The sequence below is a fragment of the Pseudopipra pipra genome, chromosome W (assembly GCF_036250125.1).
Source record: "Pseudopipra pipra isolate bDixPip1 chromosome W, bDixPip1.hap1, whole genome shotgun sequence".
Taxonomy (NCBI): domain Eukaryota; kingdom Metazoa; phylum Chordata; class Aves; order Passeriformes; family Pipridae; genus Pseudopipra; species Pseudopipra pipra.
Genome location: NC_087580.1, coordinates 561201 through 615475, shown reverse-complemented (window position 1 = coordinate 615475; position 54275 = coordinate 561201). Strand labels below are relative to the sequence as shown.

Genomic DNA, 54275 nt, shown 5'->3' with positions numbered 1-54275 from the left:
CTGGCAGCTGCAAAGAGTTTCCACATTTATTGAAACTCTCTCTAAACCCTGACATCAACAAATTCCAATTATTACCAGGAAATGCACCCAGCATTTCCTCCATAGGTAAATATTCTCCAGGTAAGAACCCCTCTGCCTGTGTCTGCAAAGGAAGAACTCAAAGGATCATTTTTCCCACCCAAACACTTCATTTTTCAAGAAGCTTTAATTGATGCAGAGCTTTTTACTGTCCCCAACCCCAAACTCCTCCTGCTACAGGCTGCAGTTTAGGGCATTTTGGAGCAAAAAGCAGGTGGGGGAGGAAGAGGAGGAGAAAACAGACCTGGGAGGGAACAACAGAGGAACTTAACATGGAAAATACTCCCAAAGGCACTGGGTTTGGGGAAATAAAGGACTTTTGTGTCCCAAAGAGCACTTCGAAACTATTGCAGACCAATATAGTTGTGGCCTTTTTTTGCTGCCCAGGGAAGGGCAATGAGTCCACAAGTGGCCGTGGGAGTGATTGAAAGGGGCTTTTCTGTAGTGACCAAAGGAGAGGGAATCCAACCAGTCAGCAGCAATTTCCACTTTTTGTCTGCAAATCCAAGAGTAATTCAGCCCTGACCTGAGGGGTCCCTGCAAGGAGACACCTGGGGGTCACGGGGACCCCAAAGTGGGACCCCCAGGCTGGGCCGGGCTAGAGGGGGAGGCCCAGGGGAGACGGAGCAGGACGGGCAGGAGAAAGCTGCTTCTTCTTGCTCCTCTTAGTCTCACCTCCTCCTTCCCCCTCCCAAATTCCCTCTGGATCTGGCACAGCAATCTTGGGAAGAGAGAACTAAGCTCAAATGCAAACTTGCTTCATCCTGGGCCAGCCCAGCCCCCACACCCCCGATCTGACTCAACACCCCCATCCCGGTCCATCCCACACCCCCATCCCAGTATATTCCCAGCCCGGTCCATCCCACAGCCCCATCCCAGTATATTCCCAGCCCGGTCCATCCTACAGCTCCATCCCAGTATATTCCCAGCCCGGTCCATCCCACACCCCCATCCCAGTATATTCCCAGCCCGGTCCATCCCAGCCCGGGTCTGTCTTTCAGTCCCAGCCCGGCTCGGCTTGGCAGGGACTCCAAGCCCCTCCCGTGCCAGCCCTGCCCCAGCAGGGCCATGTGGCAGCAGCCGATGCGGCTGCAAGGCCGGTCCCCCCCGGGCGGGAGCAGTGGCGGGCCCGGGGCAGCCAAAGGGGTCGGAGCGAGAGGAGCCGGGACGAGGCAGCGCTGCTGCGGCAGCGGCTCCTTCCGAGCCCGCCGGGGCTGGGCGGGAAGGAGGAGCCCGCGGGCAGCCGCTCCCTGCGCGGGCCCTGCGGAGGGGACAGGGCGGGACGAACCCGCCGGACCCCCCTCCCGGCCCCTCCAGCCGCGCCGGGGCCGCGCCCGAGCTCCGCCACCGCCTCCCCGAGTGCCCGCCCGGCTTGGCCCAGAATCCCAGCTCCCTGTGCTGAACCGGCCGCGGTTTACGGGAAACAGCCCTGGCGATGTGCCCGGAGCCGCTGCTTTAGGAGTCCCAGCCCTGGCGATGTGCCCGGACTGGGGGCACTCTGTCCCAGTCTGTCCCAATCCATCCCAGTCTGTCCCAGTGCATCCCAGTCCGTCCCAGTCTCTTCCCAGCAGCCGCCGCCGTTTCCCGGGTCCTGCCCCCCCCGCCCCCCCAAGATGCTGACGGGGGTCGGGGCTCCGTCTTTGGCTTCGTCTCCCTGGGCTGGGGCTCGGCCTCCGCCCGCGGGAGGAGCTGAGGGGGGTCCCCGGGGGTCGTGTGTCCCCCCCGGAGCGTGTGTGCCCCCCCCGGGACCCCCATCCCGCTGTCCCCCCCTTTTCTCTCCCCACGGAGCTCCTGCCCCAGCTCCCGCTCCCCCCTGGCAGGGGCTTTGGGAGCCCCCCTTTGCCTTGACCCCGGGACCCCTGCGGGGGGCAGTGGGGGCTGCCCAGGGCGGGCACTGGCCCAGGGCGATCGCCCCCCGCCCCCGCGGCATCCGCTGATCGCGGCGCTTCCCCCGCTTTGGCCCCAAAGCGGCGCCTTTAAGGCCGAGTTTAAGCGCAGGGCCCGCGAGTTCAGCTCGGCCCGGCCCGGGGGTCCCGCCGCTCGGGCCCGTCCAGGGGGCCCGGGGGTGGCGGGGGGACCCGGGGCGGTGCCGGGAGGGGTCCCGAAGGGGATCCCGGGGCATTCCCGGCAATTCCCCCGGGCCCGCCCCCCGCGCTCCCTCGGCCACTTTCGCTTTCGCGTCTCCCGAACTGCGCCCAGCGGGGCCAGCGGAGCAGTGCGATGGCTCCAGCGCTGGGGCTGGGGGCGCTCCTGGCGCTCCTGGGGGTCTTGGCGGTCTCGGGGGGGCAGCCCGAGGGTAAGTGGGACCCCCGGAACGGGCAACTCCTCAGCCTTTATTCCCGGGCACCGACACTTCCCTGAACCTCCATTTCCGGGCACCGGGACCCCCCTGCACCCTCTCCCTCGGCACCGGGACCCCCTGAATCCCGATTGCTGGGCACGGGAACCCCCTGAGCCCCCATTCCCGGAAGGAGACCCCCCCTGAACACCCACTCCTGGGCACCGGGACCCCCCTGAACTTCCATTTCCGGTGACCGGGACCCCCCTGCACCCTCTCCCTCCACACCGGGACCCCCTTAAACCTCCCTATGCGGCACCGGGACCGCCTCATTTCCATTCCTGGGCACCGAGACCCCCTTGAACACCCGTTCCTGGGCACGGGAACTCCCCTGAACCTACATTTCCAGGCACCGGGACCCCCCTGCACCCTCTCCCTCTGCACTGGGACCCCCTGAATCCCGATCCCTGAGCACGGGAACCCCCCTGGACTCCCATCCCCGGCACCAGGACCCCTCTGAACCCTTTTATCATCCATAAATACCCCCGTGGGCCCCCTTTCCTGCCAATCCTGCCTCTCCCAGCCCCCTCATCCTCCCTTTTCCTTGACCCTGGGACCCCCATTCCTGCCTTTCCCAGCCCCCAGCCCCCACTTCCCTCAACACCGGGGACCACTGGACCCCCCTTTCCTGGGCACAGGGACCCCCTGGATCCCTTATATCACCTCTCCCAGTCCCAGCCCCCACTTTCCTTGAACCTTGGACCCTTCCCAGCTCTCCCAGTTCTGCTCCCTTGACCCTTGAACCCCCCAAACCCTCCAATCTCTGTGACCCCCCCAGTTCTCCACTCCCTGAGCTTCCTGCAGGGGGGTCCCAGGCACCGGGAACGCCCTCGACCTCAATTCCTGGGCACCGGGGCCCCCCCTCAACCCCCTTATCCTGCACCAACACCCCCTGCACCCCCTTTCCTGGACATCCCGCCTCTCCCAGACCTACCTTTTCCTTGTCCATGAGACCCCCTGGACCCCCATTCCTGCCTTTTCCAGACCCCATTTTCCTCAACAGCAGCGACCCCTGGACCCCCCTTTTCCTGGGCACAGGGACCCCCTGAATCTCCATCCCACCTCTCCCAGTGCCTCCCCCCCCCTTCCCCTGACCCTGGGACCCCGTTACAGACCGGGCAGGGGCTGCAACCTGGTTCTTTTAGATGATTCCTTCCAAGGCGAGATTAAGGCCCAAACCTCCAAATGTTGGGTCTCAAACACACAACTGACTTTATTGGTACCAATAAGGAACGGTAAAAGCGAGAGGGGGAGAAGAAGAGGGAGAGATGAGGAAAAGGAAAGGCTGCCAAAGGAAAGTGCAGAAAGGTTCCCAGCCCAGGGAGAGAAGCGGGTGCAGTCAGGCTCGGGCAGGCAGGGAAGCAGCGCTGGAGGGAAGCGGGTGGGGAGCAGAGCGGATCCGAGCCGAGCAGCAGAGCAGGGAGGTGGGACACGAGCGGGACGGAGCGAGGAGTGGGGCCAGCAGCCAGCACGGGCCCCTGGCCAACACCGGCTGGGCTGGACAGGACCGAAACGCGGGCACTGCCTTAAATCCCCCCGGTGGGCGCTCCCTGGCCAGCTCGGCTCCGGGCAGAGCCTTGACTTTGAGACCCCCTGGAGCCCACGCAAGACGTGGCCGCGGAGGGTTGCAGAGGGTCTCAGGAGGACTCAGGGTGGTCCCAGCAAGGCTCCCAAAGGACATTCCGGTCAGTTCCCAGGAATTCCCCCGTCCCCTCCCCTCCCCCGCGCTGCCTCGGGCACGGTCGCGTCTCCCAACCTGCGGCGGCGGGATCTGCCCGGTGACCGGTGACGTCACGGCCCAGTCGGGTTGCCATTGGTGCAGAAGAAGTAGCGGCGCCGGACGCTGCTGTGTGGGCGGAGCCAGCGGAGCAGCGCGATGGCTCCAGCGCTGGGGCTGGGGGCGCTCCTGGCGCTCCTGGGGGTCTCGGGGGGGCAGCCCGAGGGTAAGTGGGACCCCCGGAACGGGCAACTCCTCAGCCTTTGTTCCCGGGCACCGGCACTTCCCTGAACCTCCATTTCCGGGCACCGGGACCCCCCTGCACCCTCTCCCTCGGCACCGGGACCTTAAACCTTAAACCTCCTTATCCGGCACCGAGACCACCCTGAATCTCCATTCCTGGGCACAGGGACCCCTCTGGAACCCTATTCCTGAGGACTGGCACCCTCCCAAACACCCATTCCTGGGCATGGAGCCCCCCTGAACCCCCATTCCCTGACACAGAAATCCCTCCCCACCTCCATTCCTGGGCACTTGGACCCCCCTGCACCCCCTCTCGCAGCGCTGGGACCCCCTTAAACTCCCTTACCTGGCACTAGGTCCCCCTGAACCCCTATTCCTGGACACAGAGACCCCCCCTAGACAGCCATTCCTGGGAACTTGGAACCCCCTGAACCCCCATTCCAGGGACAGGGATCCCACTGCAGCCCCTTATCCAAAACAGGGACACCCCTGGGCCCCCATTCTGGGCACTGCGACCCCCCTGAAGCCCCTTTTCCTGCACCAGGACCCTCTGAACCCCCATCCCCGGCACCAGGACCCCTCTGAACCCCCTTATCCTCAACAAATACCCCCCTGTGCCCCTTTTCCTCCCAATCCCACCTCTCCCAGCCCCCTGATCCTCCCTTTTCCTTGACCCTGGAACCCCCTGGACCCCCATTCCTGCCTTTCCCAGCCCCCAGCCCCCACTTTCCTCTACGTCGAGGACCGCTGGGCCCCCTTTTTCTGGGCACAGGGACCCCCTGGATCCCTTATCCCGCCTCTCCCAGTCCCAGCCCCCACTTTCCTTGAACCTTGGACCCTTCCCAGCTCTCCCAGTTCCACTTCCTTGACCCTTGGACCCCCCAAGCTCCCCAGTCTGTGTGACCCCCCAGTTCTCCACTCCCTGTGCTTCCTGCAGGGGGGTCCCAGGCACCGGGAATGCCCTCGACTGCAATTCCTGGGCACCAGGACCCCCCCTGGAACCAACCTTATCCTGCACCAACACCCCCCTTCACCCCCTTTCCAGGCCATTCTGGGTCTCCTCACCCCATGACCCCTCTTTTCACAACACTGGGGCCTCCTGGGCCCCCCTTTCCTGGGCACAGGGACCCCTGGATGTTCCATCCCACCTCTCCCAGTCCCTACACCCTCCTTTCCTTGGCCCTGGGATCCCCAAACCCCCTTCCCGGCTCTCCCAGCTCTCCCAGTTCCGCCTTTCCTTGACCCGTGGACACTCCCAGACCCCCCAAATCTCCGTGTCCCCCCAGTTCTCCACTCCATGCGTTACCTGGAGGTGGCAGTGACGGAGCCCAGCCCGGGGATCCCTCAGTTCATGGTGTTGGGATACGTGGATGGGATCCCCTTTGAGCGCTACGACAGCGAACGGGGCCGGGTGGAGCCGCTGACGCCGTGGATGGCGGCCGGAGCCGAGCCGGGATATTGGGATAGAGAGACCCAGATCGACAGGGGGAACCAGCTCGTGGCTGCCTACAAACTGGATGTAGGGCGGGATCGGTACAACTGGAGTGGGGGTGAGTGGGGGGAGCTGGAGAATGGGGGATGTGTGGGGCTGGGATGGGATGTGTGGGGCCAGAATGTGGATCCAAGGCACTCCAAGGGGCTGGGATGGGATCCAAGGGGCTGGTATGTGGATCCAAGGTGCTCCAAGGGCTGGGATGACACTCTGTGTGTCTCCATCACACTCTGGGGTTCCATAGGGCTCAAATGGGGCTCTGTGGGGCTGGGACACAATTCCAGGGTCTCCATGGGTCCGATCCCACCCCCCAGGTCTCCACACGTGGCAGCGGGTTGCTGGCTGTGACCTCCTCTCCGACGGGAGTGTCCGTGGATTCTATCGGTATGGCTACGACGGGCGGGATTTCATCTCCTTCGAGCTGGGATCCAGGAGCTTCGTAGCGGCCGATGGAGCTGCCCAGATCACCAAGAGGAAATGGGAATCTGATGGGATCATGGCGGAGAGACAGACACATTACCTGGAGAACATCTGTCCAGAAGCGCTCCGGAGATTTGTTGGATTCGGGCGGGAGGCGCTGGAGCGCAAAGGTGAGGGAGACAGAATTCCCATGGGAATGTGGGATTTGGGAATGTGGGATTTGGGAGGGTGGAACTGAAAAATGCAGGAATTCCCATGGGAATTCCATGGATGAATCTGAGTCATCCAACTCCCATGGGAATTCCATGGATGAATCCCACTTTTGTCCCATTCCAATGGGAATTCTGTGGGTGGAGCTCATCCCAATCCCATTCCCATGGGAATTCCATGGATGGATCTCACCTTTATCCCATCCCAGATCCCCCCGATGTCCACGTGTCTGGGAAAGAGGAACACGGGATCCTGACGTTGTCCTGCCACGCGTACGGATTCTACCCCGGGATGATCGGGATCAACTGGCTGAAGGGGGATGAAGTGCGGGATCAGGAGACGGAGTGGGGCGGGATCGTTCCCAACAGCGACGGCACCTTCCACAGCTGGACCAGGATCGAGGCGCTGCCGGGGGAGTGGGAGCAGTACCGGTGCCGGGTGGAGCACGCCGGAATGCCGGAGCCCGGGATCTTCGCCTGGGGTGAGGCTGGGAACGGGCAATGTGGGAACTGGGCATTTGGGAAGGAGGAATTTGGGAATGTGGGACAGCGGGATGGGGGTAACCCTCCCCCTCCTCCCGCTCCTGCCCTTGCCAGAGCCGGAATCCGTCTGGAATTCCAGCCCAGTGTTGGTGGCTGTGTCCGTCATCGCTGCCATCATCATCATCATCGGCCTCATGGGAGTCGGTGTCTGGAAGCTCCGATCCGGTAACTCCCGGGATGGGGGTCGGGAAGGGGCACGGATCCGCCCGGCAGCATTCCGGGGATCCTGTGCCACGGGTGCTGATCCCGCTTTCTTTCCATAGGGAAGAGGGAGGGGAATGGATACGACCCCGCGCCCACCAGTGAGTCCCAGCAGCGTGTGTGGATCCAGATCCTCTGGGCAGGGATCCCAGGATGGATGACGGGATTCCAGAGGGGAATGGGGGCCTAATGGCTGGAGCGGGATTGGAAGGGGATTCCAGCTCAGGGCAGGATTCCAGAGTGAGCTCAGGTGGAATTGTGGACTGGGATCAGGGCTGGATTCTGGAGTGGGATTGGCGTGGGATGGACAGAGCAGGATCAGGAGGGAATCCAGAGCAGTTCCTACTCTCCCTGGGCTCCACAGCCGGCTCCATCCCCTGGGATGGGAACAGGGACATGGTGACTCCTTTCCCCGCTCTCATCCCAGCAGGAATCACAGCCTGAGCGATCCCGGAGCTGGATCCGCCCCTTCCCTCTCCCTGCGGAAAGGCAGGAGCTGCTGGCAGAGCTCATCCCGCTGCTCCCACCCAGCCCGGCCCCCCTGCGGCTCTTCCCGATGGATCAACTTCCTGCTTTTTCCTGTGTGAAACTGTCAGAGACTGAAACAGTCAATGATTTCTGCATTCTGGGATTGCCAGGAGGCTTTTGCCGGCTTTTGCAGGACTTTGGCATTATCCCTCTGATGGGCAGCTGGGCCCATCTCCCCCTCCAGTGCTGCTGAAGGTGTCAAGCCCTGGAAAGGAGAGAAGAGCCGAGTTTACCAGGCCCCTCACAGGAACTCTGCTCTGGGCTGTCCGAGGTGTTGGGGGTTCATGGCATGGCCCATCAAAGCCCATCCCCCCCTGCCAATCTTGGAAGGTGGGAAAAAACCTTTTCCCTGCCCCTCATGGGAACTCTGGGCAGGCCTGGGAGACGTTGGGGGTTCGTGGCATGGCCCGGGACATTGTCCATGGATATAATAACTCATAACTTCCCTGAGTGTGGGGGCTTCCCTTCCTCACCCCCAACGGATCAAGGCCACCACTTCAACTGACAGACATGGAAGCTGCAACTACCAACTTCCATCGCTGGACCCCATGGGTGGTGACTATAGACATCTTTCCATTCTCAGCTTTTCTTTCCCTTCCTCTCCCTTACCCTTCTCCTGTCTTTCCTTTCTCTCCCTTATGCATTTTCCCCAAAGGTTATCTTTATGCCATATTGCTGTAGATGACAGATACAGATGATTTAACACCCAAAATGGCAACGTACCTGTTTACCTTTGAAACAAAACTGTTCTAAAATAAACCCTACATATGTAAGTTTTCAAACACCAATTATTCAGTGTTGTTTCACTCTAATCCACCCCAAGGGATTTATTAATAAGAACCTGGGTTATCCCCCCCTTTCTGGGGTGGGTCGTAACATTTTTGGTGTCAGGGACAAGGACCCTTTGGATGTGGTGGAGTAATCGGTGTAGTCCAAAACTGATACCAAGAGTGAGCCAAATGGTGACCATCCCCTCACTGTGAAATTATAGTGATAATTTTTCTCCTCTCGGTGTGACCTGGGCACATCAGACCTGTTGAAAGGCTTTCTGGTGTAGCCTGGACCTGTTGAAAGGTTCTCTGGTACCTGGGCCTGTTGAAAGGTTTTCCAGGAGAGAGTCAAGCCAACCCTCAGAGGGTTAAGGGGGAGAAAGACATTAACCTGAGCTGGGTTAATGACTGAGTCCAAAAGAAATGACACCCCAGGGTGAGTTAGGTGGGGGTTATACCATCAGACCTTGGTGATGAAATCATCATCACCTTGTATGAGAAGAAGGGAGATAAATCAGACTGCTCAAACTACCAGGGTATTACTCTGCTCTCCATTGCTGGCAAGATCCTGGCAAGAATACTCTTGAACAGACTAATACCCGCTATAGCAGAAGAACTTCTACCTGAAAGCCAATGTGGTTTCAGAGCCAACAGGAGCCCCACAGACATGGGATTTGTTCTCAGACAACTGCAAGAGAAGTGCAGGGAACAGAACAAAGGTCTCTATGGAACCTTTGTTGACCTCACCAAGGCTTTCGATACTGTGAGCAGGAAAGGTCTGTGGCAGATTTTGGAACGTTTAGGTTGTCCCCCCAAGTTCCTTAAAATGATCATCTCACTCCATGAGGATCAGCACGGCCAAGTCAGCTATGGCAATGCACTTTCTGAGCCCTTTCTAATAACCAATGGTGTGAAACAAGGCTGCGTTCTTGCACCAACCCTATTCACAATCTTTTTCAGCAGGATGCTCCAAAGGGCCACGGCAGACCTCGATGATCAGGATGGGATCTACATCCGATACCGCACTGATGGAAGCCCTTTCAACCTAAGGCGACTGAAGGCCCACACCAAGACCTTAAACCATCTTGTCCGGGAGCTGCTTTATGCTGATGACGTCGCCCTCGTCGCTCACACAGAAGCAGCTCTGCAGCGTTTAACATCCTGCTTTGCTGAGGCTACTGAGCTCTTTGGGCTGGAAGTCAGCTTAAAGAAAACAGAGGTCCTCCATCAACCTGCACCTCAGGAAGTCTTCCATCATTCTCACATCACCATTGGCCAATCAGAGCTCAAATCAGTCCAGCAGTTTAATTACCTGGGCAGCCTCATCTCCTCGGATGGTGAGATTGACGGAGAGATGGACAACAGGTTAGCAAAGGCATAGAGAACTTTTGGGAAACTCCATAAAAGAGTTTGGTGTAATAAACACTTGAAGAAAAGCACAAAGATCAGTGTTTACAGAGCCATTGTGCTGTCTACTCTTTTATATGGATCCGAATCATGGGTCATCTACAGCCACCACCTGCGACTCCTGGAACGCTTCCATCAACGCTGCCTCCGTACAATCCTAAACATCCACTGGTCAGATGATGTGACCAATCCATCTGTTCTAGAACAGGCAGCAGCCACAAGTATTGAGGCCATGTTGCTGAGAACACAGCTGTGCTGGGCAGGGCACGTCTCCAGGATGAAGGACCAACCACCCTCTCCCTAAGATCGTGCTCTGTGGTGAACTTGCCACCGGCTGCCACAAGAGAGGAGCCCCAAAGATGAGATACAAGGACTGCCTGAAACAACATCTGAGCCTTGGCCACATTGATCTTCATCACTGGTCTACTCTGGCCTCCAATCCGGAGGTCTGGAGACACCCCATCTCCAACGCTGCTGCTTCCTTTGAGAACGCAGCAGGATCACCATCGAGGAGAAAAGACAACGCAGAAAGAACCGTGTCCTGTCGATCCCATCCAAGGAGTCTTTCTGCTCTGCCTTTTGCAACTGGACGTGTTGTCATGGTTTGAGATAGTCCCATAATCCAATTCCCTAGCTCCAATCCCCCCTCCCACATCTCAACTTAATGTGAGATGGGTTTTTTTCCAGACAAAACACACCAGACTCAAAGTGGGGGAAAGGGAATATATTACAATCACTGTACAAATAAATATAACATCACATTATACACATGATCACAACTATCTCTACCATGACATATAGTATTTACAATGGACCAGATCTCTTCTCCCCTCCAAATAAAAGTCCAGGAGGGAAAGAAGGACAGATCCCTTCCAGTCCTTAAGCAGCAGCATCTTCTGAGGCAGCAGGTTCTGTCTGTCTTCTCCACATGCAGCAGCTGATAGCTGGCTTTCTGCCAGCACTCACATGGGAGGTATCCAAACTCTCCTTCGGCCCCCTTGACACAGGCAAAGGGGTCTTCCGTGGGCTTCGTAACCCCAGACAAGGTCGTTTCACCACGTCATATCACGAGACACAGGGGGGTCTTCGTGACGGTCTGGTATCTCTTGCAGGGCCTCTGTGCCCTGTCTCTCAGGCTGCCACCGTGGCAGCAGTGCAAGGGGGGAGCCAAGGTCAACTCCCCCTGCATTCCATCTGGCCATCCCGGTCCAGACGTCTTTTGAGCTTCTCAGCTCCTCTCTCTCCGGTGCTGCATGTCTAAAACTTTTCTCCTTAATAGGAGTCTATGTCCCTCTTCTCCAAGAGGGTCTCCAAGGGAGTTTTGGGGAATCTGGTACAGTCTTACCCCAAACTCTGTGTCTCAGCTGCTGGCTCTCTTTCTCCTCCCTTTCCAGGAGTCTTCTCTGCGGTGCTGCATGTTGTTTCTGCTGCTCCTCTGGTTCAGGTCCTTATCTCTGGCTCTCTGCCACTGTTTCTCTGGTCAGCGTCGGCTGCTGCTCTGCGTCCATGGAGAAAACATCTCCCGGCATAACTACAGGCACCTAGCCCAGCTTTATGCTGTTCCAGGTCCCTGCAGCCCCCCAGCCAAGGGCTGGGAGGCCCCAGAGGGCCCAAGGGGCTTAGAGCCCCTTCCTCGTGGCTCTACAACATGGCCACCTCTCCTACAACAACCCAAAACTACAACTCATCTCTTCCGGTCTGGTTGTGATCTGTTTACATTTTTGCAGGAGCGCCCATTGGGCAGAACTTCAAAATTTCCAAGGGTTTCCACCCCTTGGGGTCTACCACTTTTCTTTAGCCTCTGGGGGAAAACAAAGTCCAAACCACTACACTATGACTCAGTGCCGTCATCATTCTGCCAAGGATATCCTGATGAACCCGTCTGTCACCGCAGTGTCAGGTGATAGCCCTGACCAAAAGGGGACAGGGGGAGGTGCAGAACAACTGTCCATAAGTGTCCCTTGGCTCAGGGGATACGCAGGGCAGCAGGGATCCGTGCTGGTCCCCTTTCCTCCTTTCCCCTTCCAGGTGACACTGGCCAAGGCCCCAGCACCTGCTGCCACGAGCTGTACACAGCTCCCCTGATGTTCAAGGTCTGACAAGCTTAATAAAACAGCTCCCACCAGAGGTTTGGTCTGATCCCCCTGATCGGAGGGGAAACCGTGTCTATGGGGGAGGAAGGCATGCTTTCTGCACCTCCTTTTTGTACCTCATCAAAACCACTTCAAGATTTGGACAAAAATCAAAGGATAAGCGACCAAGAAGGCTCCTGATAGCCTTAAACAAAGCAGATGTTGGATTCTGATTGCTCCCTTTGGGCTAGAATAGTCCCATTCCCTGTCAGAAAACTGCCTGAAGCCAGACACAGTCCCATGGAGAGCTCAGCCGTGCACTTGGCCACTGGAGCTGTTCTACAGCTGACGCCGCCTGACAGGGTGGCAACGGAGCCCCTCTGCTCCCTGTAGCTCAAAGCTAGTGGGCTCTGGGCACAAAGGGGTGAGGCCAGGAATGGGCAGGGGAATCCAGAGCAAGGGGCTACGGGGATCGTGTCGCTACTCTGAAGGGGACCTTCCATGGGCAGTCAACGGTATTTATTTCGGAGCGGGCCGTAGGGGTGCGTGGGGAGAGCTCTCGACTCTGCAGTTCCTCACGTGTCTGACAGGGCGTCTTGGGAGGCACTGGAGTTCCCCCAGCTGCTCCAGATGCATAGCACTGAGATTTCCTTCTTTCCTTCCCTTCTTCCCTCCCCAGGGTCTCCTGTGGTGTTCTTCTGGCATTGGGTGTAGCAGGAGCCACCCCCAGGGCTCTGCATGGGGCAGGCTGGGTTGTGGCAGTCTAAAAATGTGTAATTAATAAGGAAATTGTAGATTTTGCATATAAGTTGTTGTATTGTATTGTACTGTGCGTATGTTCTGTCCTTTCATTGGTTGATACCTGACGCAGTACCGTGTATGGTTATGTTCAGCCCCTATCTCCTATGATTGGTTGTAATTTGCATGCTCCGCCTAAACCCCATCTTCTGTTCCAGTGCCTTCCTTACCCACGATATTTAAGGCTGGAGCCATTTTGCGCAGTGCTGTTTGTGCCCTTTTGTTCCTCCCTTTAAGCAGTTCAGTTGCCCCGCTACTTTTATAACAGAATCGCCTTACCAGCTGCACCCAGAAAAGTTGGGGAGGTCTTTATTCAAGCGCTGACCTCCGCACTGGGTGGTACCTGCTACTCCTCAGGTGATCGGACAGAGCCATTCGTTGGTGTGAGTTTGGCATTCCCCACCCAAAGTGCTACAGGAGTGCCAAGCTATTCTGAGGAATGGGGAGTTGTTACGAAGACTTGACCGGAGCCCTGCTTAGAGGGGCTGGGAGAGGTCCAGCAGCATGGAGTGAGCCTGGCCAGTGCAGAGGGGCCCCGAGCAGGAGATGAAATCTCTTGCAGAGAGGCGCCACTTGCCACAACAGCAAACGGGGAAATCTTCCTCTCCCTTCAGGTCAGAGGTAGAAGTGGATGTGATCAGTGGTGTTCAATCCCCCTGCAATGCGGAGGTGGAGATCCAAACAACCTATAAACAGACTGGCTCGAGCAAGGAAAGGCTGGGATGCTGCGACAATTATTGTGGCATGGTACTAAGGCAGGCCTGGTAAATCCAGATCAGATGCTCTGGCACCTCTGTTAGGAGGCAAAGTCATCCCAAGGGCTGGAGGCTTCTGCCCAGATGATGTCAGGAGGGGCTGCACTCACTGGTGTCTCTGAAGGTGTGAATCTCTCTGTGATTCTCCTGGTTCTTGTGCCATTTCCCAAACAACATGGGCAGGAGGAGGGCTTTGCTGTCGCTTGTGGGAGAAACCTGCCTCTGGCTTTAGAGTGTTTTGAGAAAGTCCAGCTCAGACCTGCTTCATTTTCTAATGAGGGAAGTTGTCTTCCTCCATAGGCTGAAAAGGCCAGGAGCAAGTTACCATGTGTGTCCATTCCCATACTTTCCTTTTGCTGTGCATAGGGGCTTTGGTCCCGTGGAAATGCATGGGGCAGAGGACAGGGGACCTTGGGATCAGGTGGCAATCTTGGCTACTGGAATGTTTCAGGATTCTTGTCTGCAAGCTGCAGTTGAGTGCGTCGTATCACTACTGAACCAGAGATGCTCCCCTGCCGCTCCCATCAAGTGGACTTGCTTTTGGGGGTCTTGTATTTCTTTCTTATTGTCTTTCACGAATCCAGGGAAGAATGTGTGCGATTTTCTGGTTCTTCCCCTCACCTAGTCCCCTAGCTGCTTTTTGGAAGGCCTCTTGCAGAACCTGATCCTGAAGCAGTGCTTTCAGGGTTACCCAGGGACTCTGAGAAACTGGAGGGGGAGAGATCACAGATTCAGTGCTGCTTGTGGTCAGGGACTAACGGAATGGCAAGCAGCTGGCTCACTGGAGAGAGATATCCCATTTCTAGCTAAATGAAGCTAAATCTCTTATCCACAAACTTCTGATTCAAGTCCAGGCAGTTCTGTCTAGACTGGCCAATGGGGCTGATGATGCCTGAGACCAAATCTTCCTTCCTGGGGCATTTCAAAAGAGCCAGCCATACTGAAATCAGGAGCTTTTCTACATGTGCTTGATGAGCTCAGCTGCCTCAACATCTGTAAGTTTTCTTTTTTCAGACCCCATTGACGATGTGCATGGTGACCTCCTGGGATCCCATGGCAAAATGAACCTTCTTTGCCCCTGCGAGTGTAGCATCTTCCCCTTGCACTCCCTTCCTGGAGCAGTAGGTGCTGGCACAGCAGCCCTTCATCTCCAAGGAGTCCCCAGGGTTGTGAGGGGGGATGAAGCTAGGTGGACAGCAGATCGCAGTCAGAGGCCATGGAACAGGTTGGACATGAGCTTGGGGAGACCAAGTGAAGTTCATCCCATATTAAAAGCCTCTATGGCCCATGAGGAGACAGCGAATCTCCCTCTGGAGAGCCTAGGTCAGGAATATACCCGCATCCATCATCGTAACGTCTCTGCATCTTGTTTGCAGACAAACCTCCTGTTAAAACTGCCAGAGCTTCCAAGCTGACTGCAGGCAGCAGTTGTAGAGCCCACGGCACCAGCTCCTAGGTCAGCAAGGAGTGCCTTTCAGATGCTGTCTCTCTCCCTTGTAGATCTCTTTGTGCTGCCCCAGTCTTTCTGATCTGCCTCATCCTTGACTTCTCCACCCTGCTCCCTGCCATTGCTTGAGAAGGAGTTATCTGCAATGCCTTTGGGCACCGGGAGCCCAGAGACTGAAGCTTTCCAGCAAGAGCCCCAGGCCTGTACAGCAGCTGTAAATTTCCCTTGTAAGAGCACTATCATCTTTCAGCCCAGTGTTTATTTAGCCTCATTGTCTCTGTTGTACAATGTGGCTGCTTCAGAGAGCCCCTGTGGTCCTTCCACCTCTGCCTTGCCTGGCCTGGCTGTCCTCAGGGCATCTTGCCAAGCTCTCATGTGGTGCTGCTGACCCCTGGGCTGGTGTCATATATCTTTTCTAGAAGATGATTTTTTTCAGCCAACGCCCTGTGGAGGACAGCAAAGCTGCAGAGATGAGCCCACATGTCAGGAGAGAGCCTGGCTGTCCCAAGAGCTGGTGCTGATGGGGGCCAAAAGTGCCCCTGGTCTCCCCCCATCCCAGTCAGCAGTGGGCTATCAGGATTGAACTGTGAAGTTTGTTAACTCCTCGGCAGCATGCCTGTGGGGTGGGGAAGACAGGGCAGGGGAGCGGCTGGATGGTGAGAGAAGGGCTTCCAGGTGTTCTGGATGAGATGTAGCAAAGCCATGGGGGCCCTGTGCTGCTGCAGCCCAGCCTTCCTGGGTGCACTTCAGGAAAAGTGTTCTAAGAAAGCCCTTCCCTCAAAGCAATGGCCTTGGGTTTTCTGGCTGCTTTTCCCAGAGGAAGCAGCATGTCAGCAAAGGAATCAAAGCTCAGGGGATTTCCAGTGAGAAGGACACTGGGAGGAGTTGGGTATGTAGTCTTCCATCCCATAAAATGAGAAAAAATGGGCCGGAGTGAGAGGTGAGGGATTTCCAAAGTCTGCTCATCTCTGATGTCTCCCCTCCCTGGCATGGAGGGATCCAGTGCCTCCGGTGCAGACCCGAAAGCTGTGCTGCACATCCTGAAGGTGATTGTCCTGCTTCTGGTCAGGACAGTGTTAATTTGGGCAGTATCCAGGAGGGGGCACAGCCAGGACATAGAGGTTATTCCTCATTTTGTCAAGGATGGGGGAAGGGGTCTCTTCCAGGTTGTGTGCGTGGTGGCAAAGTTGGGCACCAACTGGTGAGCAATCACGTGTGAGTCATTTGCCTCCCTTGTACACTCTGTTATTAGTATTGTTTCTGTTACTGTTCTGTTGCTGCACTGTTTTCTTATTTCATTGCCGTTTCCAGTAAGTTGTTCTTATCTCAGCCTGCGATCTTTACCTTTTGTGCCTCCAATTGTCCCGTCCAGCCTGCTTCAGGATGGAGGGGGAGTGGGAAGGAAAGGAGGAGTGGGAAGTGAGCGAGTGGCGCACGATTTGCATGGTTTCAGTGAGAACACTAAATTATGGAACACCCGTCTTAAACACATCATCGTGGCTGGGCTTCTCGAACGAAGATTTCAGAAGGCTCTATCCACATTTGTTACAAGCACGCTGGTGGCTTAGGAGGCCAATGCGAGATAGACATATCCGATTGCAAAAGGCACAGCAGAAAGACTCCCTAGGTGGTATATTCTGCAAGACATGATTCTTTCTGCCTTGTCTTTTCTCCTCGAGAGTGATTCTGCGTGCGTTCTCAAAGGAAACAGCAGTGTTAGAGATGGTGTGTCTCCAGGCCTCCCGATTTGAGGCCAGAGTAGACCAGTTCTGTTGATTGATATGGCCGAGGCTGAGATGTTTGTAGCTATAATTGTCTACAACGTGGAATAAATAATTCTGATTACAGTATTTTAGTATTTCTTATTTTATTATTTTAATAATATTTCTTATAACATTACTATCTATTGCTGAATATATATAACAGGTAATAATGTATTATAAAGTATTACTTCTCTCTATATTTCTGTATGATATTTCTATATATATTTCTATATTTCTAGATATACTTCTCTCTACATATATTCTGTATTTCCATATATATGTCTATATTTCTAATAATATTTCTATATTATTATAACTCTCATCTTCTTAGCTAAATCATTCACTCAGGTCTGAGAAGGCGTGTCGAAAACAAGGATGCCTTGGCTAATAAACGCAGTGCTAGTCTTCCGTTCTGCTTGAGCCAGGGCCATAATCCAACGCCATCATTGCCAGAGTGCCCTGAATGCTTGTCTGACGTGAATCTCTGGGGCGTGGAAACCCTCCTCTTCTTCTCTGAAGGGCGGTAGTCTGTGTGCTGCACAATCTCTACTTAATATTTGTTTTCTTAGCTTTAGTATAATTGCTTCAACACTGCTTCCAAATACTGCACTATGTTTCTAGCTATAATTATCTACAACGTGGAATAAATAACTCTGCTTAAAGTATTTTAGTATTTACTATTTTATTATTTTAATAATATTTATTATACTATTACCATGTATAGATGCTGTGTCTCCAGGCCTCCTCATTTGAGGCCAGAGTAGACCAGTTATGTTGATTGATATGGCCAAGGGTGAGATGTTGTGTCAGGGAGTCCTTGTATCTTTTCTTCGGGGTCCTCTCTTGCGGCAGCCGGTGGAAGTTCACTGTAAAGCAAGATCTTAGGGAGGCGGTGTTTGGTCCTTCATCCTGGAGACGTGCCCTGCCCAGCTCAGCTGTGTTCTCAGCAACGTGGCCTCAATACTTGTGACTGCTGCTTGTTCTAGAACAGATGGATTGGTCACATAATCTGACCAGTGGATGTTTAGGATTGTACGGAGGCAGCGTTGATGGAAGCGTTCCAGGAGACACAGGTGGTGGCTGTAGGTGACCCATGATCCGAAACCATACAAGAGAGTAGACAGCACAATGGCTCTGTAAACACTGATCTTGGTACTTTTCTTCAAGTCTTTATTTTGCCAAACTCTTTTATGAAGCTTTCTGAAGGCACTATATGCCTTTGCTAACCTGTTGTCTATCTCCACGTTAATCTTATCATCCAAGGAGATGAGGCTACCTAGGTGATTAAAGTGCTGGACTTATTTGAGCTCTGTTTGGCCACTGGTGATATGGGGATGATGGAAGACTTCCTGAGGTACAGGTTGATAGAGAACTTCTGTCTGACTTCCAGCCCAAAGAGGTCAGCAGTGTCTGCAAAGCAGGATGTTAAACGCTGCAGAGCTGCTTCTGTGTGAGCGACGAGGGCGGCGTCATCAGCATAAAGCAGCTCCCGGACAAGATGGTTTAAGGTCTTGGTGTGGGCCGTCAGTCGCCTTAGGTTGAAAAGGCTTCCATCGGTACGGTATCAAATGTAGATACCATCCTGATCCTCGAGGTCTGCCGTGGCCCTTTGGAGCATCCTGCTGAAAAAGACTGTGAATAGGGTTGGAGCGAGAACACAGTCGTGTTTTACACCGTTCTTTATTAGAAAGGGCTCAGAAAGTGCATTGCCATAGCTGACTTGGCCGTGCTGATCCTCATGGAGTGAGATGATCATTTTAAGGAACTTGGGGGGACAACCTAAATGTTCCAAAATCTGCCACAGACCTTTCCTGCTCACAGTATCAAAAGCCTTGGTGAGGTCAACAAAGGTTCCATAGAGACCTTTGTTCTGTTCCCTACACTTCTCTTGCAGTTGTCTGAGAACAAACACCATGTCTGTGGTACTCCTGTTGACTCTGAAGCCACACCGACTTTCAGGTAGAATTCCTTCTGCTATAGTGGGTATTAGTCTGTTCAAGAGTATTCTTACCAGGATTTTGCCAGCAATGGAGAGCAGAATAATACCACGGTAATTTGAGCAATCTAGTTCGCCTAGTTCCCAATGGCATACCACAAATTCGTGACATTTGGCATGGAGTGCAAGGCCCCCATGTTTCCAGACTTCAGGGGGAATTCCATCAACCCCAGCTGCCTTGCCGATTTTCGCCTGCTGTATGGCCTTGAGGGTTTCTCCTAAAGTGGGAGCAGTATCCGATTTGTATTTCACCGCTTACTGTGTGATGGACTGAATTGCTGAGTCTTGGACTACACAGCTGGTACTGAAAAAAGTCTGAAAGTGTTCAGATCATTGATTCAGAATGGAGGTTTTATCTGTTAGAAGTGTTTGACCATCAGCACTGAGTACCGGGCTTTGGACCTGGTATGCAGGCCCGTATGCTGTTTTCAGAGCCTCACAGAATCCTTTGTGATCACCCGTATCTGCGTATAATTGAATTTTTTCAGCTAGATCAATCCACCACTTGTTCTGGATATCACAGAGTTTCTGTTGGAGCTTGCTGCATGCAAGACGAAAAGCTGTTTTTCTTGCATGACAGGATGGCAGTGCAAGGTGTGCTTGGTGGGCAGTTCGCTTCAGAGAACAGAGCAGAGCTGTTTACGTCCTAAAATGCCCCCATATGAGCAGGAGGCAGGAGCAGAGGCACTGTTCACGAGTGCCATTGTTGATTGTCTTCATCAGAGAGCTCCTGAAGTGCTGCTGGGGGGACGGTAATACAGGACCTGGACATCAGGTTAGGGCAGGGGCATAAAAAGGTCACCTGAGAGGTGTAATGCAGGAGTAAATGCAGATACTTTGTCTGGGTAAGGGATACAAGGAGCCTCCCCAAGGATGACAGGGATAAAACCAGCTGCTGCAAGACGTGATGAAAAAAGCCATCCAAGCAAAGTCATGCCCGAGCTGGATGCCCCAAGTCTAAAAGAAGAAACACCTCGGAGTGGAGCAGGAGCCATATGAACTGTGCTGAGCTGGGCAGGAGTGAAAGCACCTGTCCTGAGAAGAACTGAGTAAAACTTGATGCCCCATTCCAGGCAGGGGCCAAACCAGCCAGGTCAAGTGTTGTTAAATAACAACCAGCTGCATCCTTGGCGCATGAGAAACACTATCTGCCTGCTGAGCAGAGGTTACACCAGGTGTCCAGAGGACTGCCTGTTGCTAAACACCTCTGAAACTGTTGGGATAAATAGGACCCTCTAACAAATTGGCTTTTTAGTGTTAGAAAGCAAGGGATTACTTTTATTTGCAGCCCTGCGTGTGCATGGGGCTGACAAAAATCCTGCCTCCGTACTGACAGCAAGACATCGCTTTTCACCTATTTATACAGATTTGGCAAACAAAGAAATTAATGTTCATTGCTTCCAAATTACATCACTCACTCCCTTTCATTAATTAGTATTCTATGTGGGATTGGTTATTAATTTCTCACTTTCTACTGTAATAACTTCATATCTTTAATCTTTTTTGTGTATTTTCCCTCCCCTAGGGATTTTCTGGCACAAATGCTGAGCCTTTGTTAGTCTTCTTCTGTAGCTGCTGGTTTCTGCAGAAGGTCCTTGTAGTCCATAAATCTTGTGTTCCAGATCTCCTCCTTCAACAGGACATCTTTCTCTGACAGGCTTTCTCCACTGAAGCATAACAGGGTTAACTTCAACAAAACTTACAGTTTTAGTACTTTTCCCAGGCTGTGTTCTCCCAAAGGAGCTTATGACAATTTTTACTCCATGCTGGCTAAAGTTGATTTAAGGCTGAACGCACCGCCTATGATGTGTGTTAAAAACAACTAATCAAAAAGTTAATTAGGAACACTAAAAAAATTAGAAAAGTTTTATGATTTCCAACAAGCCCAAAACAACATAGGCCAAGTGCAGCAGGGACAGAACTGTCTCTATCCATTGATGCCAGGAAAAGGCAACAGTAGTAAAACTCAATAGCCACAGGTGCTATTAAGCCGGTATTTGTTTATTTCGGCGCCGGACGTGCAGGGGATAGCTCCGCCTAACACGCGCGTGCCCTCACCATCCAGAGTGGGAGTCTGGCTAAAGCTGCGGCTGATCAAAACCTGACCAACCCTAGCGGCAGGAGTAAATGGGAAGCTGCTAAAAAGCCATCCAGGAACGTTTTCAGAGCTTGAGGACAAGACAGCAGCTGGGCGGGGGCCAGCAGCCAGCCAAGGTCCTCCCAGCGCAGCCTCTGAAGGGTTCCTTTGGCAGTCCCAGTTCAGGGTCAGCCCATGGTTGTACCCTGGGGGCAGATGAAATTAATTGGAAATGAACCCATAAGAGTCCAGGTGCTTTGCTAAGAGTCTCCCTGATAGAAGTGGCAGTGAAACCCTCAGCGTCTTGGGGGCCAGAAAAGCTGTGACCTGGCTCAGTTACAGCCCTGAGCAGGCTTTTACTCCTCAGGCCGTGTGGCTCAGGGAAGGTGTGGGAGCTCTGTCAGAGGATGACGAGCCCTTTGCCACCAGCACGGGGGGAGGTCCAGTGGCTTCCACCTGGCGGACGTGCCATGTGGGTTCCTGTGCCCAAGAACCATGTGGTTCCATGTGGTTCCATGGGGTTCCATGTGACCCCATGTCACAAAGGGGCAGAGATGTGGCACCCATCCGGTATCCTGAGGAGCGCGCCAACGAAAATCAGTTGGACAGAGTTGGCCTTCGGGATAACTCAGCTCCTTCCTTTGCTACTTGTGTGCCTGCCTTTTTTGGATGGTTTATTGTTTACTGACCATTTCTCCTCAACTTTCCTCCTCTTTCAAAGGTAATGCTTTGACTTTTGGCCCAGATCATAGAGCAGGGTATATGGGATAAAAGTATAGGCTGATTTATACCTTCCTAGCTGTAGGCTGAGCTGTTACAACTTTTATAGGCTGGCCAGGTATGACCTAGGCTAGAATTCCAGTTTGCTGATTCTTGGTTTTTTTTCCATAGCCTAGGATAGGTAAGCAGGGAGGTGACTGTAGTCTGAGGGGATGGGCTCAGCCCACCTTGATTGCTGTGGGAGGGAGGGAGGCAGAAAAAGGAGAGCAGCAAAGGCAGCAGTTAAAGTAGTGGCTGAAAGACGGTCACTCCTAGGAGGTGGGAAAGCCAGAGGGCTCTGTTGCTGAAGCAGTGTCAGGAGAGCAGCAGGGCCTCTTCAGAGAAGGTAACGTCCATTGGAGCATTTCAAAAGGGCCTTTGAACCCGCTGTGAGTTGGTGCCCCGCGCCTGATCATAAGGGCGTGAGCTGCAGCTCAGCAGCAGTTACAAGCACCACTGAAAGACTTGGTGGGGGATGCCGTTCTGCGTTTATTTAGAGTTTTGATACTTTCGGTGAGCTACAGTAATTTCTTTGCAACTAGGTGACGGGATTGGTGCTGTTCTCTTTCTGGAGAGAAAGACATCCTTGGTCATCTAAAGCATTGCACTCTCTTCCTGAGAGAGGCAATGACCACAGCAGGGAACGACTCCTGTGAGTAATAGCTTCACCAGCAGGTTTGGACTTTGTGAACTGCCACAGACAACTGACATGGCTGGGGGTCAAATCCCAGAATGATGTGCTCACAACCTAGAGTGATCTCTGGGATGCTTCCTGAGAGCAGTCAAACTGACCCCCGTGTTTACAATTCGACCCAGGAAAACACCTTTTGTCGCTCCTCTGACACTAGGTACAAGACTTTGAAAGCTACCATTGCTCGTAGAGAGGTCTGCCATCCTTTGGGTTACCTTCCGTGCTCAGTATTTCCTTGTTTTCAACAAGTTACAATCAGGAAAAGGGATGGCTTCACTGATAACCCAGTCTAGAACTCTACTGAGAAAGGAAGGTAGCCTGCGGCCCAGAAATCAGATTGTGGGTTTGTTGGACTCTCAGCAACGTAAACAGGGGAATGGATTTTTCCAAAACAGTAAATTTAAATGGCACTGTTTAAGCTTCCCCTGATGTTGTTGGGTTGGCAGTTGAAGCAGATGGTCCTGAGTGCTCCTGTAGAGACCTCACTGTTTAAATATGCCTTTGTGCCTCATTTCATCTCTTTTCAAATGGAATTTCCCTGCAGTCATTGCCGAGGGAATGACTCCGCCACAAAGGATCCTCTTTCCCCCCGAGAAGATTTGCATGGTCTGGCAGCAAAGAGAGAGTGCTGGAGCAGGACTCCTCAATGTGGGCAACACATGCTTCCTTAATGCTGTCCTGCAATGCCTGACATACACCCCGCCGCTGGCCAACTATCTGCTCTCCCGGGAGCACAGCCAGGCCTGTGAGTACTCTTAGGGACATCTCCCTGTGAATCTGTTCATCAAATCCCAAGGATTCCCAGAACCTGAAATTTGATTTAGGAGAAAAGTAGCCCTTTGTCAGCCCCAGAACTTGTGTTCTTTGTACACTCAGGAGCCACCTGTCCTATCCAGCTGTCTTATTCTTCATGAAGGCACATCTTTCTAGCTCTGGGTCTCTATTCCTGCAAGTTAAAACCTCAGTTTAGCATTCCTCTGAAGAACATTTTCTACGCACTAAAACGTCCCGTGCTTGTTGAAACACTGGGAGGAGTGGCATATTGCACTGGAGTGGGAGTGGAAGAAGAGGAGTATTCCACCACTAGGGATATTTTGCTAACCAGAGGACCTTCTCTCCCTCCCTCCTCAGGTCGCCAACAAGGCTTCTGCATGATGTGCATCATGGAAGCGCATGTTAACAAGGTCCTGCGTTCAGTCAGTGCCATCCTGCCTTTGGCTGTTCTCAGGGGTTTCAGATGTATGCGATTTCAGGTTCTTTGACAGGTTTTCTTCCCTTCCTGTAGGAGACAACTACTAACTTCCTGTTTCTTAGTCATAGGAGAACATTTTCAGCTTGGCAGGGAGGAAGATGCCCATGACTTCTTATGCTGTACTGTCAATGCCATGCAGAGAGCTTGTCTGAGTGCAAGCGACGAGTAAGCACAAGCAAGTTACCTTTACAAAGTTCTGAGCCCTTTGGACTCCTTGATGTGGCCTCATCAAGGAAAACCTACAGCCGGGGCTTGGAGGAAGTAATGCTCTGTCTTACGACTTGTTTCCAGCTTGGACATATCATCTCAATCTACTACCATTGTCCATCAAATATTTGGAGGCTTTCTGAGATCCAGAGGTATGTTTCTACAACAGCTGCTCTCCTTGGCACTGCCTGTGCCCTTCTGTCTGCCTGTGCCCAACAGCTGGCCCTGGGACTAGCAGGACAGGTACAATGAGCACAAAGCAGTACCATCGTTCAGCTCACCATTGCTCGGCATTTTGATTTTTCCTTCCAGTCATCTGCTTCAGCTGCAAAGCCATTTCTGATTCCTATGAGGCCTTCCTGGATGTCCCCTTGGATATCAAAGTAAGAGGTTTTGCAGTTGTGCTTCAAGACATGGCAAGGCTTTTCAGAGTCAACACATTTGTCCTGAAAGCATATACTGTGAACACAAGAGGTCTTGGTCGTGGATGGGAAGGGGAAGGGATGTTGTCCTCCTGCAGAGGCCATGGCACTGGTCTCTCTGTAGGTGCTGGCTTGAAGCTGGACAAGCACCCATTCTGCGCTCTGCACCCTTGACATATCCTCCTCCTTCTTCCCTTTGCCCTCCTTCAACACCTGTCTGGCTTCCAGGCTGATGGGTTGGATTGTTTTCACTACTGATGACCCTACATAACATCAGTAGCTCAATGGCAGGTGATAGAGAGAGGGAGCTCTTGATTGCCCCTGAGAACCTCTGGGACAGGGGAAATGTTCAGCACCACACTCTCTTTCTGGCTCCTTCTGGATACAGCTTGCAGATTCATGGCGGGTCTCCTCAGCATCAGCTACAGGGGTTTTCTTGTCAGCTCCTGGAAAATGTTTGGGCCAGGGCATTTGCTGTAGCTCAGTGCACCGATTTCTCAATTCTCCAGGCAGCCTCATCCCTCACTGCAGCTCTGGAGGACTTTGTAACACCGGAGCACCTGGATGGGGAAAACTGCTTTAAATGTAGCAAGTAAGATGATTACTAACAACATATTAACACGAGACTCTGTGTGAGGGGGCTACAAGTCATTGAGCAGAAGTCATTTTCTCGTGGAAGTTTACTGCACACTGATGAGACACAGTTTTGTTTGTCTGGTTTTTTGGGGGAGGGGGGTGGGGTTTTTCTTTGTTTGTTTATTTGTTTGTTTGTTTGTTTTAAATATGGCACCGAATTGCCTTAAAATAGCATAAGGGTGCACGAGACAAGAAAGGTTGTCTGACTGCCTTGGTGGAAGATAGGTGCATTTCAGCGCTGTGCTCTGTGCTTGGTTTCAAGGTGTGAGAAGAATGTTGCCGCCACTAAGAGGTTCACTGTCCACTGTGCACCCAAGGTTCTCACTGTGTGTCTGAAGAGGTTTGACTGCTTCACTGGTGGCAAGATCAGCAAGGTGTGTACACTATTGGTGTGCAGCTTTCTCTTCAAGAAGCAGATTTCCTAAAGCAGTATGCTTGTCACAAGCTGCTTGTCTTGGGTTTTTTGGGGTCCCTTCTGGGGAGTGGAAAGTTCCTGTGGGAAGACAGGCAAGCACTGTGCTCTGATAGGGCTGCTTTGACTGAGAAGGGTTTCCTGCCACCCAAACGATGTTATGTTGCTTTATGGAAAACCAAGTGCTCATGAGCCCCAGAGATGTATTGATACCCCTGGACTGGCCCCTGCACTTGGTAGGCTATTTCATGTCACAGACCAGGGTCGTTTCTGAGCCCTCTTGGTCTCTCCATAGGTTGTAGAGTATCCGGAGTACTTGGATCTTCGCCCATACATGTCTCAGGCAGATGGAGAAGCACTCCTCTACTCCTTATATGCTGTCCTGGTGCACAGTGGTGTCAGCTGTCATGGAGGACACTATTTCTGCTACACAAAGGTAAAAGAGCAACTTCCTTCCCAATGGGGAAAAATGTGTGCTGGGGAAGATAAACTTTCCCGTCAGTGTTACTGACAGCCAAAGTTTTGGGGCAGAAGGCCTCCTTAGTGGCTGGACTGCATTTGTTTTGACATGCTCTCGGTTTGGCAGTTTCCTACCTGTGTTTTTGGAGAGAAACCATGGAGAGATCCTTGCCTTTTTTTTACAGGCCAGCAATGGATTGTGGTACCGGATGGACGATGAATCTGTGCAGCTCTGTTCCATTGACACAGTTCTCAGGCAGCAAGCCTACCTGCTGTTCTATGCCAGGTAATAACCAGGATTCAAATAGGTTCAGAATACATTTCCTTTGCCTCATTTGCAGTTGTGCTTCTCACCTTCCGGAGTGTTTTTCTCATCAAATGAAATTACTACCTGCATCATTCAGTGCTGTCAAATCTGAACTACTCCGTGTCTGTCCTTTACTGGGCTTCAGGCTGCGGCCCGGATGGAATCTGCTACTTGCCTGGTCTCTGATGTTGACTCTTGTAGATAAGAGGACTTAAAGAGGACCTCCAGGAAAGATGGGGAGGCACCATTTGTCAGGGAATGTAGTGACAGGATGAAGGCTATCAGTTTTCAGCTAACAGAGGGCAGGTTTACATTAGATATTGGGAAGGAATTCTTTGCTGTAAGGGTGCTGAGACACTGGCACAGGTTGCCACAGCATCTGTGGGGGCCCCATCCCTGGAAGTGTTCAAGGCCAGGTTGGACAGGGCTTGGAGAAACCTTGGAATAGTGGAGGGTGTTCCTGCCCACCACAGCGGGGTGGAACACGATAAAGTTAAAGGTCCCTTGCAACCCAAACAAGTCTGTGAATTTAGGAAATGGAGGCTGTGGGAGGTATAGAGATGAGGTTTTTGTTGGGACAGAGGCAAACTTGGTGGGAAGACCCTAGCTGAGTTTCCCATTAGTGTCCTTGGTTAAGTCTTCTCTCTGTCATAGAAGCCTCTCTGAGAAAATGACTGAACCCCAGAGGAGGTTGCAACAACAGCTCTAAACTGAGATCCCTCTTTTGTTTTTCTCCAGATGCTCTGATCTGAGAATTGGAGAAAGGCCTTCTTCCTCACTGGCACCATCACATGCCCCTTCCTTCCTCAGTCAGTGTGTGGCCAGCAGCAAGCAGGCGGGCTCTGTTGGACCACAGGCTCTGACTGGTAGGACTAAGGTAACTTTGGGGTCATGGGTCAGGGCATCAGAGGAAGAGTGGATTTCTTTCTGGGATCTCAGCATTTCTCTTTTGCCCCTCACACACCGCACCTTTCTTCACAGCCACAACGCTGCTCCCTCTCAAAGCATCCCACCTGGATCCATCCCTTTTGTGCGCCTCTGGCCTTTTGGTCTTAGTAGCCCTCCAAAAGAGCCTTTTGGAGGCCCCAAACTGTCCTGTCCCAGAACTTGTAGGGGTTCCCCACTGCTCTGATCCTTTCAGGAGAAAAGGGCAGGAACTCTCCACAGCTCTCTTTGCAGGGCATGAAGGACACTGGCAGGGAGCGGTCCCGCAGCAGATTCCCTCTGTGGGGCAGGGATCTCCGCAGCTGGTCTGGGGACACCACAGACTATGATGACGCTTCAGAGAGAAGAACTGGTCCTCCAAGTCGTGACCGTGGTCCTAGGGATAGCACAGCTGCAAGGCCTTCCAAGAGGATCTGCCGGTGGGCTCCCGCTCCCAGGGCTGCTCAGGAGCAAACCTTGCTGAGGCAGAGGGAGCCAAGCAGATCTGTGCGGGGAACTTACAACCTTGGCAGCCGGTTTGTGCAGTACACAGACTGTGACCGCTCACTGCGGAAGAGAAAGAGGGAGAGAACAAGTCCTCCACGTTGTGACCAAGTCTTAGTGAATACTGCAGTTCCAGGGCCCTCCAAAGCCAGCTCCAAGCAGGCTCTCATGCTCCGGGCTGCTTGGGAGCAAACCCGACAGAGGCAGAGAGAACAGAGAAGATCAACATGGCGGGGCTGTGATTGCCACAGCCAGTTTGGGCAGCACACAGACTACCGCCCTTCAGAGAAGAAGAGGAGGGTTTCCACGCCCCAGAGATTCACGTCAGACAAGCATTCAGGGCACTCTGGCAATGATGGCGTTGGATTATGGCCCTGGCTCAAGCAGAACGGAAGACTAGCACTGCGTTTATTAGCCAAGGCATCCTTGTTTTCGATACGCCTTCTCAGACCTGAGTGAATGATTTATCTAAGTAGATGAGAGTTACAATAATATAGAAATATCATTAGAAATATAGAAATATATATAGAAATATAGAATATATAGAGAGAGAAATATATATAGAAATATAGAATATATAGAGGGAAATATATATAGAAATATATACAGAAATATAATATAGAAATATAGAAATATATATAGAAATATAGAATATATATATAGAAATATATATAGAAATATAGAAATATATATAGAAATATAATATAGAAGTAATATTTTATAATACATTGTTACATGTTATATATCTTCAGCAATAGATAGTAATGTTATAAGAAATATTATTAAAATAATAAAATAAGAAATACTAAAATACTGTAATCAGAATTATTTATTCCACGTTGTAGACAATTATAGCTACAAACATCTCAGCCTCGGCCATATCAATCAACAGAACTGGTCTACTCTGGCCTCAAATCGGGAGGCCTGGAGACACACCATCTCTAACGCTGCTGTTTCCTTTGAGAACGCACGCAGAATCACTCTCGAGGAGAAAAGACAAGGCAGAAAGAATCATGTCTTGCAGAATATACCACCTAGGGAGTCTTTCTGCTGTGCCTTTTGCAATCGGATATGTCTCTCTCGCATTGGCCTCCTAAGCCACCAGCGTGCTTGTAACAAATGTGGATAGAGCCTTCTGAAATCTTCGTTCGAGAAGCCCAGCCACGATGATGTGTTTAAGACGGGTGTTCCATAATTTAGTGTTCTCACTGAAACCATGCAAATCGTGCGCCACTCGCTCACTTCCCACTCCTCCTTTCCTTCCCACTCCCCCTCCATCCTGAGGCAGGCTGGACGGGACAATTGGAGGCACAAAAGGTAAAGATCGCAGGCTGAGATAAGAACAACTTACTGGAAACGGCAATGAAATAAGAAAACAGTGCAGCAACAGAACAGTAACAGAAACAATACTAATAACAGAGTGTACAAGGGAGGCAAATGACTCACACGTGATTGCTCACCAGTTGGTGCCCAACTTTGCCACCACGCACACAACCTGGAAGAGACCCCTTCCCCCATCCTTGACAAAATGAGGAATAACCTCTATGTCCTGGCTGTGCCCCCTCCTGGATACTGCCCAAATTAACACTGTCCTGACCAGAAGCAGGACAATCACCTTCAGGATGTGCAGCACAGCTTTCGGGTCTGCACCGGAGGCACTGGATCCCTCCATGCCAGGGAGGGGAGACATCAGAGATGAGCAGACTTTGGAAATCCCTCACCTCTCACTCCGGCCCATTTTTTCTCATTTTATGGGATGGAAGACTACATACCCAACTCCTCCCAGTGTCCTTCTCACTGGAAATCCCCTGAGCTTTGATTCCTTTGCTGACATGCTGCTTCCTCTGGGAAAAGCAGCCAGAAAACCCAAGGCCATTGCTTTGAGGGAAGGGCTTTCTTAGAACACTTTTCCTGAAGTGCACCCAGGAAGGCTGGGCTGCAGCAGCACATGGCCCCCATGGCTTTGCTACATCTCATCCAGAACACCTGGAAGCCCTTCTCTCACCATCCAGCCGCTCCCCTGCCCTGTCTTCCCCACCCCACAGGCATGCTGCCGAGGAGTTAACAAACTTCACAGTTCAATCCTGATAGCCCACTGCTGACTGGGATGGGGGGAGACCAGGGGCACTTTTGGCCCCCATCAGCACCAGCTCTTGGGACAGCCAGGCTCTCTCCTGACATGTGGGCTCATCTCTGCAGCTTTGCTGTCCTCCACAGGGCGTTGGCTGAAAAAAATCATCTTCTAGAAAAGATATATGACACCAGCCCAGGGGTCAGCAGCACCACATGAGAGCTTGGCAAGATGCCCTGAGGACAGCCAGGCCAGGCAGAGAGAGGTGGAAGGACCACAGGGGCTCTCTGAAGCAGCCACATTGTACAACAGAGACAATGGGGCTGAATAAACACTGGGCTGAAAGATGAGAGTGCTCTTACAAGGGAAATTTACAGCTGCTGTACAGGCCTGGGGCTCTTGCTGCAAAGCTTCAGTCTCTGGGCTCCCGGTGCCCAAAGGCATTGCAGATAACTCCTTCTCAAGCAATGGCAGGGAGCAGGGTGGAGAAGTCAAGGATGAGGCAGATCAGAAAGACTGGGGCAGCACAAAGAGATCTACAAGGGAGAGAGACAGCATCTGAAAGGCACTCCTTGCTGACCTAGGAGCTGGTGCCGTGGGCTCTACAACTGCTGCCTGCAGTCAGCTTGGAAGCTCTGGCAGTTTTAACAGGAGGTTTGTCTGCAAACAAGATGCAGAGACGTTACGATGATGGATGCGGGTATATTCCTGACCTAGGCTCTCCAGAGGGAGATTCGCTGTCTCCTCATGGGCCATAGAGGCTTTTAATATGGGATGAACTTCACTTGGTCTCCCCAAGCTCATGTCCAACCTGTTCCATGGCCTCTGACTGCGATCTGCTGTCCACCTAGCTTCATCCTCCCTCACAACCCTGGGGACTCCTTGGAGATGAAGGGCTGCTGTGCCAGCACCTACTGCTCCAGGAAGGGAGTGCAAGGGGAAGATGCTACAGTCGCAGGGGCAAAGAAGGTTCATTTTGCCATGGGATCCCAGGAGGTCACCATGCACATCGTCAATGGGGTCTGAAAAAAGAAAACTTACAGATGTTGAGGCAGCTGAGCTCATCAAGCACATGTAGAAAAGCTCCTGATTTCAGTATGGCTGGCTCTTTTGAAATGCCCCAGGAAGGAAGATTTGGTCTCAGGCATCATCAGCCCCATTGGCCAGTCTAGACAGAACTGCCTGGACTTGAATCAGAAGTTTGTGGATAAGAGATTTAGCTTCATTTAGCTAGAAATGGGATATCTCTCTCCAGGGAGCCAGCTGCTTGCCATTCCGTTAGTCCCTGACCACAAGCAGCACTGAATCTGTGATCTCTCCCCCTCCAGAGTCCCTGGGTAACCCTGAAAGCACTGCTTCAGGATCAGGTTCTGCAAGAGGCCTTCCAAAAAGCAGCTAGGGGATTAGGTGAGGGGAAGAACCAGAAAATCGCACACATTCTTCCCTGGATTCGTGAAAGACAATAAGAAAGAAATACAAGACCCCCAAAAGCAAGTCCACTTGATGGGAGCGGCAGGGGAGCATCTCTGGTTCAGTAGTGATACGACGCACTCAACTGCAGCTTGCAGACAAGAATCCTGAAACATTCCAGTAGCCAAGATTGCCACCTGATCCCAAGGTCCCCTGTCCTCTGCCCCATGCATTTCCACGGGACCAAAGCCCCTATGCACAGCAAAAGGAAAGTATGGGAATGGACACACATGGTAACTTGCTCCTGGCCTTTTCAGCCTATGGAGGAAGACAACTTCCCTCATTAGAAAATGAAGCAGGTCTGAGCTGGACTTTCTCAAAACACTCTAAAGCCAGAGGCAGGTTTCTCCCACAAGCGACAGCAAAGCCCTCCTCCTGCCCATGTTGTTTGGGAAATGGCACAAGAACCAGGAGAATCACAGAGAGATTCACACCTTCAGAGACACCAGTGAGTGCAGCCCCTCCTGACATCATCTGGGCAGAAGCCTCCAGCCCTTGGGATGACTTTGCCTCCTAACAGAGGTGCCAGAGCATCTGATCTGGATTTACCAGGCCTGCCTTAGTACCATGCCACAATAATTGTCGCAGCATCCCAGCCTTTCCTTGCTCGAGCCAGTCTGTTTATAGGTTGTTTGGATCTCCACCTCCACATTGCAGGGGGATTGAACACCACTGATCCCATCCACTTCTACCTCTGACCTGAAGGGAGAGGAAGATTTCCCCGTTTGCTGTTGTGGCAAGTGGTGCCTCTCTGCAAGAGATTTCATCTCCTGCTCGGGGCCCCTCTGCACTGGCCAGGCTCACTCCATGCTGCTGGACCTCTCCCAGCCCCTCTAAGCAGGGCTCCGGTCAAGTCTTCGTAACAACTCCCCATTCCTCAGAATAGCTTGGCACTCCTGTAGCACTTTGGGTGGGGAATGCCAAACTCACACCAACGAATGGCTCTGTCCGATCACCTGAGGAGTAGCAGGTACCACCCAGTGCGGAGGTCAGCGCTTGAATAAAGACCTCCCCAACTTTTCTGGGTGCAGCTGGTAAGGCGATTTTGTTATAAAAGTAGCGGGGCAACTGAACTGCTTAAAGGGAGGAACAAAAGGGCACAAACAGCACTGCGCAAAATGGCTCCAGCCTTAAATAACGTGGGTAAGGAAGGCACTGGAACAGAAGATGGGGTTTAGGCGGAGCATGCAAATTACAACCAATCATAGGAGATAGGGGCTGAACATAACCATACACGGTACTGCGTTGTTGCGGACGACGGGAAAGTATCACACGATCACAGTATTGATCATGACTAATCCAACTTTATTGCTGTAAGCTCCATGCTTATAAAGGTTAATAATTAGGCTCATTAATATTCCAAATACAAGCTCATCATTGGCTCCTAATTACCTAAGTTATATTTGCGCAAATGCTGCCTCTTTCTCATGGCTATAGTTACTTTATTTACTATTTGCTACTTTCTCTACCTTTCCCATCCTGTTGCTCTAATTTTTCTATCACGTATGCAGTTTCTTAAACAATACAGCTTCACAGCAGACAATGCAGCCTTGCAGTTTCTTAGACAAAGCAGTTTCACAAACACACTGATCAGTGACCTTCTAATAGTTTTCTTGCTTTAGCGTGAGACCAGCGGTATAGAATCTTTAATGTGTCCTCTCTCTACCAACCAGGTTTCTGCAATATCTTCCACACTGCGTCAAGTATCAACCAATGAAAGGACAGAACATACGCACAGTACAATACAATACAACAACTTATATGCAAAATCTACAATTTCCTTATTAATTACACATTTTTAGACTGCCACAACCCAGCCTGCCCCATGTGGAGCCTTGGGGGTGGCTCCTGCTACACCCAATGCCAGAAGAACACCACAGGAGACCCTGGGGAGGGAAGAAGGGAAGGAAAGAAGGAAATCTCAGTGCTATGCATCTGGAGCAGCTGGGGGAACTCCAGTGCCTCCCAAGACGCCCTGTCAGACACGTGAGGAACTGCAGAGTCGAGAGCTCTCCCCACGCACCCCTACGGCCCGCTCCGAAATAAATACCGTTGACTGCCCATGGAAGGTCCCCTTCAGAGTAGCGACACGATCCCCGTAGCCCCTTGCTCTGGATTCCCCCGCCCATTCCTGGCCTCACCCCTTTGTGCCCAGAGCCCACTAGCTTTGAGCTACAGGGAGCAGAGGGGCTCTGTTGCCACCCTGTCAGGCGGCGTCAGCTGTAGAACAGCTCCAGTGGCCAAGTGCAGGGCTGAGCTCTCCATGGGACTGTGTCTGGCTTCAGGCAGTTTTCTGACAGGGAATGGGACTATTCTAGACCAAAGGGAGCAATCAGGATCCAACATCTGCTTTGTTTAAGGCTATCAGGAGCCTTCTTGGTCGCTTATCCTTTGATTTTTGTCCAAATCTTGAAGTGGTTTTGATGAGGTACAAAAAGGAGGTGCAGAAAGCATGCCTTCCTCCCCCATAGACACGGTTTCCCCTCCGATCAGGGGGATCAGACCAAACCTCTGGTGGGAGCTGTTTTATTAAGCTTGTCAGACCTTGAACATCAGGGGAGCTGTGTACAGCTCGTGGCAGCAGGTGCTGGGGCCTTGGCCAGTGTCACCTGGAAGGGGAAAGGAGGAAAGGGGACCAGCACGCATCCCTGCTGCCCTGCATATCCCCTGAGCCAAGGGACACTTATGGACAGTTGTTCTGCACCTCCCCCTGTCCCCTTTTGGTCAGGGCTATCACCTGACACTGCGGTGACAGACGGGTTCATCAGGATATCCTTGGCAGAATGATGACGGCACTGAGTCACAGTTACAATTAAAGCTTCATTTTTTTTAACATCATGGTATGATCACTATAGCCCAGAATACCATGATTTGAGTAGCACAAGATTTCTATAAGCAGCACCAGCATAGCAAGATTTTGTAAGCCCTTTAGCACCGAATTGTACAGCACAGCTCAGCTTAGGATGCCTGATCACCTGGACCTGATCACTCTGCAGGCCAGGGCACATCCTAATCCTTGGTTTGTCATGTCAATATAACAATCTTAATCTAGACTTGAAACACGTTAACAGAACAGGAGTGGCCCTTTCAGGGGAGAAGAGTCTGTTTGGTATTAAGATGGGGCTCTGTGTGCTGCTGTGCTGCCCTGTGCTGCTGTGAGGCCATCCCAGCCTGGCAGGCAGGTGCCTGTGACCTGCAAGGCCTGTGAGGAGCAAAGGAGTCGGCCTGGGGCCTGGAAATGGGAAGGCTGATAGGGAGGGGGAGAAGGGGTCTTCCTGGCGCACTGGACCTTCAGGGACTGACGATGAGGGCAAAGGGGACTCATGTAGGACCAGCTTGGTCACAGAGCACAGCTGTTTCTGTCCTAAAATGCCCCCATATGAGCAGGAGGCAGGAGCAGAGGCACTGTTCACGAGTGCCATTGTTGATTGTCTTCATCAGAGAGCTCCTGAAGTGCTGCTGGGAGGACGGTAATACAGGACCTGGACATCAGGTTAGGGCAGGGGCATAAAAAGGTCACCTGAGAGGTGTAATGCAGGAGTAAATGCAGATACTTTGTCTGGGTAAGGGATACAAGGAGCCTCCCCAAGGATGACAGGGATAAAACCAGCTGCTGCAAGACGTGATGAAAAAAGCCATCCAAGCAAAGTCATGCCCGAGCTGGATGCCCCAAGTCTAAAAGAAGAAACACCTCGGAGTGGAGCAGGAGCCATATGAACTGTGCTGAGCTGGGCAGGAGTGAAAGCACCTGTCCTGAGAAGAACTGAGTAAAACTTGATGCCCCATTCCAGGCAGGGGCCAAACCAGCCAGGTCAAGTGTTGTTAAATAACAACCAGCTGCATCCTTGGCGCATGAGAAACACTATCTGCCTGCTGAGCAGAGGTTACACCAGGTGTCCAGAGGACTGCCTGTTGCTAAACACCTCTGAAACTGTCGGGATAAATAGGACCCTCTAACAAATTGGCTTTTTAGTGTTAGAAAGCAAGGGATTACTTTTATTTGCAGCCCTGCGTGTGCACGTGGCTGACAAAAATCCTGCCTCCGTACTGACAGCAAGACATCGCTTTTCACCTATTTATACAGATTTGGCAAACAAAGAAATTAATGTTCATTGCTTCCAAATTACATCACTCACTCCCTTTCATTAATTAGTATTCTATGTGGGATTGGTTATTAATTTCTCACTTTCTACTGTAATAACTTCATATCTTTAATCTTTTTTGTGTATTTTCCCTCCCCTAGGGATTTTCTGACACAAATGCTGAGCCTTTGTTAGTCTTCTTCTTTAGCTGCTGGTTTCTGCAGAAGGTCCTTGTAGTCCATAAATCTTGTGTTCCAGATCTCCTCCTTCAACAGGACATCTTTCTCTGACAGGCTTTCTCCACTGAAGCATAACAGGGTTAACTTCAACAAAACTTACAGTTTTAGTACTTTTCCCAGGCTGTGTTCTCCCAAAGGAGCTTATGACAATTTTTACTCCATGCTGGCTAAAGTTGATTTAAGGCTGAACGCACCGCCTATGATGTGTGTTAAAAACAACTAATCAAAAAGTTAATTAGGAACACTAAAAAAATTAGAAAAGTTTTATGATTTCCAACAAGCCCAAAACAACATAGGCCAAGTGCAGCAGGGACAAAACTGTCTCTATCCATTGATGCCAGGAAAAGGCAACAGTAGTAAAACTCAACAGCCACAGGTGCTATTAAGCCGGTATTTGTTTATTTCGGCGCCGGACGTGCAGGGGATAGCTCCGCCTAACACGCGCGTGCCCTCACCATCCAGAGTGGGAGTCTGGCTAAAGCTGCGGCTGATCAAAACCTGACCAACCCTAGCGGCAGGAGTAAATGGGAAGCTGCTAAAAAGCCATCCAGGAACGTTTTCAGAGCTTGAGGACAAGACAGCAGCTGGGCGGGGGCCAGCAGCCAGCCAAGGTCCTCCCAGCGCAGCCTCTGAAGGGTTCCTTTGGCAGTCCCAGTTCAGGGTCAGCCCATGGTTGTACCCTGGGGGCAGATGAAATTAATTGGAAATGAACCCATAAGAGTCCAGGTGCTTTGCTAAGAGTCTCCCTGATAGAAGTGGCAGTGAAACCCTCAGCGTCTTGGGGGCCAGAAAAGCTGTGACCTGGCTCAGTTACAGCCCTGAGCAGGCTTTTACTCCTCAGGCCGTGTGGCTCAGGGAAGGTGTGGGAGCTCTGTCAGAGGATGACGAGCCCTTTGCCACCAGCACGGGGGGAGGTCCAGTGGCTTCCACCTGGCGGACGTGCCATGTGGGTTCCTGTGCCCAAGAACCATGTGGTTCCATGTGGTTCCATGGGGTTCCATGTGACCCCATGTCACAAAGGGGCAGAGATGTGGCACCCATCCGGTATCCTGAGGAGCGCGCCAACGAAAATCAGTTGGACAGAGTTGGCCTTCGGGATAACTCAGCTCCTTCCTTTGCTACTTGTGTGCCTGCCTTTTTTGGATGGTTTATTGCTTACTGACCATTTCTCCTCAACTTTCCTCCTCTTTCAAAGGTAATGCTTTGACTTTTGGCCCAGATCATAGAGCAGGGTATATGGGATAAAAGTATAGGCTGATTTATACCTTCCTAGCTGTAGGCTGAGCTGTTACAACTTTTATAGGCTGGCCAGGTATGACCTAGGCTAGAATTCCAGTTTGCTGATTCTTGGTTTTTTTTCCATAGCCTAGGATAGGTAAGCAGGGAGGTGACTGTAGTCTGAGGGGATGGGCTCAGCCCACCTTGATTGCTGTGGGAGGGAGGGAGGCAGAAAAAGGAGAGCAGCAAAGGCAGCAGTTAAAGTAGTGGCTGAAAGACGGTCACTCCTAGGAGGTGGGAAAGCCAGAGGGCTCTGTTGCTGAAGCAGTGTCAGGAGAGCAGCAGGGCCTCTTCAGAGAAGGTAACGTCCATTGGAGCATTTCAAAAGGGCCTTTGAACCCGCTGTGAGTTGGTGCCCCGCGCCTGATCATAAGGGCGTGAGCTGCAGCTCAGCAGCAGTTACGAGCACCACTGAAAGACTTGGTGGGGGATGCCGTTCTGCGTTTATTTAGAGTTTTGATACTTTCGGTGAGCTACAGTAATTTCTTTGCAACTAGGTGACGGGATTGGTGCTGTTCTCTTTCTGGAGAGAAAGACATCCTTGGTCATCTAAAGCATTGCACTCTCTTCCTGAGAGAGGCAATGGCCACAGCAGGGAACGACTCCTGTGAGTAATAGCTTCACCAGCAGGTTTGGACTTTGTGAACTGCCACAGACAACTGACACGGCTGGTGGTCAAATCCCAGAATGATGTGCTCACAACCTAGAGTGATCTCTGGGATGTTTCCTGAGAGCAGTCAAACTGACCCCCGTGTTTACAATTCGACCCAGGAAAACACCTTTTGTCGCTCCTCTGACACTAGGTACAAGACTTTGAAAGCTACCATTGCTCGTAGAGAGGTCTGCCATCCTTTGGGTTACCTTCCGTGCTCAGTATTTATTTGTTTTCAACAAGTTACAATCAGGAAAAGGGATGGCTTCACTGATAACCCAGTCTAGAACTCTACTGAGAAAGGAAGGTAGCCTGCGGCCCAGAAACCAGATTGTGGGTTTGTTGGACTCTCAGCAACGTAAAGAGGGGAATGGATTTTTCCAAAACAGTAAATTTAAATGGCACTGTTTAAGCTTCCCCTGATGTTGTTGGGTTGGCAGTTGAAGCAGATGGTCCTGAGTGCTCCTGTAGAGACCTCACTGTTTAAATATGCCTTTGTGCCTCATTTCATCTCTTTTCAAATGGAATTTCCCTGCAGTCATTGCCGAGGGAATGACTCCGCCACAAAGGATCCTCTTTCCCCCCGAGAAGATTTGCATGGTCTGGCAGCAAAGACAGAGTGCTGGAGCAGGACTCCTCAATGTGGGCAACACATGCTTCCTTAATGCTGTCCTGCAATGCCTGACATACACCCCGCCGCTGGCCAACTATCTGCTCTCCCGGGAGCACAGCCAGGCCTGTGAGTACTCTTAGGGACATCTCCCTGTGAATCTGTTCATCAAATCCCAAGGATTCCCAGAACCTGAAATTTGATTTAGGAGAAAAGCAGCCCTTTGTCAGCCCCAGAACTTGTGTTCTTTGTACACTCAGGAGCCACCTGTCCTATCCAGCTGTCTTATTCTTCATGAAGGCACATCTTTCTAGCTCTGGGTCTCTATTCCTGCAAGTTAAAACCTCAGTTTAGCATTCCTCTGAAGAACATTTTCTACGCACTAAAACGTCCCGTGCTTGTTGAAACACTGGGAGGAGTGGCATATTGCACTGGAGTGGGAGTGGAAGAAGAGGAGTATTCCACCACTAGGGATATTTTGCTAACCAGAGGACCTTCTCTCCCTCCCTCCTCAGGTCGCCAACAAGGCTTCTGCATGATGTGCATCATGGAAGCGCATGTTAACAAGGTCCTGCGTTCAGTCAGTGCCATCCTGCCTTGGGCTGTTCTCAGGGCTTTCAGATGTATGCGATTTCAGGTTCTTTGACAGGTTTTCTTCCCTTCCTGTAGGAGACAACTACTAACTTCCTGTTTCTTAGTCATAGGAGAACATTTTCAGCTTGGCAGGGAGGAAGATGCCCATGACTTCTTATGCTGTACTGTCAACGCCATGCAGAGAGCTTGTCTGAGTGCAAGCAACAAGTAAGCACAAGCAAGTTACCTTTACAAAGTTCTGAGCCCTTTGGACTCCTTGATGTGGCCTCATCAAGGAAAACCTACAGCCGGGGCTTGGAGGAAGTAATGCTCTGTCTTACGACTTGTTTCCAGCTTGGACATATCATCTCAATCTACTACCATTGTCCATCAAATATTTGGAGGCTTTCTGAGATCCAGAGGTATGTTTCTACAACAGCTGCTCTCCTTGGCACTGCCTGTGCCCTTCTGTCTGCCTGTGCCCAACAGCTGGCCCTGGGACTAGCAGGGCAGGTACAATGAGCACAAAGCAGTACCATCGTTCAGCTCACCATTGCTCGGCATTTTGATTTTTCCTTCCAGTCATCTGCTTCAGCTGCAAAGCCATTTCTGATTCCTATGAGGCCTTCCTGGATGTCCCCTTGGATATCAAAGTAAGAGGTTTTGCAGTTGTGCTTCAAGACATGGCAAGGCTTTTCAGAGTCAACACATTTGTCCTGAAAGCATATACTGTGAACACAAGAGGTCTTGGTCGTGGATGGGAAGGGGAAGGGATGTTGTCCTCCTGCAGAGGCCATGGCACTGGTCTCTCTGTAGGTGCTGGCTTGAAGCTGGACAAGCACCCATTCTGCGCTCTGCACCCTTGACATATCCTCCTCCTTCTTCCCTTTGCCCTCCTTCAACACCTGTCTGGCTTCCAGGCTGATGGGTTGGATTGTTTTCACTACTGATGACCCTACATAACATCAGTAGCTCAATGGCAGGTGATAGAGAGAGGGAGCTCTTGATTGCCCCTGAGAACCTCTGGGACAGGGGAAATGTTCAGCACCACACTCTCTTTCTGGCTCCTTCTGGATACAGCTTGCAGATTCATGGCGGGTCTCCTCAGCATCAGCTACAGGGGTTTTCTTGTCAGCTCCTGGAAAATGTTTGGGTCAGGGCATTTGCTGTAGCTCAGTGCACCGATTTCTCAATTCTCCAGGCAGCCTCATCCCTCACTGCAGCTCTGGAGGACTTTGTAACACCTGAGCACCTGGATGGGGAAAACTGCTTTAAATGTAGCAAGTAAGATGATTACTAACAACATATTAACACGAGACTCTGTGTGAGGGGGCTACAAGTCATTGAGCAGAAGTCATTTTCTCGTGGAAGTTTACTGCACACTGATGAGACACAGTTTTGTTTGACTGGTTTTTTGGGGGAGGGGGGTTGGGGTTTTTTCTTTGTTTGTTTGTTTGTTTGTTTGTTTGTTTTAAATATGGCACCGAATTGCCTTAAAATAGCATAAGGATGCAGGAGACAAGAAAGGTTGTCTGACTGCCTTGGTGGAAGATAGGGTGCATTTCAGCGCTGTGCTCTGTGCTTGGTTTCAAGGTGTGAGAAGAATGTTGCCGCCACTAAGAGGTTCACTGTCCACTGTGCACCCAAGGTTCTCACTGTGTGTCTGAAGAGGTTTGACTGCTTCACTGGTGGCAAGATCAGCAAGGTGTGTACACTATTGGTGTGCAGCTTTCTCTTCAAGAAGCAGATTTCCTAAAGCAGTATGCTTGTCACAAGCTGCTTGTCTTGGGTTTTTTGGGGTCCCTTCTGGGGAGTGGAAAGTTCCTGTGGGAAGACAGGCAAGCACTGTGCTCTGATAGGGCTGCTTTGACTGAGAAGGGTTTCCTGCCACCCAAACGATGTTATGTTGCTTTATGGAAAACCAAGTGCTCATGAGCCCCAGAGATGTATTGATACCCCTGGACTGGCCCCTGCACTTGGTAGGCTATTTCATGTCACAGACCAGGGTCATTTCTGAGCCCTCTTGGTCTCTCCATAGGTTGTAGAGTATCCGGAGTACTTGGATCTTCGCCCATACATGTCTCAGGCAGATGGAGAAGCACTCCTCTACTCCTTATATGCTGTCCTGGTGCACAGTGGTGTCAGCTGTCATGGAGGACACTATTTCTGCTACACAAAGGTAAAAGAGCAACTTCCTTCCCAATGGGGAAAAATGTGTGCTGGGGAAGATAAACTTTCCCGTCAGTGTTACTGACAGCCAAAGTTTTGGGGCAGAAGGCCTCCTTAGTGGCTGGACTGCATTTGTTTTGACATGCTCTCGGTTTGGCAGTTTCCTACCTGTGTTTTTGGAGAGAAACCATGGAGAGATCCTTGCCTTTTTTTTACAGGCCAGCAATGGATTGTGGTACCGGATGGACGATGAATCTGTGCAGCTCTGTTCCATTGACACAGTTCTCAGGCAGCAAGCCTACCTGCTGTTCTATGCCAGGTAATAACCAGGATTCAAATAGGTTCAGAATACATTTCCTTTGCCTCATTTGCAGTTGTGCTTCTCACCTTCCGGAGTGTTTTTCTCATCAAATGAAATTACTACCTGCATCATTCAGTGCTGTCAAATCTGAACTACTCCGTGTCTGTCCTTTACTGGGCTTCAGGCTGCGGCCCGGATGGAATCTGCTACTTGCCTGGTCTCTGATGTTGACTCTTGTAGATAAGAGGACTTAAAGAGGACCTCCAGGAAAGATGGGGAGGCACCATTTGTCAGGGAATGTAGTGACAGGATGAAGGCTATCAGTTTTCAGCTAACAGAGGGCAGGTTTACATTAGATATTGGGAAGGAATTCTTTGCTGTAAGGGTGCTGAGACACTGGCACAGGTTGCCACAGCATCTGTGGGGGCCCCATCCCTGGAAGTGTTCAAGGCCAGGTTGGACAGGGCTTGGAGAAACCTTGGAATAGTGGAGGGTGTTCCTGCCCACCACAGCGGGGTGGAACACGATAAAGTTAAAGGTCCCTTGCAACCCAAACAAGTCTGTGAATTTAGGAAATGGAGGCTGTGGGAGGTATAGAGATGAGGTTTTTGTTGGGACAGAGGCAAACTTGGTGGGAAGACCCTAGCTGAGTTTCCCATTAGTGTCCTTGGTTAAGTCTTCTCTCTGTCATAGAAGCCTCTCTGAGAAAATGACTGAACCCCAGAGGAGGTTGCAACAACAGCTCTAAACTGAGATCCCTCTTTTGTTTTTCTCCAGATGCTCTGATCTGAGAATTGGAGAAAGGCCTTCTTCCTCACTGGCACCATCACATGCCCCTTCCTTCCTCAGTCAGTGTGTGGCCAGCAGCAAGCAGGCGGGCTCTGTTGGACCACAGGCTCTGACTGGTAGGACTAAGGTAACTTTGGGGTCATGGGTCAGGGCATCAGAGGAAGAGTGGATTTCTTTCTGGGATCTCAGCATTTCTCTTTTGCCCCTCACACACCGCACCTTTCTTCACAGCCACAACGCTGCTCCCTCTCAAAGCATCCCACCTGGATCCATCCCTTTTGTGCGCCTCTGGCCTTTTGGTCTTAGTAGCCCTCCAAAAGAGCCTTTTGGAGGCCCCAAACTGTCCTGTCCCAGAACTTGTAGGGGTTCCCCACTGCTCTGATCCTTTCAGGAGAAAAGGGCAGGAACTCTCCACAGCTCTCTTTGCAGGGCATGAAGGACACTGGCAGGGAGCGGTCCCGCAGCAGATTCCCTCTGTGGGGCAGGGATCTCCGCAGCTGGTCTGGGGACACCACAGACTATGATGACGCTTCAGAGAGAAGAACTGGTCCTCCAAGTCGTGACCGTGGTCCTAGGGATAGCACAGCTGCAAGGCCTTCCAAGAGGATCTGCCGGTGGGCTCCCGCTCCCAGGGCTGCTCAGGAGCAAACCTTGCTGAGGCAGAGGGAGCCAAGCAGATCTGTGCGGGGAACTTACAACCTTGGCAGCCGGTTTGTGCAGTACACAGACTGTGACCGCTCACTGCGGAAGAGAAAGAGGGAGAGAACAAGTCCTCCACGTTGTGACCAAGTCTTAGTGAATACTGCAGTTCCAGGGCCCTCCAAAGCCAGCTCCAAGCAGGCTCTCATGCTCCGGGCTGCTCGGGAGCAAACCCGACAGAGGCAGAGAGAGCAGAGAAGATCAACATGGCGGGGCTGTGATTGCCACAGCCAGTTTGGGCAGCACACAGACTACCGCCCTTCAGAGAAGAAGAGGAGGGTTTCCACGCCCCAGAGATTCACGTCAGACAAGCATTCAGGGCACTCTGGCAATGATGGCGTTGGATTATGGCCCTGGCTCAAGCAGAACGGAAGACTAGCACTGCGTTTATTAGCCAAGGCATCCTTGTTTTCGATACGCCTTCTCAGACCTGAGTGAATGATTTATCTAAGTAGATGATAGTTACAATAATATAGAAATATCATTAGAAATATAGAAATATATATAGAAATATAGAATATATATAGAGAGAAATATATATAGAAATATAGAATATATAGAGGGAAATATATATAGAAATATATACAGAAATATAATATAGAAATATAGAAATATATATAGAAATATAGAATATATATATAGAAATATATATAGAAATATAGAAATATATATAGAAATATAATATAGAAGTAATATTTTATAATACATTGTTACATGTTATATATCTTCAGCAATAGATAGTAATGTTATAAGAAATATTATTAAAATAATAAAATAAGAAATACTAAAATACTGTAATCAGAATTATTTATTCCACGTTGTAGACAATTATAGCTACAAACATCTCAGCCTCGGCCATATCAATCAACAGAACTGGTCTACTCTGGCCTCAAATCGGGAGGCCTGGAGACACACCATCTCTAACGCTGCTGTTTCCTTTGAGAACGCACGCAGAATCACTCTCGAGGAGAAAAGACAAGGCAGAAAGAATCATGTCTTGCAGAATATACCACCTAGGGAGTCTTTCTGCTGTGCCTTTTGCAATCGGATATGTCTATCTCGCATTGGCCTCCTAAGCCACCAGCGTGCTTGTAACAAATGTGGATAGAGCCTTCTGAAATCTTCGTTCGAGAAGCCCAGCCACGATGATGTGTTTAAGACGGGTGTTCCATAATTTAGTGTTCTCACTGAAACCATGCAAATCGTGCGCCACTCGCTCACTTCCCACTCCTCCTTTCCTTCCCACTCCCCCTCCATCCTGAGGCAGGCTGGACGGGACAATTGGAGGCACAAAAGGTAAAGATCGCAGGCTGAGATAAGAACAACTTACTGGAAACGGCAATGAAATAAGAAAACAGTGCAGCAACAGAACAGTAACAGAAACAATACTAATAACAGAGTGTACAAGGGAGGCAAATGACTCACACGTGATTGCTCACCAGTTGGTGCCCAACTTTGCCACCACGCACACAACCTGGAAGAGACCCCTTCCCCCATCCTTGACAAAATGAGGAATAACCTCTATGTCCTGGCTGTGCCCCCTCCTGGATACTGCCCAAATTAACACTGTCCTGACCAGAAGCAGGACAATCACCTTCAGGATGTGCAGCACAGCTTTCGGGTCTGCACCGGAGGCACTGGATCCCTCCATGCCAGGGAGGGGAGACATCAGAGATGAGCAGACTTTGGAAATCCCTCACCTCTCACTCCGGCCCATTTTTTCTCATTTTATGGGATGGAAGACTACATACCCAACTCCTCCCAGTGTCCTTCTCACTGGAAATCCCCTGAGCTTTGATTCCTTTGCTGACATGCTGCTTCCTCTGGGAAAAGCAGCCAGAAAACCCAAGGCCATTGCTTTGAGGGAAGGGCTTTCTTAGAACACTTTTCCTGAAGTGCACCCAGGAAGGCTGGGCTGCAGCAGCACAGGGCCCCCATGGCTTTGCTACATCTCATCCAGAACACCTGGAAGCCCTTCTCTCACCATCCAACCGCTCCCCTGCCCTGTCTTCCCCACCCCACAGGCATGCTGCCGAGGAGTTAACAAACTTCACAGTTCAATCCTGATAGCCCACTGCTGACTGGGATGGGGGGAGACCAGGGGCACTTTTGGCCCCCATCAGCACCAGCTCTTGGGACAGCCAGGCTCTCTCCTGACATGTGGGCTCATCTCTGCAGCTTTGCTGTCCTCCACAGGGCGTTGGCTGAAAAAAATCATCTTCTAGAAAAGATATATGACACCAGCCCAGGGGTCAGCAGCACCACATGAGAGCTTGGCAAGATGCCCTGAGGACAGCCAGGCCAGGCAGAGAGAGGTGGAAGGACCACAGGGGCTCTCTGAAGCAGCCACATTGTACAACAGAGACAATGGGGCTGAATAAACACTGGGCTGAAAGATGAGAGTGCTCTTACAAGGGAAATTTACAGCTGCTGTACAGGCCTGGGGCTCTTGCTGGAAAGCTTCAGTCTCTGGGCTCCCGGTGCCCAAAGGCATTGCAGATAACTCCTTCTCAAGCAATGGCAGGGAGCAGGGTGGAGAAGTCAAGGATGAGGCAGATCAGAAAGACTGGGGCAGCACAAAGAGATCTACAAGGGAGAGAGACAGCATCTGAAAGGCACTCCTTGCTGACCTAGGAGCTGGTGCCGTGGGCTCTACAACTGCTGCCTGCAGTCAGCTTGGAAGCTCTGGCAGTTTTAACAGGAGGTTTGTCTGCAAACAAGATGCAGAGACGTTACGATGATGGATGCGGGTATATTCCTGACCTAGGCTCTCCAGAGGGAGATTCGCTGTCTCCTCATGGGCCATAGAGGCTTTTAATATGGGATGAACTTCACTTGGTCTCCCCAAGCTCATGTCCAACCTGTTCCATGGCCTCTGACTGCGATCTGCTGTCCACCTAGCTTCATCCTCCCTCACAACCCTGGGGACTCCTTGGAGATGAAGGGCTGCTGTGCCAGCACCTACTGCTCCAGGAAGGGAGTGCAAGGGGAAGATGCTACAGTCGCAGGGGCAAAGAAGGTTCATTTTGCCATGGGATCCCAGGAGGTCACCATGCACATCGTCAATGGGGTCTGAAAAAAGAAAACTTACAGATGTTGAGGCAGCTGAGCTCATCAAGCACATGTAGAAAAGCTCCTGATTTCAGTATGGCTGGCTCTTTTGAAATGCCCCAGGAAGGAAGATTTGGTCTCAGGCATCATCAGCCCCATTGGCCAGTCTAGACAGAACTGCCTGGACTTGAATCAGAAGTTTGTGGATAAGAGATTTAGCTTCATTTAGCTAGAGATGGGATATCTCTCTCCAGTGAGCCAGCTGCTTGCCATTCCGTTAGTCCCTGACCACAAGCAGCACTGAATCTGTGATCTCTCCCCCTCCAGAGTCCCTGGGTAACCCTGAAAGCACTGCTTCAGGATCAGGTTCTGCAAGAGGCCTTCCAAAAAGCAGCTAGGGGATTAGGTGAGGGGAAGAACCAGAAAATCGCACACATTCTTCCCTGGATTCGTGAAAGACAATAAGAAAGAAATACAAGACCCCCAAAAGCAAGTCCACTTGATGGGAGCGGCAGGGGAGCATCTCTGGTTCAGTAGTGATACGACGCACTCAACTGCAGCTTGCAGACAAGAATCCTGAAACATTCCAGTAGCCAAGATTGCCACCTGATCCCAAGGTCCCCTGTCCTCTGCCCCATGCATTTCCACGGGACCAAAGCCCCTATGCACAGCAAAAGGAAAGTATGGGAATGGACACACATGGTAACTTGCTCCTGGCCTTTTCAGCCTATGGAGGAAGACAACTTCCCTCATTAGAAAATGAAGCAGGTCTGAGCTGGACTTTCTCAAAACACTCTAAAGCCAGAGGCAGGTTTCTCCCACAAGCGACAGCAAAGCCCTCCTCCTGCCCATGTTGTTTGGGAAATGGCACAAGAACCAGGAGAATCACAGAGAGATTCACACCTTCAGAGACACCAGTGAGTGCAGCCCCTCCTGACATCATCTGGGCAGAAGCCTCCAGCCCTTGGGATGACTTTGCCTCCTAACAGAGGTGCCAGAGCATCTGATCTGGATTTACCAGGCCTGCCTTAGTACCATGCCACAATAATTGTCGCAGCATCCCAGCCTTTCCTTGCTCGAGCCAGTCTGTTTATAGGTTGTTTGGATCTCCACCTCCACATTGCAGGGGGATTGAACACCACTGATCCCATCCACTTCTACCTCTGACCTGAAGGGAGAGGAAGATTTCCCCGTTTGCTGTTGTGGCAAGTGGTGCCTCTCTGCAAGAGATTTCATCTCCTGCTCGGGGCCCCTCTGCACTGGCCAGGCTCACTCCATGCTGCTGGACCTCTCCCAGCCCCTCTAAGCAGGGCTCCGGTCAAGTCTTCGTAACAACTCCCCATTCCTCAGAATAGCTTGGCACTCCTGTAGCACTTTGGGTGGGGAATGCCAAACTCACACCAACGAATGGCTCTGTCCGATCACCTGAGGAGTAGCAGGTACCACCCAGTGCGGAGGTCAGCGCTTGAATAAAGACCTCCCCAACTTTTCTGGGTGCAGCTGGTAAGGCGATTTTGTTATAAAAGTAGCGGGGCAACTGAACTGCTTAAAGGGAGGAACAAAAGGGCACAAACAGCACTGCGCAAAATGGCTCCAGCCTTAAATAACGTGGGTAAGGAAGGCACTGGAACAGAAGATGGGGTTTAGGCGGAGCATGCAAATTACAACCAATCATAGGAGATAGGGGCTGAACATAACCATACACGGTACTGCGTTGTTGCGGACGACGGGAAAGTATCACACGATCACAGTATTGATCATGACTAATCCAACTTTATTGCTGTAAGCTCCATGCTTATAAAGGTTAATAATTAGGCTCATTAATATTCCAAATACAAGCTCATCATTGGCTCCTAATTACCTAAGTTATATTTGCGCAAATGCTGCCTCTTTCTCATGGCTATAGTTACTTTATTTACTATTTGCTACTTTCTCTACCTTTCCCATCCTGTTGCTCTAATTTTTCTATCACGTATGCAGTTTCTTAAACAATACAGCTTCACAGCAGACAATGCAGCCTTGCAGTTTCTTAGACAAAGCAGTTTCACAAACACACTGATCAGTGACCTTCTAATAGTTTTCTTGCTTTAGCGTGAGACCAGCGGTATAGAATCTTTAATGTGTCCTCTCTCTACCAACCAGGTTTCTGCAATATCTTCCACACTGCGTCAAGTATCAACCAATGAAAGGACAGAACATACGCACAGTACAATACAATACAACAACTTATATGCAAAATCTACAATTTCCTTATTAATTACACATTTTTAGACTGCCACAACCCAGCCTGCCCCATGTGGAGCCTTGGGGGTGGCTCCTGCTACACCCAATGCCAGAAGAACACCACAGGAGACCCTGGGGAGGGAAGAAGGGAAGGAAAGAAGGAAATCTCAGTGCTATGCATCTGGAGCAGCTGGGGGAACTCCAGTGCCTCCCAAGACGCCCTGTCAGACACGTGAGGAACTGCAGAGTCGAGAGCTCTCCCCACGCACCCCTACGGCCCGCTCCGAAATAAATACCGTTGACTGCCCATGGAAGGTCCCCTTCAGAGTAGCGACACGATCCCCGTAGCCCCTTGCTCTGGATTCCCCCGCCCATTCCTGGCCTCACCCCTTTGTGCCCAGAGCCCACTAGCTTTGAGCTACAGGGAGCAGAGGGGCTCTGTTGCCACCCTGTCAGGCGGCGTCAGCTGTAGAACAGCTCCAGTGGCCAAGTGCAGGGCTGAGCTCTCCATGGGACTGTGTCTGGCTTCAGGCAGTTTTCTGACAGGGAATGGGACTATTCTAGCCCAAAGGGAGCAATCAGGATCCAACATCTGCTTTGTTTAAGGCTATCAGGAGCCTTCTTGGTCGCTTATCCTTTGATTTTTGTCCAAATCTTGAAGTGGTTTTGATGAGGTACAAAAAGGAGGTGCAGAAAGCATGCCTTCCTCCCCCATAGACACGGTTTCCCCTCCGATCAGGGGGATCAGACCAAACCTCTGGTGGGAGCTGTTTTATTAAGCTTGTCAGACCTTGAACATCAGGGGAGCTGTGTACAGCTCGTGGCAGCAGGTGCTGGGGCCTTGGCCAGTGTCACCTGGAAGGGGAAAGGAGGAAAGGGGACCAGCACGCATCCCTGCTGCCCTGCATATCCCCTGAGCCAAGGGACACTTATGGACAGTTGTTCTGCACCTCCCCCTGTCCCCTTTTGGTCAGGGCTATCACCTGACACTGCGGTGACAGACGGGTTCATCAGGATATCCTTGGCAGAATGATGACGGCACTGAGTCACAGTTACAATTAAAGCTTCATTTTTTTTAACATCATGGTATGATCACTATAGCCCAGAATACCATGATTTGAGTAGCACAAGATTTCTATAAGCAGCACCAGCATAGCAAGATTTTGTAAGCCCTTTAGCACCGAATTGTACAGCACAGCTCAGCTTAGGATGCCTGATCACCTGGACCTGATCACTCTGCAGGCCAGGGCACATCCTAATCCTTGGTTTGTCATGTCAATATAACAATCTTAATCTAGACTTGAAACACGTTAACAGAACAGGAGTGGCCCTTTCAGGGGAGAAGAGTCTGTTTGGTATTAAGATGGGGCTCTGTGTGCTGCTGTGCTGCCCTGTGCTGCTGTGAGGCCATCCCAGCCTGGCAGGCAGGTGCCTGTGACCTGCAAGGCCTGTGAGGAGCAAAGGAGTCGGCCTGGGGCCTGGAAATGGGAAGGCTGATAGGGAGGGGGAGAAGGGGTCTTCCTGGCGCACTGGACCTTCAGGGACTGACGATGAGGGCAAAGGGGACTCATGTAGGACCAGCTTGGTCACAGAGCACAGCTGTTTCTGTCCTAAAATGCCCCCATATGAGCAGGAGGCAGGAGCAGAGGCACTGTTCACGAGTGCCATTGTTGATTGTCTTCATCAGAGAGCTCCTGAAGTGCTGCTGGGAGGACGGTAATACAGGACCTGGACATCAGGTTAGGGCAGGGGCATAAAAAGGTCACCTGAGAGGTGTAATGCAGGAGTAAATGCAGATACTTTGTCTGGGTAAGGGATACAAGGAGCCTCCCCAAGGATGACAGGGATAAAACCAGCTGCTGCAAGACGTGATGAAAAAAGCCATCCAAGCAAAGTCATGCCCGAGCTGGATGCCCCAAGTCTAAAAGAAGAAACACCTCGGAGTGGAGCAGGAGCCATATGAACTGTGCTGAGCTCGGCAGGAGTGAAACCACCTGTCCTGAGAAGAACTGAGTAAAACTTGATGCCCCATTCCAGGCAGGGGCCAAACCAGCCAGGTCAAGTGTTGTTAAATAACAACCAGCTGCATCCTTGGCGCATGAGAAACACTATCTGCCTGCTGAGCAGAGGTTACACCAGGTGTCCAGAGGACTGCCTGTTGCTAAACACCTCTGAAACTGTCGGGATAAATAGGACCCTCTAACAAATTGGCTTTTTAGTGTTAGAAAGCAAGGGATTACTTTTATTTGCAGCCCTGCGGGTGCATGTGGCTGACAAAAATCCTGCCTCCGTACTGACAGCAAGACATCGCTTTTCACCTATTTATACAGATTTGGCAAACAAAGAAATTAATGTTCATTGCTTCCAAATTACATCACTCACTCCCTTTCATTAATTAGTATTCTATGTGGGATTGGTTATTAATTTCTCACTTTCTACTGTAATAACTTCATATCTTTAATCTTTTTTGTGTATTTTCCCTCCCCTAGGGATTTTCTGACACAAATGCTGAGCCTTTGTTAGTCTTCTTCTTTAGCTGCTGGTTTCTGCAGAAGGTCCTTGTAGTCCATAAATCTTGTGTTCCAGATCTCCTCCTTCAACAGGACATCTTTCTCTGACAGGCTTTCTCCACTGAAGCATAACAGGGTTAACTTCAACAAAACTTACAGTTTTAGTACTTTTCCCAGGCTGTGTTCTCCCAAAGGAGCTTATGACAATTTTTACTCCATGCTGGCTAAAGTTGATTTAAGGCTGAACGCACCGCCTATGATGTGTGTTAAAAACAACTAATCAAAAAGTTAATTAGGAACACTAAAAAAATTAGAAAAGTTTTATGATTTCCAACAAGCCCAAAACAACATAGGCCAAGTGCAGCAGGGACAAAACTGTCTCTATCCATTGATGCCAGGAAAAGGCAACAGTAGTAAAACTCAACAGCCACAGGTGCTATTAAGCCGGTATTTGTTTATTTCGGCGCCGGACGTGCAGGGGATAGCTCCGCCTAACACGCGCGTGCCCTCACCATCCAGAGTGGGAGTCTGGCTAAAGCTGCGGCTGATCAAAACCTGACCAACCCTAGCGGCAGGAGTAAATGGGAAGCTGCTAAAAAGCCATCCAGGAACGTTTTCAGAGCTTGAGGACAAGACAGCAGCTGGGCGGGGGCCAGCAGCCAGCCAAGGTCCTCCCAGCGCAGCCTCTGAAGGGTTCCTTTGGCAGTCCCAGTTCAGGGTCAGCCCATGGTTGTACCCTGGGGGCAGATGAAATTAATTGGAAATGAACCCATAAGAGTCCAGGTGCTTTGCTAAGAGTCTCACTGATAGAAGTGGCAGTGAAACCCTCAGCGTCTTGGGGGCCAGAAAAGCTGTGACCTGGCTCAGTTACAGCCCTGAGCAGGCTTTTACTCCTCAGGCCGTGTGGCTCAGGGAAGGTGTGGGAGCTCTGTCAGAGGATGACGAGCCCTTTGCCACCAGCACGGGGGGAGGTCCAGTGGCTTCCACCTGGCGGACGTGCCATGTGGGTTCCTGTGCCCAAGAACCATGTGGTTCCATGTGGTTCCATGGGGTTCCATGTGACCCCATGTCACAAAGGGGCAGAGATGTGGCACCCATCCGGTATCCTGAGGAGCGCGCCAACGAAAATCAGTTGGACAGAGTTGGCCTTCGGGATAACTCAGCTCCTTCCTTTGCTACTTGTGTGCCTGCCTTTTTTGGATGGTTTATTGCTTACTGACCATTTCTCCTCAACTTTCCTCCTCTTTCAAAGGTAATGCTTTGACTTTTGGCCCAGATCATAGAGCAGGGTATATGGGATAAAAGTATAGGCTGATTTATACCTTCCTAGCTGTAGGCTGAGCTGTTACAACTTTTATAGGCTGGCCAGGTATGACCTAGGCTAGAATTCCAGTTTGCTGATTCTTGGTTTTTTTTCCATAGCCTAGGATAGGTAAGCAGGGAGGTGACTGTAGTCTGAGGGGATGGGCTCAGCCCACCTTGATTGCTGTGGGAGGGAGGGAGGCAGAAAAAGGAGAGCAGCAAAGGCAGCAGTTAAAGTAGTGGCTGAAAGACGGTCACTCCTAGGAGGTGGGAAAGCCAGAGGGCTCTGTTGCTGAAGCAGTGTCAGGAGAGCAGCAGGGCCTCTTCAGAGAAGGTAACGTACATTGGAGCATTTCAAAGGGGCCTTTGAACCCGCTGTGAGTTGGTGCCCCGCGCCTGATCATAAGGGCGTGAGCTGCAGCTCAGCAGCAGTTACGAGCACCACTGAAAGACTTGGTGGGGGATGCCGTTCTGCGTTTATTTAGAGTTTTGATACTTTCGGTGAGCTACAGTAATTTCTTTGCAACTAGGTGACGGGATTGGTGCTGTTCTCTTTCTGGAGAGAAAGACATCCTTGGTCATCTAAAGCATTGCACTCTCTTCCTGAGAGAGGCAATGGCCACAGCAGGGAACGACTCCTGTGAGTAATAGCTTCACCAGCAGGTTGGGACTTTGTGAACTGCCACAGACAACTGACATGGCTGGGGGTCAAATCCCAGAATGATGTGCTCACAACCTAGAGTGATCTCTGGGATGTTTCCTGAGAGCAGTCAAACTGACCCCCGTGTTTACAATTAGACCCAGGAAAACACCTTTTGTCGCTCCTCTGACACTAGGTACAAGACTTGGAAAGCTGTCATTGCTCGTAGAGAGGTCTGCCATCCTTTGGGTTACCTTCCGTGCTCAGTATTTATTTGTTTTCAACAAGTTACAATCAGGAAAAGGGATGGCTTCACTGATAACCCAGTCTAGAACTCTACTGAGAAAGGAAGGTAGCCTGCGGCCCAGAAACCAGATTGTGGGTTTGTTGGACTCTCAGCAACGTAAAGAGGGGAATGGATTTTTCAAAACAGTAAATTTAAATGGCACTGTTTAAGCTTCCCCTGATGTTGTTGGGTTGGCAGTTGAAGCAGATGGTCCTGAGTGCTCCTGTAGAGACCTCACTGTTTAAATATGCCTTTGTGCCTCATTTCATCTCTTTTCAAATGGAATTTCCCTGCAGTCATTGCCGAGGGAATGACTCCGCCACAAAGGATCCTCTTTTCCCCCCGAGAAGATTTGCATGGTCCTGGCAGCAAAGGACAGAGTGCTGGAGCAGGACTCCTCAATGTGGGCAACACATGCTTCCTTAATGCTGTCCTGCAATGCCTGACATACACCCCGCCGCTGGCCAACTATCTGCTCTCCCGGGAGCACAGCCAGGCCTGTGAGTACTCTTAGGGACATCTCCCTGTGAATCTGTTCATCAAATCCCAAGGATTCCCAGAACCTGAAATTTGATTTAGGAGAAAAGCAGCCTTTGTCAGCCCCAGAACTTGTGTTCTTTGTACACTCAGGAGCCACCTGTCCTATCCAGCTGTCTTATTCTTCATGAAGGCACATCTTTCTAGCTCTGGGTCTCTATTCCTGCAAGTTAAAACCTCAGTTTAGCATTCCTCTGAAGAACATTTTCTATGCACTAAAACGTCCCGTGCTTGTTGAAACACTGGAGGAGTTGGCATATTGCACTGGTGTGGAGAGGGAAGAGGAGTATTCACCACTAGGATATTTTGCTAACCAGAGGACCTTCTCTCCCTCCCTCCTCAGGTCGCCAACAAGGCTTCTGCATGATGTGCATCATGGAAGCGCATGTTAACAAGGTCCTGCGTTCAGTCAGTGCCATCCTGCCTTGGGCTGTTCTCAGGGCTTTCAGATGTATGTGATTTCAGGTTCTTTGACAGGTTTTCTTCCCTTCCTGTAGGAGACAACTACTAACTTCCTGTTTCTTAGTCATAGGAGAACATTTTCAGCTTGGCAGGGAGGAAGATGCCCATGACTTCTTATGCTGTACTGTCAACGCCATGCAGAGAGCTTGTCTGAGTGCAAGCAACAAGTAAGCACAAGCAAGTTACCTTTACAAAGTTCTGAGCCCTTTGGACTCCTTGATGTGGCCTCATCAAGGAAAACCTACAGCCGGGGCTTGGAGGAAGTAATGCTCTGTCTTACGACTTGTTTCCAGCTTGGACATATCATCTCAATCTACTACCATTGTCCATCAAATATTTGGAGGCTTTCTGAGATCCAGAGGTATGTTTCTACAACAGCTGCTCTCCTTGGCACTGCCTGTGCCCTTCTGTCTGCCTGTGCCCAACAGCTGGCCCTGGGACTAGCAGGGCAGGTACAATGAGCACAAAGCAGTACCATCGTTCAGCTCACCATTGCTCGGCATTTTGATTTTTCCTTCCAGTCATCTGCTTCAGCTGCAAGCCATTTCTGATTCCTATGAGGCCTTCCTGGACGTCCCCTTGGATATCAAAGTAAGAGGTTTTGCAGTTGTGCTTCAAGACATGGCAAGGCTTTTCAGAGTCAACACATTTGTCCTGAAAGCATATCCTGTGAACACAAGAGGTCTTGGTCGTGGATGGGAAGGGGAACGGATGTTGTCCTCCTGCAGAGGCCATGGCACTGGTCTCTCTGTAGGTGCTGCTTGAAGCTGGACAAGCACCCATTCTGCGCTCTGCACCCTTGACATATCCTCCTCCTTCTTCCCTTTGCCCTCCTTCAACACCTGTCTGGCTTCCAGGCTGATGGGTTGGATTGTTTTCACTACTGATGACCCTACATAACATA

General features: G+C 51.1%; 1 protein-coding gene and 2 long non-coding RNA genes across 6 annotated transcripts; all 3 read left to right on the top strand.

The window, feature by feature from the left end:
* Nucleotides 1-1982: 1982 nt before the first annotated feature.
* Nucleotides 1983-7963, top strand: LOC135405767 (class I histocompatibility antigen, F10 alpha chain-like). Of its 4 annotated transcripts, none has more exons than XM_064640353.1 (7): nucleotides 1988-2374; nucleotides 5663-5926; nucleotides 6183-6458; nucleotides 6707-6979; nucleotides 7095-7205; nucleotides 7304-7342; nucleotides 7672-7963. In XM_064640353.1, the coding sequence occupies exons 1-7, from the start codon at nucleotides 2299-2301 to the stop codon at nucleotides 7683-7685; spliced, it is 1053 nt and encodes a 350-aa protein (XP_064496423.1). In that variant the 5' UTR covers nucleotides 1988-2298; the 3' UTR covers nucleotides 7686-7963. The 4 variants fall into 4 exon arrangements, with proteins under 4 accessions (XP_064496419.1, XP_064496423.1, XP_064496422.1 ...); XM_064640352.1 differs by having other exon boundaries at nucleotides 7669-7963; XM_064640349.1 differs by lacking the exon at nucleotides 7672-7963 and having other exon boundaries at nucleotides 1983-2374; nucleotides 7304-7446.
* A 14982-nt stretch (nucleotides 7964-22945) lies between these two features.
* Nucleotides 22946-23702, top strand: LOC135405806 (uncharacterized). The gene is made up of 3 exons (XR_010426015.1): nucleotides 22946-23049; nucleotides 23436-23543; nucleotides 23619-23702. It is a non-coding gene; the product is annotated as an uncharacterized LOC135405806 (long non-coding RNA).
* A 13194-nt stretch (nucleotides 23703-36896) lies between these two features.
* LOC135405805 (uncharacterized) lies at nucleotides 36897-38426 on the top strand. Its single transcript, XR_010426014.1, has 3 exons — nucleotides 36897-37174; nucleotides 37758-37958; nucleotides 38345-38426. It is a non-coding gene; the product is annotated as an uncharacterized LOC135405805 (long non-coding RNA).
* Nucleotides 38427-54275: the final 15849 nt, after the last annotated feature.

Coding starts and splice junctions, on each gene's coding strand:
- LOC135405767 (XM_064640349.1), top strand. CDS start 2,299: ATGGCTCCAGCGCTGGGGCTGGGGGCGCTCCTGGCGCTCCTGGGGGTC. Junction 5,927..6,182: donor TCGGTACAACTGGAGTGGGG/GTGAGTGGGGGG, acceptor CCCACCCCCCAG/GTCTCCACACGTGGCAGCGG. Junction 7,206..7,303: donor TGTCTGGAAGCTCCGATCCG/GTAACTCCCGGG, acceptor TTCTTTCCATAG/GGAAGAGGGAGGGGAATGGA.